The sequence below is a fragment of the Durio zibethinus genome, chromosome 15, assembly GCF_047325235.1.
Source record: "Durio zibethinus cultivar Kanyao isolate XHJ-2024 chromosome 15, ASM4732523v1, whole genome shotgun sequence".
In the NCBI taxonomy this organism is placed as follows: domain Eukaryota; kingdom Viridiplantae; phylum Streptophyta; class Magnoliopsida; order Malvales; family Malvaceae; genus Durio; species Durio zibethinus.
In genome coordinates this window covers 7,898,866-7,970,954 of record NC_143176.1, presented here as the reverse complement: position 1 = coordinate 7,970,954, position 72,089 = coordinate 7,898,866, and the positions used below count along the sequence as shown (strand labels likewise).

Sequence of the window (72,089 nt, the reverse complement as noted above, 5' to 3'; positions counted from 1 at the left end):
TTAGAGATTTTCAAAATAAAGTATGAGAAATAATCTCACATTGAAAAAGGAAATGATAAAACAGTCATTTAAATTAAAAAGAGCAAAAGTTCATTATAGTTGGACTTAAGTGACTAATGGACCATGGGTTTGGTTTTTCAAGCTTGGTTGGTTTTGCATTAATTAAATAATTAGTATATATTAATTTAATTAAAGGTACTTGACATTTGGCACTTGTAGTGCAGTAAATAACATATTATTTTATTTAAAATTTATAAAATTTTATTTTATTTAAAGCTTATAAGTGTCTGATTAAAGTCCATCCCAAAACAAATAGAACAAATAAAAACAAATAGTTAAGTCTATACAAAATAGATAAATAAGTCTATTTAAAATGAAACAGTTTCAACTATTCAAAAATAGATAGTTTTTTCTATTCAAAATAGACAGTTATATTTATAGGAGAAAAAGACACTTATCTATTTATATAAAGCTCATTTGGTTTTTTGAAAAGAAAACAAAAACAATTCTTGGAACTCTCATTTTTTTTTCAAATTCCAGATTTCTTTTATAAAAGTTTTACTGTAGAAAGCCTTTATAGAAGTTCAATAATCCTGTGATACATCGATAAATGCTCGATGGATTGATTTCATCAGTGCAAAATGCAATCAATCACTAGGCTTCATTGTATCCTTAAGGTTTATTACTTACAACCCTTTTGCACACCTACTAAGTAAATAATATGATGAGAGCAAATAAAACTTAAGGAAAGTGGTAGTATTACACACTTTGAAGCTTTTTCTCAAAATTTCAAATTTATCAAAAGCAATAATTCTAGATTTTTAGTGCTTCTACTAACAATCTTAAGATTTTATTCTGTTTAACAATGGTTATTGAAGCAACTCTTAGGGAATTAGCTTCTAGTTTTGTCAAATTGGATCATTTTAATGATGGTGATTTTTTAAGATGGTAGAAAAAGATGCATTTCTTGCTTTCAACCTTGATGGTTGTATATGTTCTGACTACACTTAGGTAAAAAAAAAATGTAATAGAAGAATTTATGGCTGCAACAAGAGCTAAACAAAAATGGATAATGCAAACTACATGTGTAAAGGCTATATTCTAAACAGTTTGTCTGATAGTTTGTTGATATATACCAAAATAAGGCTATTGCAAAGGAGTTATAGGAAAAATTGGAGACTAAGTATATGATTGAGTATGCAACAAGTAAGAAATTTCTCATTAGTCATTTTAATAATTATTATATAGTTGATGAATGTTCTGTGATTGAATAATTATGTGAAATTAAAAGAATGTTTAATCGGTTTAAATAATATAATATGAGTATGGATGAAATAATTATTGTGTCTAATGTAATAGATAAAATTCCTCTATTATGGAAGGACTTTAAAAAAAGTCTAAAACATAAAAAAAAAAAAGAAAATCACTATTAAGGCTTTAGCTAGTCATTTTTGAATTGAAGAGGAATACAAAAAGCTAGAATAGAATTTTAGTTTTGATGATGCCAAAGTTCAGGTGATGCCAAAGTTCATGTTGTGGAGGAAAAACAAACCATAAAGCCTATAAAAAAGAAGTTCAAGTTCAAGCAAATTGCTAATAGGCCTAGATTCAAGAAGAACTAAAAAAGACTAAAAAGCTTATGTTACCATTATGGTAAGTCAAGATATTTTAAAAAAAAATTTTGGTTGCTACAAAAGAAAAAAAATTCCTTAAAAGATAATGCTTTTGAAAAATTTGTTGCCATGATTTTCGATACCAACATGCTTGAAAATGATGAATCTTGGTGGGTTGATTCTAGGGCAACAAAACATGTATGCAAGGACAAAAATATGTTCACAACATTTAAACCAAGTGAATATGGTAGTATCCTTTATATAGAAAATTCTTCTATAGCAATAATTAAAGGCAAAAGGACTGTTGACCTCGAATTCGCATATGAAAAAACTCTAACTTTGAATGATGTTTATTATATACCAAAAGTTAAGAAGAACTTAGTGTTTGGAAGTCTGTTAAACAAGTTTTGTTTTAAACTTATACTTAAGGTAAATAAGTTTATTCTGTCTGAGAGAGGAATTTTTGTTGGAAAAAGGTATATGTATGAGGGAACGTTCAAACTCAATATTATTAATTAGAATAAGAATGTTATTTCTACTTACATGGTTGAATCTTTATATTTATTGCAATATAAATTAGGTCATTTAAATTATAGAAAATTACATGATATGAGTAAGCTTCAATTAATTCTTGAATTTAATCAAGATATTAATAGTTGCAATATATGTATGTTGACTAAGATTACTAAAAATTCTTTTCCTAAGGTTAAAGGAAATACAAAGACACTTGAATTAATTCAAAGTGATGTTTGTGATATGCATAACACTCTTACATTGTCTAGAAAGAAATATTTTGTCACATTCATGGAAGATTGTACTAGATATTGTTATGTTTATCTATTATATTTCAAAAATGAAGTACTTGATAAGTTTAAAATATATAAATATGAAATTGAATTTTAATGTGAATCTTTTATCAAATGCTTGAGGTTGGATAAGGGTAAAGAATATTATAGTCTAAGTTACTTTGAATCCACCGGAATAATTTACCAAATTATAACTATTTATACACCACAAACAAAATGGTGTAGCTAAAAGGAAGAATAGGGTCTTAACAGAAATGACAAATGCAATGTTATCATATTCTGATCTTGGATAAGGATTTTAGGTTGAAGCTTTATTAACAGCTTGTCATTTATTAAATAAACCTCCTAACAAAGAAACAATGATAACTTTATATGAGCAATGAAAGAAAAAAAAACTAAATCTTAATTATTTAAAGGTTTGGGGATATAAAGCTGTAGTTAAAATTTCAAAACCCAAAAGAAAAAAAGTTGGGTGAAAGAAGAATAGAATGCAAAATTATAGGATATGCACAAAATAATAAAGCATATAAGTATATAGGTTCATGGTTATTGAACTGAATGATTTAATTTTAGTTAACATTATTATTGAACAAAGATATGCAATTTTTGATGAAAATAGATTTAAATCTATTTCGAGACAACTACAACCATTACAAGCAAGTTATCCTACAAGTGAAAAGAAAATTCCAAATTCATTAAAATAAAATGAAATTAGTGATGAATCTTGTCAAGAAATAAGGACAAGTAAAAGGGTTAGAAAGGTAAAAGATTTTAGACAAGATTTCTTTATGTTTCTTATGAAAGGGATTGGTGAAAGCATAAACAATAAAATTACTTATTGTTTTAATACGGATTTTGATCTTGTTACACATGAAGAGGCAATGAAGTGTCAAGATTTTACTTTTTGAAGAGAAACAATAAATGATGAAATAAACTCAATATTGGGAAATAACACTTAGATTTTGGTTGACCTTCTACCAGGTTCTGATCTAATAGGCTATAAATGGATTTTCAAAAACAAAATGAAGGTGGATGAAACCATGAATAAATTTAAAGCAAGGTTGGTAGCCAAGGGTTTTACACAAAAGTCAGGGATAGATTACTTTGATATTTATGCTTCAGTAGCTAGGATTACTATAATTAGGCTTATAATCTCACTTGCCACTATTTATAATTTGATTATACATCAAATGGAAGTAAAGATAGCATTTTTAAATGATGAATTAGAAGAAGAAGTATATATGGAACAACCAGAAGGATTTATCATTCCAGGTTAACAGCATAAGGTTTGTAAGCTTGTAAAGTCCTTGTATGGACTTAAGCAAGCATCAAAAGTTTGATGAAGTTATTCTTACTAATGGTTTTAGAATTAATGAGTCAGATAAGTGTATAAATAGCAAATTTAAAAATGACAAAGGAGTCATAATTTGCTTATTTGTGGATGATATGCTAATATTTGGCATTGATTCAGAACAAGTTATGGAAACAAAGAAATTTTTATTAAATAACTTTTCAATGAAAGTATGGGTGTAGCAGATGTTATTCTTAGAATTAGAATAATCCGGATGATAATGGCATAACTTTGTCATAATCGCATTATATTGAAAAAGTACTTAAAAAGTTTAATCTTTTTAATTGTATTCCAGTATCTACACCTATAGATTCTCAATTGAAATTAGTATCTAATATTGATAGAACAATTGATCAGTTGTATTACGAAAAAGTAATTGGTTATCTAATGTATGCAATGACTTGTACAAGACCAAACATAGCATTTACTATTCAAAATTGAGTAAGTGCACAAGTAATCCAAGTTACTTACATTGGTAAGTAGTTAAAAGAGTACTTTGATATTTAAGAAAATAATCAACTATGGATTGTATTATAATGGATATCCTTCAGTTATGAAGGATACTTTGATGCTAGTTGAATTACTAATATGGAATATCATGTTTCTACAAGTGGGTGGGTCTTTGTATTTAGTAGGGGTGTCATTTCTTAGGGTTCTGAGAAACAAATGTGCATAACGGATTCTGCCATGGTAGTTGAGTTTATTACATTAGCCGCAGTAGCTAAAAAAGTTGAATGCTTAAGAAATTTATTACATGAAGTACCAAAAAAGCTGAATGACTAAGAAATTTATTACATAAAGTATCTTTATTGCCTAAACTAATTTCTCTAACTTCTATCCAATGTGATAGTGAAGCAACTCTAGTAAGGACATATAACGAAGTATATAATGAAAAGTCTAGACAAATTAGATTAAGACATAGTTATCTTTGACAATTAATTTAGATGAAGTGATTACTATAAATTATGTGAGGTCAAGTGAAAACTTAATGGATCTTTTAACCAAAAGTCTTGTTAGAGACTTGGTAAAAAAAATTTCAATAAGGATGAGGCTCAAGCTTATGAAATAAAATCACTCATGATGGAAACTCAACTCAACACTTAGTATAACGTTAAGTTTTGAGTTCAATGAAACAAAAGTACATCATCTGTATATGATTACTAGTACTATAGTAATATTTAATGCCATCCTAGGTATAGTGTTAGGTACTTATAATGGTCAAATAAGGATGAGTAATATACTCTTAAAATACCCATAACATAAATGTGTTAGAGTGTTATAGTTATGGAAACACTCTTAATGAGAGTTACCTATGTGAGTGTGAAGTGTGGCCATTTCTAGGAGCTTAAGAACTTGGCTTTAACAACACTTATGAAAAAGGATGCAAGCACATGGCTATAAATGTGTCATCAGATACTAAGCATTCATTGGGTGTAGAAATCGTTATGTGAGATAAGTTTAGTTAACCAAGTGGAATAACTGGTTTAAAGCATGGTCTACCATACGATTTTGGTTAACTTTAACTTGTTTTCACTAAGTGAAGGTTCAAATCAAAATATATCTTTATTTAAGCAATTGATTTTCAAGGTTATAATAAATCTAGATTATTTTGAAAATGGTGGGGGATTGTTAGAGATTTTTAAAATAAAATATGAAAAATAATCTCACATTAGAAAAAAATTGATAAAATAATCATTTAAATTAAGAGCAGTAAAAGTCCACTATAGTTGGACTTAAGTGGCTAATGGACCATGGGCTTGGTTTTCCAAGCTTGGTTGATCTTGCATTAATTAAATAATTAGTATTTATTAATATTTAATTAAAGACACTTAGCACTTGGACATGTGAAACTTGCAGTACAGTAAATAAAATATTATTTTATTTAAAGTTTATAAAATTTTATTTTATTTAAAGCTTATAAGTGTTTAATTAAAATTCATCCAAAAATAGATAAAAAAAATAAAAACAAATAGTTAAGTTTGTATATAATAGACAGTTGAATTTGTTCAAAATGAAACAATTTCAACTATTTAAAAATAAATAATTTTTTTAATTCAAAATAAACAGTTATGTTTGTAGGAGAAAGAGACACTTATCTATTTATATAAAGCTCCCTTGGTTTTTGGAAAAAAAAGATAGAAACAATTCTTGGAACTCTCCCTCTTTCTTCAAACTTCAGATTTCTTTTATAAAAGTTTTACTGTAGAAAACCTTTATAGAAGCTCACTAATCTTATGATATGTCAGTGAATGCTTGGTAGACTGATTTCGTCAATGCAAAACGTAGTTAGCGATTGGATTTCATTATATCTTCAAGGTTTATTACCTATAACCTTTTTGCATACCTACTAAGTAAATAATACAGTGAGGAAAAATAAAACCTTAAGGAAAGTGGCACCATTACACGTCTCAAAGCCTTTCTTCAAATTTTCAAATTTATCAGAAGCAATAATTCTAAATTTTTAGTGTTTCTACTAACACTACTTAGACAACTACAACTACTTTCATCACTAACAACTTCGTTAGTGCTCCCTCTATAGATGCTTGTCTTCCTACTCACTTTAACAATTTCACCATATTTTTTGACATTATTTGTATATTTACTAACTTCTTTACTGATGAAACTTTGTTTGGCTTCAACATAAAGTGTGCCAATGCACATATTATTTGAAAGACTAGGACAAGCACTTGGTTCAATTTTTTCAAATTCTAATGAACCACTTGAATTATAACTCATGATCATTATTGGGATATTTGATAGAAAATTTGTTTTCCACTGTTAAAATCTTTTTCTGGTTAGAAATAAGAATCTCATTTTTCCCATTGATTTAGATATCCCATTATTGGAATCAAAATAGTGATTTGCCATAGTAGGCAATTCTTCAGGTTGTATGTTGTCATAGACTGTTTTGTATGAATGCTTTTGATAGCCAATAGAACCATTAGGATGTCGAACAATCCTTATGCCATGATTAAGAGTAGGTACATAGGATGTAGAAAAAGGCCTTTCATTTCTTGATTTTTTGGGAGATGGAGGCCAAGAAGGCCTAGAAGTCCTAAATGTTAAAGTATGGTTATTGTTACTTATAACAGAACTAGGATTTTGTCTCTTTGATGAAGAAAGTTAAAAGATCAACTTTGATGGTGATGTAAACTTGTACTGATGGTGGTGGTGGTGTGGAGATTTTGGTGATTTGAAGGTTGCTATTATGGATTGATTTGGGTTTAGAAAGAGAATTGATTTGGTTTTAGGGAGAGAAAATGAATTTTTAAATATAGAGTATGAACTTTTAGACAAAAAGTATGAATTTAGATGAAAAATAAAGAAACAAAATAGAAAGAGTAATGATTTTAGGTAAAAAAATAAAATAAATTATAAGGTAGTTAAGTATCACATTTTAAACTTCAATGAGCACTTTCATATCAGCCTGAACCATATGGTATATTTATGACGTTTACCCTATTTTTGTTTATTAAGGTATTTATATTACTATTTTAACAATAAATATAAATTAAAAATATTTTTGTTATAATTTAGTAATAGATAGTTTTAATATAAAATATAAATATTTTAATAATAAACATTAATATTTTAATTTTAATAAAAATAATATTTTAAGAATAGTAATGCTATTTTAAATATTTTAAAATATTAATATAAAGAATAATACATAATTTTGTTTTAAGTATTTTTATATTGATATAATATTTTAATATTAAATATTATTATTAAAATATAATTATTTTTGAATACTAATAATTTTAATTAAATAATTTTAATATACTTTAATAATAAATAAATTTTAATATGTTAATAGTTATATTAATATTATTTAAAAAAATAGATTTTTCAAAAAACAACTAAATAACTTAAAATATTTTTTATTAATTCATCCAAATAATAAAAATATCTACTTTTTCAAGAAATATATATTTTTTAAAAAATAATTTCTAAAAATCAATTTAAATGAAACGAAGAAAAACTTATATTTAGAATTTCAAATTATGTATATATATTGTGTCAACATTATCACATATGCATGTTTGTTAATATAATCATATTATGTGGATATTGGCATCACATACAACATGCTTCATCAACATTCCCTTAGAAAGTAATAGTGATAGTGATCAAAGGAAAATTTTAACCAAACATTTATTACTAAGATGTTAAATTTCATAATTAATGATCAAAATAAAAAAATTACTCAAAATCGAGTCACTATACGTGCATTTTACCCTAAAATTAAATGGCTTTGAAAGAAGGAACCGTAAGAACACAAAGTTAGGACTGGTTCAGACGCCTACCTGACCCCTCCCGACATTTGTGCCTCTCTCATTTATATTTCATATATAATTCTTTCACCAAAATCACATCAAAACACAACACAAACGAGGCAAGTGAACCCCCTACCACTTGGTTATTAATACAGTACTGCTCACTCTTCAATCGTCAAACTTCAAACCCTGTATCTCTTCATCTGTCCTAATAACCCCACCAAAACCCCAACTCTTCCCAGTTTCCTCTTAGAATTCTTACTTTCTCTCCTTTTAACATAAAATCCCCCTCCCCCCACTCTGTAGACCAAACCCTTTTCAACTTCTTAGCTGTATCTCCTCCCAAAAATTAAGACAAGTACAACTCGTTCTTATATAATTCCCTTTTATTTATCAACTACAAAGCCAGACTTCTCCTTCAGATCCTCACCCAGACAAAGTCAAAGAAGAGAAAGATGAACAGTACTTTTGATTCTCAAAGACAAGACTCCTTGAAAAGGAGATGGCAAGACAGAAGATCCCCCAACATCAACACCTCCAGATTTGTTGGTACTGTTGCTGCTCCAATCCCACCTCACTCTTCTGCACCCTTAATCTTGTCTAACCCTAATAACAGCACCAAACTCATCCAGCGTTTCCCTGGTCTTGATGATGAGGATCTTCTTTCCAGCGTCGTGCCCCCAGTGACCGTGGTGCTTGAAGGCCGTTCGATCTGTCAGCGCATCAGTCTCCATAAGCATGCAAGCTACCATAGCCTTGCGAAGGCTCTCAGGCAAATGTTTGTGGAGGGAAACGATGATGGAGCCTCCTCGGAGAATGACGTTGATCTTTCCAATGCTGTTCCTGGTCACATCATTGCCTATGAAGACATGGAAAACGATCTTCTTCTCGCTGGTGACCTTAATTGGAAGTACGTTTTCAAGCATTACAGTATTCCTCTTTCTCTTAAACAATTACTACATATTATTTTAAAAATTTCCAAATTTTTTAATTGTTTTATTTTTCTATTTTTAGTATGATTAAGGGTTTTAATTTTTTTATGTATGAAAATGAACAGTGATTTTGCACGTGTGGCAAAGAGAATTAGGATACTGCCAGCGAAGGGGAAGGGAAGAGGAGGGGCGTAGTTGGTTGGGTTTTGGCATGTTTTGACAAGGAGCACATGCTGTATTTGCGAAGGAAGAAGTTATATAAGTGAAAATATAATGAAATTAAGCCCATCTGCAATAGGATTTTGAAATATCCGAGTCCTTAGTTGGGAATGGATTTTATAGTTAATTTCCTGTATCCTTACGAATAAAACAACTTTTTCCATATCATTTCAAATGTATGGATCGACTTGTTGTTTAGGGTATGAACAGAAATCCTAAATTTAAGTGCCCAATTTGTGTAAGTTTGAAAATGGTCGTGAATAGAGACAAAGTTCAATATTGTCCTCTTAAGCTTATTTAATTTCCTTGCACACATTGTCATTAATTATAAATGTGAACCAACCAATTTTTGGACTTCTAGACTAAGGTATAGTCTAGCAATAGACACCCCATTATACCTAATAAAAATAGCAGCCCTCCATGCTAAATGAACTGCAAAGGCCGCTTCCTAGATTGTATTAATTTTGTTATATATATAAGTAGAAAGAGAAAGAGAGGTTTTTAGATTTCGAGTTGGAGAAAAAAAAATCAATAAATGAGTTCAGCAATCATCATAGTACTCCAACTGTATGTAAATGCCTTAGGAAACAAAATAACTTAATTTGACATATTTAATTTGATGAGTTCAATTTAATGTATTTAGTTTTATCTACTTTTTTCTGTTATATTTATGTTGATTAATAAGAAAAGTATATCAATTGGTAAGTGAATCTCCATAATAACTTAATTTGAGTTTATCTAAATGATTCAGTCATTTTTTTTTTAAAGATGGATTACAACAAATTTGAAATTCGATTGTTAGTACTTGTAATTTTTTTTTCAATTACCATTTGGATCTTGATTTTTTTGTAAAAAAAACAATGAGGGATAACCAATTTACCAAAATGCATATTATAATAATGCATTACACAGCCCCAATTGGCCAATTGCCACTTGCGGCTGTTTCCTAGCTATTAGCCATACATATTATGTACCTTCTTAATTAAGTTACATCAAGTTACTTTTTTATATATATATATATATATATATATATATATATATATGTACACAAACTCAAAGAAAAGGTGTATGCAATTTGTGAAACCTAATTTGTGAAACCCAGTTAATTGTAGAGTTGCCCTAGTCGATCGATGAAGATAATGCTCTTCCATTCATTAACTTGGACTTAAAAGCACCCAAAAGATTTTTAGTTATAATAATTGAGATTTTCCTTTTAAAAAATTGAGACTTTACATTGATCAGCTCGACTTAGAAATTTTAAACTAGAAAATGTGGGGTAAGGATCTATGTTACACCTTATGTCATCTTGAAGAACATATGATAAGTTTCTTCTTTCCATTCTTTTACCCTTTTCGTTTGATATGAAAAAGGGCATAAACTAAATTAAAGATAAAGAAAAATTTTTACTTAATTATTTTATGTAATTATTTAAAAAAAATGACATCTAATAGATTTAAACAGTGATGAAACTAAAAATTTTATCTAACGAGATTTAATTCAAATATATTAAATTATAAAAAAATAATAATAAAAAATTAAAATTTTTATATTTTATCATAATTATTAAAAATTTTATAATTATCGTTGACGCTTTTCATATTATGAAAAAAATTATACAATAAGTTTGTTATCAATTTTTTTAAACGCATAATTTTCAAATGTACATAATTAAACTATCATTTAACCGTTGGTATTTCATTTGATTATGCACATGAATTTTTAAAATGTTTGTTGGTGAAAATACTCTCTCAACTTTGATACTTACAAAAGATAGAATTAATCCTAATATCAACAATAAATAAATTAAATAAATAAAATTTTTTTATCTACGACTAAAGCATACGAGTTTGTAGTTTTGTGGACTCAGTGGGAGCTTGTCCCCATTGGGCACTATAGGGCGCCGCACTTGAATCTGAAATTAAATTTTCAATACTTACAACATCTTCTTCTATCTCATGCCGCAAACTTCAAAAAGAAATTAAAGAAAAAAGAAGGTCATGCTGAATCTTGAGTTGTGAACCATGCACCCCGTTTCAAAGTAATGTTGGTTATAATAAGGTATGGACCCTCTTCAGATGCCGTTGGTTAAGGCACGCATTTCCTGTCTATTACTGATGACGAGAGAAGGATTTCACCACAATTTGCATCAAAATTATATATATATATATATATATATGAGGGATCAATTTATATAATGTAAAATTAAAAAAAAATTTACATATTTTTCTAATAATTGATTTTAATAAATCTAAGGGATAAGATGAAATCATTTTTACTTATTTTTGTTTGTTTATCTCATCTTTTAAATTTATTAAAATCCATGATTAAAAAATTATATAAATTTTTTTTTAGTTTTATATCATGTAAATTGATCGTTTCTCATATATATACTTACATAAGAAATTAATTATTTGAGATACTAACAGTAAAAACTTTTAACTTTATAAGTGGAGTTAGAATGATAACATATGTCTCATTTTTTTTCTTTTTAAATATACACAAAAGACATGTGTTATCATTTAATCTCGTTTATAAAGTTAAAAAATTTTATTGACAAAGTATTTGATTATATATGGTCTGATCTCTTCTCTCTTGTTAGTTGTGTGGTAGCCATTACCATTAGAAGTAATCATACATGGAATGCATGTTTAGGCTCAATTTGTATTTGCATGCTACATGCTATCAAAATTCTTATCACTAGTTTTCTTTTTCACCTTTTTCTTTTATTTGGATACATAAAATTTACCAAACTTTCAACCGTACAATAGAACTTCAAAAATTTTACGTTTCTCAGGTTCTAAATTTAAAACCTTTAAATTATAATTCTAAAGTCTAACTATTTTGATATGTCTCTTGTCTTAACCATCATTTATTCACTTCTAATAATACAGTCGATCATTTCGTCATCGAATTTATATCACATTAACAAACTTGTGTTATGTCGCGACATGAATATGTTTCTTGTATCAAAACACAAATTAAATTATGCGATCTTAATCAATTGATATTTTTATCAGTTGTTATAATATTAAAATTAAAATTTAAAAATTATGGATTAAAAGAAATTTGTAAGTGTAAGTCATCGTCAATCAAATAAATATAAAAATAAAATTTTCAAGAATAAATTAAAAATTTTAAGAAAAATTATACGATCTCACATGAGAACCATCTTTTAAGTTGACCGTTAATTATTAACAAGACAATAAGTTGATATTACAATATTATTCAATTCTTTATTACATGGCAAAAACCGAATTCACAATTCCTGCCTCAAACCTCTCGTTAAAAATTTTCCAATTTAGAAGTCTAGTGGTTTTACGAAAGAAGAAATAAAAGAAAATTTTAATTTAATGATTGAACTATAAGTTAGTACAAATACATATTTTCATCTTTTACATGGAAATATCAAAATTTATAAGACAGCATATTGCCATTTTTCAATTTTCTCAAATTCTTTTTGACATCTAATTTATTTCTCGTGTTTTGTCCCATAAAGATTTCAAGTAGAAAAAAAATTGGAGACTTGGTTATATGTTGGATTAGGAGAGTGAAATTGTCATTTCAGTCATTGCATATTAGCCCAAAATCAAGTATAATTATATTTATTTATTGCCAGTTGGCTGAAAAAAATTAATATTATAAATAATTTTTGAATCATAATAAAATGTTCGATGTGATATCTAAATTTTATAAATTTTAATATAATATCATAAATCTATTAATTAATATGATATTTTAAAAATCATTTATCAAATGCGTGTCATCATTTGTAAATCATGCTAGAAATGATTACCTTATTAATTAAAAGATTTATCATTTTGATATCAAATTAAAAATTATCAAAATTTAAGAATCACAATGAATATTTCATTATGAATACTTTACTATAGTTTAAGGGCTATTAGCAACATTAACCTAAAGAAAAATTACTTCTTCCATTTGTGTTATTGATATAATTAACTATAAACTAGAATAAAATATAAAAATTAACGTACATGTATAAACTATAAGGTTCAGGAGGCGTGGTTAGGTTTCAAATGAAGGCAAACCCCACTCACTTGGGTTGAAATCTGATAAGGAGCTCAGAACTTGGTCTGCTATTGCATGGTGGGAGCTGTCAAGCCTCGGATCCGGAACCATAACCACAGACCTACAGAGAGCCAAATAAAAGCCGGAAGGAACTTAGAGTGGTCAGAAGAAGCACGACCGAAGTATTCAGTTGTACACAGCCTATAAAGCCTAAAAGCTAAACGATATATTAGATTAAGGGAAATATATCTTAACACAAAAGAAATGAGAAAAAAGCTTTGTTAACAGATAAATACATCAACATAAAAGAGCATAAAAGAACAGAAAACTCAACAATCAAAATGAAAATCCCAGAAGTAAAAATTAGAGCATGGAACACATGATAATCAATTGCACTAATAAATCAGTAAAACAAAATTCACTTACATCCCAGCATTTTTGGCTGCAAGTGCTCCTGCAGGTGCATCTTCAAACACAAGAATTTTCTGGGAATCTATTGGCCCACCCTGTTAATCAACAATCTCTCTATCACTTGTTACATACCTTGACCTTGGACAGTTCAAAGGCTAGATAGAAAGGTAGCCTTTGAAACAAGAAGAAATTCAGGACGTTTGCATTGAGAAAACTGGGGAGAACTCGAGGTTGAGAGAAATTGGCAAACTCCTCTTATAAGGAGAATAAAGTGAGAAGAGAAAAAAAAACTGCCAAAAAGCTTTTGTTAACCACTATTTTAGTTCCTTCGAAAGTTGAGAAACGCGGGTAAGAAAGGACAATAAGATTTTTTATTTTTTAAGCATTTTCTGAAATGAGGTGAGCCTTGGCACAACAATAAGGTTCCTCCTTTGCAATTATTTCATAGGTTAAAGCCACAAACAGCCTCTTTGAAAAGCTTGGTAATGCTATGCATATTTGACAGTCCCCAGACTTTCTGCAATGCATAGGCCTCATGCACTAGGCAACCCTTTGTTATTTTTTGAATATGGCACTTATGATCATGAATAGCATATTGATATAAAATTCCTATTGTTGTCCAATTGCCATTTCTCTCTCCTTATTAGTTCTATCAAATCCAAACAAGCAAAGGGTGTGAACTTCAGTTAAAATCACTTCTATGTACTTCTTTCTTACCGTTTCTCTTTACTCCTCATATAACTAAAATAATAAAAAAAATTACTCTTTATGTATGTCCAATCACATGTTACCATCATCAGGTACAATATAACACTATGATAGACTGATATTATACCTCAAACCTTCTAGCTGCAGCAAGGAATACATCTGGTGATGGCTTCCCTTGTTTAACTTCCGGATCATCACCAAGAACAATATGATGCATCGGCATAAAAAGCTAACAATGTCTTTGTGTTTTTAGCTCAAAATGCCGCCTGTGGCTTCTGCAAAGTACATCTGCATAAGTGACGCTTGCATAGCCTTCAATAGCTTAAGTAATTTCATTTAAAAAGAAAAAGAAGGCAAACCTCATTCACGTTTTTGAATGTACTCCATGTTTATTTGTGAATGATGCTATAAAAAGGAATAAGAACTGGAAATGACAAAGTTTACCCTGTTGCCAAACAAATTGGTACTCCTTTGGCATGCAAGCGTTCAATCAAACGGCTAGCCCCTAGAATAGGAATATACAACAATTTATTACATAACTCATTTGCAACAAATGAGAAAATGAAATAAAAATACGTATATCTTCCCCTTTTGCTGTCCAGTTTCATACATTCACCATCTTCAAATTGCTTTTCCTTTTTTTTTTAACAAGATTTGAAAAATTCATGGGATTTCTTTGCAAAAAGTATTAGGGGAAGCAGCTTCAAACATGACTATATCTCAGATGTAGAATCCTTAAAAATAACTTCTCTGTGTTGTTGCACAAGAATCATAGAATTTTGTCCCTCCATTTTCCTCTTTGTACTTTCTAATTCAGGAATTCTAATCATATGCTACTTTTTTTTGTTGTTCAAACTTATCATGTGCTGTTTGCTATGATTAAAGTTGCTCTACAGCTTGAACTTACTTTTAAGAATAAAAATTTATATAAAAAATATTTATGTAAAAATCAGATGGTCAACAATAACAAATCTTTTCATAGAAATCGAATCGAAAAGAAGTCAATTGCAATGATGTTTAACTAAGGTGTTAAAGATAGATCAAAATTAACACAAAATTTGTATGCAAAGATACCTCTATATGCATATTCAGCTTCCACATAAGTTTCTCTCAAACTTTCATTTCACTTGTGAGAAAGTCCCACAAAATACAATATTTAAGCAATCTTCTTTTAACTTCCTTTTGTTGATGGTGATTTCTACCTGATAAAACAAAAAAAACCCTTCTTAAATTATTTTAATAAGAAATACCATCCTTACCCCAAGGCAAGGTAAAACAAATCACCTATGGAAATTTAATTTATGAAAACAATTGAAATTGTCATACATAAGAGTGGAAATTTGCTAAATAATTAGTATGGAAAATACAATTATTATTATTTTTATTTGGGGAAGGGAGATTTGAATTCTGCTCTTTGAGCAGGGTATCATGCACCAACCATTTGAGCCAAATGCTCGGGTGCATCTACAACTATTATTAGCATTGCATTAAAGATAAGAAAATATTGTATTCCTCAAAATACAATTTTAAAATAGTTTGGGTCCTTGTCTTTGGATTAATTATTATCTCCTTAAAATTATTCTCATTAAGTTAAATAGAAAAATTGAACTAATGTTTTGATAAATAATTAGCTGACAGATGAATGTTCTAAGAAATATTTATTACCTGGCAAGAGCTCACTAGTTGGAAACAAACTTTGCAGCATCACCTCTCTTTTTACAAGGAAATCCTGAGCTGAAAGAGAATCATTGATCCCAGTCTCTTCAACAAAGACTCGAGCTGCTTCTATTGCTTTCTTCCCCATCATTTTTGCCTTAAGAGACCAATCAAAAGTTTTATTAAATCTATCAAGAATAATTTCCTGGACCTCAGTGTAGAACTTCTCTGTGTCTGCAGAAAACAGTAGTAGACACTTGATCAGATAGTTTGTTTCATAGAATAGTTTGTATAACCCTCACCATTTAAATGTTCTATAGGTGATGCGATTTCTAAATACCACAAGAACTCAGCACAAATTTGTTAGCCATCTATCATCAAAGCAAATAAAAAAACTGGAGAGGGAAGACACTTAGCTGGCAACTTTCAACATAGAAAAATCTGTATATTCTGACAATATTACCAGTGCACAAAACAGCTAACTACATTTTGGGTAAATACGTAAAATAAAACTTCTTTTTACCAAATGTCTATCATAAAAACAGCACCCACCAACAGAATAACTCTACATGCTCATATGAGGTAATATGTTATTGTATTTAAACATAATACTAAATTTAATATAATATCTTGTATTTTCAAGCTGAAGGAAAATACCACCATATTTGAAAATTTTATTATGTCAAAATGAAACGTTAAAATAAATGAAAATGCATGCATCCGCTATCAACTTCCTCTTTATACCTTGGACTAACAAGGTTGATTTGGTGCCATGAGAGAAACTTCCATAATAGCATTCGTTTATAAATCCCATCGATAGTCATACAAAAAGACAATGTCAACTTAAGAAAGTAAAGGTGGGTCTCGTGGCAACCCCAGGGTTATATGTTGCACGAGATCATTCAAATTGCACTGGTATCTCATAAACAACTTGTTATGCCAATAAATCAATACGTAAAACAAAAAGATAACCAACAAAGAAAACTTTGGGAAACTAGACCCTCTAGAATGCTTCAGCAAAACCAATAACCGGTGAGAACAAAAGAAATATGAAGAAAAGCACAAGTATCTTTTCCTTAACTAGACTGTGATCAATTTCAGCATTTTCTTTGGGATCAAATATCAACATCTAGACTGCCAGAATTAAGGAAGATAATTAGGAATGAAGATATCCAAGCTCAAAATAATTATTGGATTTCAAGAAATCAAACAACACAATGAGATAAAATGAACAACACTTGGTTGTCATCTAGAAATTTGAATTTAAATCAGTATCCAGCAAACAATTAGAGGAACATACTGTCAGAGACATATCAATCGAGTGAAATGAAAGGGATTGCGTATGAATAACAAGCAATACGCCAAAATCATTATAAAACCATAAAACCTTAATTGCGAGTAATGATTGCATACAACCGAGAAATGTTAGCTACAGAGAAGTACTGTTGAGACAACAACAGAAGTAGCCGACAGGTTTAGCATCTGATGCATTCGACTAGATCATCAGTTTTTGGGTCTTGTTTGAGAAAAAAAAATACATGGATAAATCACTGTACATCCCAAGATAAAGATAAAAAAATGGTTTTTGTTGCAAATCATTTGGAAATATAAGGCACCCAGACAGTTATTATAATCAGTGAATCGCTAATCATTTAATGGGTCTAAATGGCCGAGTGTGGGGTGGTAAGGAATTACCGAGTAAGAGACCGTCCATGTCGAAGATGACGTGAGTAATGGTGGGTCCTTCGCCTGAAATGGCTGCCATTGAAAAATCAGTAGTTGTTTCGGCCGGACTTCGTTTAGAAAAAAATGGAGTGGCTGATGTATGATTTGTTTGGTCTAACTTGTCCAGTTTAGAGAGGCTACCATTGCCTTTTGAGTAAGATACTATCTGCTATCCGCCCACACAGTTTTCCAAAAAAACCAAAGTTACTGGGTTGGGTCTGCCCTGGGTATGAACTAATGATCATATATATATATATACTCAAACAATTTCAATTTCCAATTGGGCCTCTTTTGTTAAAAAAAAAAACCAAAGAAAAAAAAAGGGCGTCTTATTTTGGATGTCCGACCTTGATTAAAGTTATTTATGCGATGGATTTCTTTTACAAAAGCGGCAGTAGCTTGTATATTCGAAAAATGATTATAAATATTGAGTTTTCAATGAATTTTAAATTTATATGATATTTTGTAAAAATAATAAATGGATCAAATATCAGATTCATTTGATGAACTATTTTGAATTAAACAATACTACTCAACAGTAGTTTTTCCGGTTGTTTTAGATCATATATATTTCTCTATCATTAATTAGTTACCTATAGTCATTGATGTCAAATCTAGTTTTAATTGCTTTGCAATTTAATCACCTTTATAGTTGGTTGAAATGATCCTAGCTAGGCCAATTATGATCAGATTAAATTTTGAAAGAAGATAGAGTACGATACAACTTATTAATAAACTAAATATTTATTTTGAGATTAAATGTTTGAATGATTATTTAATTTAAAATTAAATATTTTAGTTTATACAAATAATGATTAAATATTATTGACATAAAGCAACATAGGGATTTTTTTGGATAGAAATGTGAATTTGAAAGACACGCAACGTAATAATGCATAAAAGAATTAAGTTCGAGCTGACATTATTATGTTGATTTGATTATTATTTTTTAGCATATAGTAAAACAAATAAATGAGTATAAAATTTTAAATCTGGTTTGATTAAAAACAAAATAATCGAATTGATTTGTTTGGAAGTGATACTAGAAATTGATGGATGAGATGTTGAAAATTAATTATAAACAGAAAACTCATAAAGAAAACAACTCACAAGATTATGCATAATGACTGAATATTGTTATTGAATTAAACGCATAAAAGTTCACTATCAAGGTTAGACACTAAGGGATACAGAAACACCATCTTAAGAATTCTAATTAAAGATATAGAATTATAGAAGTTTACCACTCTAAAAAGTCTACTTAAGAGATACAAAACTTGAGAACAATTTAAAAGATTGCTTAAGAATAAACAAACTCTACTTTGCCTTTTACAAACAAAATAGAAAATAAATGGGTTTAGAACATCCTTCCAAACATAAGAGCTTCAAAGACCTTTTTTTTTTTTTTTATTTGGGTTGCTAAATTGATGAAATTGATGTATTTGCCTTCAATCTTATCTTTTTGAGATGGTGCCTAAAATCATGAGATTGACATGTGAACACAATAATTTGTTGTGTGAACATAATTAGCTATTACTTAAAGTCATGGGATTGTGAACACAATAATTAGCTGTTGCCTAATGTCATAGAATTTACATGTGAACAAAATAATTGGCTGCCGCCTAAAATCATAGGGTTTGCATGTGAACACAATAATCATAATTAATTGCCCTTTACTTATGCAAATTATAGTATTGCACATTAACAATGTGCCTAGTGTTTAGTGTCATGAATCTGATCATAATCCTAGCTATTTTCATAGTCTCTTTTTCAAGCTAATATAAATACAATCTCTCTATTTTGGCCAACTTTATTTCTATATTTATTTAGTGGATTTGAACCAAGGATAGACGTATCTTAGCTTACCAAATTTTAAATAGGCCATATGTCTTAAACTGTAGCTTACTAAACTTCCTTTATGAAAACTTTTTTTTGTACAAGTAATTCCATACCAAATCACCTTATTTGAACTTCAAGTCTTCGATGTATGATTGTTGCCTTTTTATATTTCTCATTTTTTTGTAAAATCTTACTTCGAACTTGCTTATGAAATCTTTTGATACTTTTGGCTCTTTTTTCTACATCTCTATTAAACTGTTGGTTAGTAGGAACTAGAATTAAATCCAAAAGATTAATTGGATTATTACTATGAAGAACCTCAAAGGGACAATAACCAACAGCTTGGTTAAGTGAATGATTATAGGCAATTTTCACTTGTGATAAAATAAGATCTCATTGTTTGACATTCTTTTCCACATACCTCTTTAAAAAATTTCCCAAGCTGCGATTGGTAACTTCAATTTGCCCATCAATTTAGGGGTGAGGACAAAGGTTGTAAATAAAACTAGTGACAATCTTAGTCTAAAAGGTGCTTCAAAAATGACTTAAAAACTTAGAATCTCAATTGAACACCAAAGATTTTGGAACACCATGTAACTTCATGCTCTCTCTTAAATACTAATTAGAAACATGATAAGTATCTATAGTTTTGTTACAAGAAATAAAATTTACTATTTTAGAAAATCGATCCACAACCACCATGATGGAATCCTTATTTTGTTGAGTCCTTGGCAATCCTACTACAAAGTCCAAGCTGATATCTTCCTAAGAAGCATAAGGTACAAATAATAAGTAGTACAAATAGTACCTATCACTGAAAATAACACCAATTCTAGAATTAAAAGCATTACACTCTATCTCAATCTTCTTTCTACATTTGAATTGAGTGAATAAATTACTTCCTTTTTCTTTAAAAGGTTTGGGAGCATTCACTGGTTTAGTTGGACCCAATACAACCTTACAACCATCCATGAGAAAAGTATATGCATTTTTGAATATATCATGCAGAATTCTTTTATCATAGTGCCATGGTCTCCTATTATAGCACCATGGTCTCTTAAGTAATAAATGGCAAGCATCCATGGGGATTACTTCACACCATAATTCATCATTATAGTGTTTTCTTATAAAGAATGACACCAAATAGCTTTTGTTGACCTTTGATCTCATTTCCTCATTACAACCATGACTACTTGTAAGGATAATGGTGTTCTATGGTTTTGAGATCTAGTCACTGTACCAAGAAAGTAGATACCACATTTTCAAAATTTTCATTATCAATAATCACATCACATACATTTTCATGAATAGTGCACTTGTGTGGAACACATTTTTGTGTAACTAGTCTTTTTCCTCTACATCAATATCACTTAAGTTGTATTGTATAACAAATGAGGATCTAAGGTCATCATAGGTCTCCTTAACATTTTCTTTAAGATCTTGAGATATTTTAACAAGTTCTTCTTCAGATTTTCCAAGATCTTTATCTTCACCTAATGTAACTATCTTGAGTTTTGGACACTCAAAATCTGTATGCCTAAGTACTTGGTACTTGAAACATCTTTGGGTTTGAGTGTTGGCAGCACTGGATTGTAGTTTGCTAGAAATAATATTTTTCTTCTTTAAAGGTAGCTTTGAAGGGGGTTTGATAGAAACACTGGTCTTGGACGTGCTTCCCTTATTAATGTAGCTCTCCTATAACCCAAACCTCGAACCATTACTACGGTTTTCCTTTTAATGTCGTTCCACCTTAAAGGCCAATTTGCACACATCATTAAAAGTCTAATAAGGTTGTTACTATACCATTTTAAAAGCCTCATACTTTATGCCATCAAGGTAGCATGCAATGATCTATTTTTTTTACTCCCCCAATTTGCACTTCAACATGAGATAGTTAAATTTTGTTTTGTATTCTTTCATCGAAAGATCCTTTTGCTTCATATAATAGAATTTGAGAAAGACATCTTGACAAAAATTGTTTGAAAGGTATTTCTTTTTTAACTCTCATTTCATCTTATCTCAAGTTATAATTTTGCTCATGCCCTTTATTTCTCATTATTTTTTTAAGTTTTTCCACCAAAGTGAGGTATGCTTTCGAAGCTTAATGGCCACCAACTTGACTTTATAATGTTATAGAGCATTGTGATATTCAAAGATGTATTCCATTGTATGTAACTAATTAAGAAATTCTCTAGGTTACATTTTTCTTTCAAACTCAAGAATTTTCATCTTTGAGTTGAACACGTTATGTTAAGGTTGGTTTTTGTTTAGGTATTCTCATACATTTATGAGAGGTGGTGGAGTGTAATTTTTTGAATCATGATTGTTTGCATGGTGGAAAAGGTTAAATTCATCATTTTCATCACCATTTCTCTTTTCATGTTACTTTGCTTTCTTATGTTTTTCATAGTTACAAAGCTATTGTTGTAGTTGTAAAATTTGTTGCCACATCTCTTTAAGGACAACATCTTTCGAGTTTGTTGTAGTAATTGCTTCAACATCAACCATCAGGGCTTAACAACGTCGAACTGCTATAGTTTTGATATCGAAAATTGATGGATGAGATGTTGAAAATTAATTGCAAACAAAAAATGCATAAGATTAAGAATAATGACTGAATATTATTATTGAATTAAAGAGATAGAAGTTCATTGACAAGACTAGGCACTAAGGGATACAAAAATAGCACCTTAAGATTTTAACTAAGGATACAGAATTATAGAAGTTCACAATTTTAGAAAATTTACCTAAAATATACAGAACTTGAGAATAATCTAAAAAATTGCTTAAGGATAAATAAACTTTACTCTACCTTCTACGAATAATAATAAAAAAAGGCTTGGAACATTTTTTTAAACATAGGAGCTTCAAAGACTACCTATTTTTTGGGTTATTGAATTGATGGAATTGCCTTCAATTTTATCTTATTGAGATGGTATCTTAAATCATGAGATTGACATGTGAAGACAATATTCTACAATATGAACATCATTAGTTGTTGTCTAAAGTCATGAGATTTACATATGAACATAATAATTAGTTACTGTCTAAAATCATAAGGTTTGCATGTGAAAATAATAATCATAATTAGCTACCTATTTACTCATGTAAATTACAACCTTGCACATTGATAATGTGCCTAGTGTTTGGTATCGTGAATTTTACCATAATCCCTACCATCTTCATATTCTTTTTTTTTTAACTAGTATGAACACAATCTCTTTATTTCAGCTTACCTTTTTTATGCATTTGTTTAGTGAATTTAGACCAAAGATAGGTCCATCTTAGCTTTGGATAAGTCCTTCTTTGTTTTAGCTCAAGTTGTGAAATATGTTAACACTCCGGTGTTAGGGAGAAATACCTAGATTAGCATAAACCCTAAAATCAGAGTAGATCTCCTCAATCTTAAATTATCCAAACCACATTTGGGTTATCTCTTTTCTATTTCAATCGTTAATTTTGGAGTTTTGTAAAAGGCTCTTTATTATTCAATCGTGACCTTTATGATTTTGGAGAGTTATTCGCTACTATACTACACTTAAGATAAGAGAAATTTAGATTTGGAAGGTTAGTTTTCATTACTTTGTCATTAAATATGTGTAGGGTAAATAATATTTGGGCATATATTGGTTTTGTTTTTTTTTCATATTTAGGCATTTTGTGATTTTGTTGTTCTTTATTAATTGTATTTGTGTTAATTCTTCATTTTAATATATGTTTAGGATGGATGAGTATTATATTATATAGTAAATAAATTATATAATGACATAAATATATTTTCCTGTTTTTAGAGTATAAGTTTTGATTATTATATCTTATGATTTCACTATGTAAAGTTGTTTGTTAGTGAGGGTCCTAATCTTATTTATATAAATGAAATAGTAGATAAATTGATAGTTGATTTTGATAAGATATTTTACTTTTGAGTTATTTTTGTAATGATGCTGGCTATAAGAATATTAGTCATATATTTTTCGAAACTTAGAAAAACACTAGCTGATGGGCTGATAGTAGTTAATGATGATAGAAGCACTATTGATATGATAAAATATATGGTAGATCATAGTGTAGTTGATATGTATATAGATCATGGCATAGATAAAATTATTTTGGCTCTTGGGGTCTTAACAGGACCTAAAATGAAAGTTATAGCTGAAGCAGTAAAGAATGAAAAGGTGAAAAATCAAGATGTAGTTGTAGCAGTAAAAAATGAAGGGGGTAAGAAATGAAGATGTAGGTACTAAAAATATGGTGAATGAAAGCATAATGAATCAAGAGCTTGTGAATAAAGGGTTGAAAATGAAGGGATGGGAAATAAAGATTATGGAAATAAAGAGCTAAAAGTTAAGATCAAGTGATAGAAATAGTAGTGAATGGGAAGAATGGTAATGATGATGAAAAAATAGTTGCTGCTAGATCTAAACTTAAAGTTATATTAGAAAGGGGTAAAGGTAAGAAAGATATGGTGGATGAATGAGTTCAAATTGGTATGAATATAATTAGGGTTAGAGTTAATAATAACAAAAGAATGAAACCAAAGTTAACCTCACTAATTTAGGATAATATTGGTGATATTGATGAGAGATATTAGAGTGAATACTATGACTCTGATAAGTAGGATGACCTTGTTAGTGATGATGAGAAAATGGTTGATGATGTTACTTAGATAAAAAGTAAGTTTCCAATGTATTGTCCTAATGTAAAAACCCTCTTTATTGAGTTAGACATGTTGTCTGAGAATTCAAAATAATTTAAACATACTATATCATTACTATTTATTAGGATAAACATGGATATCATTTGGGCTAATAAGTATAAGAGTTTTGTTAGAAGTAAGTGTGTTGCAAAATAATGTCTTTAGGTAATCTATGCAAGATATGATAAAAAGTTATAATTATTTCAAGTAAAGACTTACAATAATACTCATGAATGCAATAATATTTTAAAAAACTCAAAGATGAGTCAAGCTATTTTGGTTGAGTTGTACACAGATAAATTCATGATGGATCTTTTTATTAAAAATGTAGAAATGTAAGAGTTAGAAAAGAAGATACAAGGGTGAATATTAGCATGATAAAAAAAGCTAAAAAGAGATGGTTGATAAGGTGATTAGCAATTATAAAGAAAAGTTTAGGTTGTTATGAATTATGCTGATGTAATTAGAGAAATTAATGAAGGTAGCATAGTAAAGATGCAAGTTCACAAGCCATTGCCAACCTCTCCACCTATGCTTTAAAGGTACTATATATGTTTCTAGGCATTTAAAAAAAAGGTTTAGAGAATGATTGTAGGCTTTTTTTTAGGGCTAGATGGCTATTGGCTGAAAAAGCTTGATAAAAGGTGAGTTGCTATGTGTTATTGGTAGAGATAGAAACAATCAAATGTTTTCAATAGCTTGTGCATTAGCACAAGTGGAATGCATAGTTTTATGGAAATGGTTTCTTAATTGTTGAAATTAATGATCTATTTTTTGAACAATGGAATAGATTGGATAATCATGACAGATCAACAGAAGGTAAATTACTAAATATTGAATTAAATTAAATTATATACTTAATAATTAAACTAATTAATAATTACTTTCCTATCACTTGTAAGGCCTTAATAATGCAATTATAAAGTTGCTTCTAGATGATGAGCATAGATATTGTGCTAAGCATATCTATGTAAATTGGAATAAAAGGAGACATAGAGGTGAAGAGATGAAACATGCTTTTTGGACAATTGCTAAGTTTTCAACCATCAGAGAATTTAAAGACAATATAAGAAAATTATAAGAAAAGGATGATATCGTAGTTACTGACATAATAAAAGCTTTATATCAACAATGGTACAGAACATTTTTCATCACATACTCTAGATGTGAGTTGGTTGACGACAACTTATATAAAGTATTCAATGAGACATTGCCAGATGCAAGGAAGAAATCAAATTTCTTTATTTGAAGACATAAATGGGAATCTGATGGTAAGAATTGGGAAGAAGAAAAAAGAATGTTCTAGGTGGAAAGATGTCATTGGTCCTAACATTGTAAAAGTAATAGAAAAAATACATCTATAGCATCACAATGTCTAGTTGCATTTAACGAAGATGATGGGTATGAAATAGATTTTGGTCAAAATAGGTTCATTGTCCATATGTTTGAAAAAACATGTATTTGTAGAATGTACCAACTTTCTATTATTCCATGTGAACATGCCATATGTACAATTAGAGATCTTGATGAAAATATTGAAGATTTTTTATTTAGTTGATATCATAAGGAAGTGTATCTATAGACTTATAATAATGCTTTAAAACCCATGTCTGGAAAAAAAGATTAGGTCAAACTAAAGACAGAAGAAAATGTTTTGCTCTTAAAGTTTAGAAAAATGCCAAAGAGGCCCAAAACCAATAAAAGAAAGGATCCTAATAATCTTAAGAAAAATAAGTCTAATAATATGAATTTATCCAAGAAAAGCATGATAATGACATGTAAACTATGTCATCAACCAAGCCACTATAAAAAAGGCTATACTATGAGAGGTAATTACATACTATTGTGCTTTATTCATTTTCATTGTTAGATTTGACTATTAAATGCACAAATTCTAAACAATCAATTCAACTTTTTTTCTCTATTATAGCAAGAATCTCATGTGTAGAGATACAGAGACTTAAACATGGACCAAGGTGGCTTAAGTATAAAATTGTAGATCCAATTGAAGCTGCAAAATGTCAAAGCAACCTTATTCCCAAAAATTGTGATGCTATTCCTCTGCTACCATTTATGGTGCTTATGCTTTTATATCCGACTCTAGTTTGGCAATTGCATCTACTTCAACTAATTTGCTTGATTTTACATCTACAGTTGCACATGTTTCAAATGCAATAAATGCTATTGCTATTGTTGCCAATGAAAATGTAGTACTTAAGTTAAAGAAGCCAACAACATCTAATGAGAGATGTTTTATGGATCGAGATGGAAGACGTAATGGGATAATTTGTGGAAAATAGTGTCATAACACATAAATCCTTTAATTTGTTACTAAACATACTAAGAAGAGTTACCATAAATCTTTTCATTTAGATATGATTGGTCACCTAACTAAATCTGTCTTCTTTTAAAAAAAAGTTCCAAGCTTGATTTTGGTATCTTTAAAAGGTAGATTCTAGTTAATGAAATTAGATCTAGGTCTGAGAGTACAGTTACGCATGAAAAATATTATAGTACTTTCACAACGCCCATCTGAAGAATAGTACCAGTTAATTTCATGTTATACAAAGCCTTAAAACATATTTATGATTTTACCAAATAAATTTGATATTGAAAATTAATCTTAAAATTACTCCAATAGTTTGGTAGCAAATTAAAAAAAATTTTTTCACCTCAAGAGTATTAATAGAAGCTATTGTCCTTCACAGAAGAGACTCTATCATCAGATTCATTAAATATTCAAGGAAATTAACAATCAATAAAATCCTCCAATAATTTGATAAGATTTTATTTAAATGCATATCCCCCAATAGCTTGGTGAGATTAATATTCAAAAATTTATTTATGAATTTGTCTTAAGAAAAATCATTAAATCTTCCAATATTTGGTAAAATTCAACGCTGAGATTTAAATCTTCTAATAGTTTGATAGTATTAAAAATTTTATAAATTTAACTTTTTTATAAAAAAATTATAATTAAACCTTCTAATAGTTTGATAAAATTTAATTTGATATTTAAAATTTTCAATATTTTGGTATGATTGATATTCAAAACTTATTTACAAATTTGTTTAAAACTTCATTAAATCTTTTAAAAGTTTGATAAGATTTAATTTGAGATTTAAATTCTTCAATAGTTTGATAAGATTGATTTTATTTAAAAATTTATTTTTTTCTACAAAAAACAATTAAACCTTCAAATAGTTTGGTAAGATTCAATTTGAAATTTAAATCACCCAATAGTTTGGTAGAATTAAAAATATATTTAATATAAAATTTACATCTAAAATAATAATTTAAATACATAAAATAAAAAAAGCCAAAGGAATTAGTTTGGCTCAACATAGGCATCATTTGGCTCGACTGTAGAGACAAAAAAAATGACTTGGCTACTCGGCTCGGCTCAATAGATAGCTTAATTTACAACAATGGAAGCAAGTTAACAGATAACACTACCAAAACAAATTTCCCAAAAAAAATATTTTTGCCTAATACTCTCACAAAAATTTTTTCTCTCTTGCTTTTCTTCTTTTATTGATCTATTTGTGTTAATTTTGGGTCTTTAAGTAAGGATTTGATCCTATGTTCAATAGGAGTGCACATTTGAAAATAATTACCTTAACTTTTTTTTACTCGGTTTCAACCTTAAAAATCTAAATAAAACACATTTAAGTATTTCAATCATTTTCATCCCAACTTTTTTCTTTTATAATTTTGAACTCTTTGTTTTTTTTTAAACAACCAAAATTAAAAAAAAAAATAATTCAATAAATAAATAAATAAAATTTTAACTCTAACTAAAATCTTGGACTAAATGGGGTGTTTATAAAACAAGTCCACAATCAACGTCAAAATCTTTTACAACAACCATTGAAAAGAGAGCAATTTCAGCAAATAGTATTAGAAGTAGTAAAGACAAAAGCCTTATAAGATATTCAACCAAAAACAAGAAAAGAGGCATACAAGGTTATGGATTATATACAAAGTTTAAAACAAGAAGAGAAATATTAAATGTGAGTTATGTTAGTTTGAACATATCAATTTATTATTTTTGTATAAAATTTTACCCATTTTAACTTGATAAATGGAATTTTATAGCTTGGATTTCCAAATCAAAAAAGTGATAGCAATTGAGATAAGTAAAGGCAAGAGAAAGGATGGTGAGGATATAACTACTAGTCAAGAGAGTCAAGTGGAAGGTTTTAAAGGAAATAAGGGGAAACCAAAAGTTTGATCAAAACTTCTATTGACTGTTTCTACTGGAATTGTCATTTTTTTTCATTAACTGTTTTTATGTTAGTCTTGATCAAGAACAATTTTTGTCAAAAACCATTTGTGGATGTTATGTGTACAAACATATTCACTAAGTTTGAAGATGATGTAGGCATGTTGAACATGCATTTCTATTGCTTATATAAATGAAGTCATTTTCATTTTCAGATTCAGTTTTGTGAATTATGATTTTGTTTAGGGTTTTGTTTAAATTGAAGCCTATTTTCAGTAATTATGAAGTTAAAGCTAAAATTTAAATAATTTTCAATAATCTAGTTAATTTACTTATAACATATAGCAAATTCAAGGAAAATAAACTCATTCCATTCATTGTAACCCAGCCTTTACATTAGGCCTTGCGTTTCACATTCCTAACCCACTACCAAGCATAAAAACAAAGTTATTTTCCTTTTTTCTATCATTAAAAATAATTACACAAAATACAAGTACAAAATATAATAATAAGCAAACTTAATTTCTAATTGCTATCTCTACCATGTCCAATGGCAAATTTTCTACTTTCATTCAATTTCAACATTAAAATACAAAGTTTTCTCTTCAATTGCATATTCTCATCAATACTTTTGCTTAAAAAAAAATTCACAATACTTTTCTTCAACATTGAAACTTCATTCTTCGACCTTTAAACATGACCATATAAAAAATTTTCTCTATTTTTCAGCTTTAGAATAATCTCTTCCTCTCTACCCAAAAATGGGGACCGTGTCATAAATGAAATTCACAAACAATATCGTAATCAAACGAAACTAAAATCAAAGAATTTAGTAAAGAAATAGATATTTATTCTTTGACATATTAATTCATTAATCAGTTTATAATATAATGCAGGCTTCCATAAAATCTTCTAACAGGATCACAATTCATCTATGAAGTCCATTAGCTAACTTCATATTGTAGTAATAGAAAATGGGTTTTCTTTCAAAATCCCATTCTATAAGGTAACTAGCTAAAATTAGCTTATACATGTTTATAACATAAAACCCATTTCTAGAAACCTTGCAAATTTAAGATTTTGAAAAACAAAATCAGAGAAATCTAGAAAATAGTCTTAGTATGAAAAATTTTCATAAATGAGAAATTTTCATTTATCCCTAAACTCATATTTGAAGTAGATATTGCATTAGGGATTTTACTTTCGAAATATATTTTTTGAAATTTGTAAAGAGAAAAAACAGAAGAAATAAGAGTGGTTGTCATGAAAAGACCATAATATTTGAAAAAAAAGAGAAAGAAAAAGAATTGGAAATAATTTAGCAAAACAAAAAAGGCAAAAACAATATTTACATGTCATTTTTAAAATTACAACAATTCCACATCATTTCTATCTATCATGTTTTTTTAAACTTAATGGTCTCATTTCTTTCAAATCCAAAATTTCGTCCAAAAAATCTTATATTACCTTAGGTCCAATGTTTAATATTTATTCATATAAAATAAAATGTTTAATCATAAATTAAACAATCATTCAAACATCAATCCCAAAATGAGCATTTAGCCTATTAATAAGGTATAGATATATCATTCTCAATACTTTCCTAACATATCAATTTGGTTCATGTCGATCTATTTTATGTAAAAATATGTAAAATACTATAATTATTATATTATAATTCGTGTTGATATATTAAATATAAAACATAATTTTTTTTACCAAACCTTTATTAAAATTTTAAAACCATATTGCTTTTATGTCTTTTTTTTTATTATTTGGTATCATATAATCGTATTGTATTTAAAATTACCAAATCTATTTGCCTGTGTTTTCATTTGAAATTCTATAAACTAGCTAGTTTTCTTTATTTTGTAACTTCTGCTTTTGTCTTTTTTCTTGTTTTTTAATTTAAAAATTTATTTAATAAATAGCTTTTTAGATTTTATTTTTTCTAAGACCCACATAATATCAATTGTATGTCATCTGTTTATTTTCTTCTTTTTTTCTTTTTTTAATTTTTTAAAATTATAAGTAATATATTTTTTAAATAATTGTATTTTTTATGTGTAGAATTCACTTATACCAAACTTCTTTTTATATTTTTTTTACCCTTTTTACTTTTTTCTTTTTAAAAAAAATTAAATAAAGATTTTTTTAAGATTCTTTATGGCCCATTTGAGTAATGTATAGTCAACAATATTATTCCTTTGGGTTATTCCATGTCATTTTTAGGTTTTTTTTTTTAAATTACTTTTATCTTCTTTTGAGGTTTTAAACATTTACTTTTAAATTGTTTAATGAATATTTTAAAAAAATTTTAAAAATACTTTTTAAAAATTTTATTTTTTATATTTGAGACCTAATTATACCAAAGTTTTTTTATTTTTCTTTTTTTGCCCTTTTTTACCTTTTACATTTTTAAATTTAAAAAGTATTTGACAAAGTCTTTTTAAGATTTTAATTTTTATGTCGACCCATTTGAAATAAATAATTTTATTTTTTTATAAAAATATATTTTTTGTATATAGATTTTAATTTTATATTTTTATATACTAATAATTATACCTATTACTTTTTTAATAATTTAATAAATAATTTTTTTTTATATTTTTAAAGGCCCACTTGATATCAATAGTATGTTAGTTTGCCGCATGTTAAGTTAGTTTATTCCTTTTTTTGCTTTTCCTTTTCCGTTTTTCTTTTTTCTTTTCTTTTTTGCTTTTTACTTTTTTTAAAAAATGATTTCTAATTTAAAAAAATATATTTAAAATTTTCTTTAATACGAGGTCATTTGATATGATTATTTATATATGTATTTTTTTATTTTTTCCTTTTTTTAGTTTGATAGTTTTTAAAGAAAAAAATAGCAAATGTGTTAATATCACACTTGGATTTGATTTTACTTTCTTTTTTAATATTTTTTAAATAGATCAATTTTATAACAAAATGAGTCAATTAATATGGGTGACAAAACAATTAGTGTCAAATAGATTTTTATCTGTCTTAATTCGATATGAATATTTTTGTAAAAATCAATATAAGATAATAGGCCAACTTAAATATCTGCATGTCACCTTCACTTTTTTTGGTACATTTTGTCATGTTTTGTTTTAAAAAAATTAAGTACATTTTTCAACAATAAAACCAATAAATATGGATGGTAAAATAAAAAAATTTTGACTCACGATGACGCGTAAATACTCACCTAATCTTAATAAAAGTTTTTCAAGGACAGGTATAAACGTGTTTAAAGTTGCCATATAGTTAATTATTATATAGAGTTAATTACATTTTTTGTCTGAACTTTGAAAAAATATAAATTGGTACCTAAAGAAATAAAATGTATAATTTTGCATCATAAACTTTCAAAAAATATATCATTTTAATCTAAATTCTAATATTATTAACTTAACTCGTTTATACGATATTTAAGCATTATAATTTTTTTATATACCTGTTATTTATTAAATAAAAGTGTTAAATATTTTGTAAAATCCTTCGTGTGAATGTAACATGGCAAAAAAAAATGATTGATCAATCATAGACAATTTTTACGATTTAGGTAAAAATATATATAATTTAAATTCAATTGAAAAAAATGTTAATAATATGTATGGTGAATATATAACTTGATCATATTAATTAAACATTGCATATATAAACTAATATTGTTAGTGGGATTAGAGTTCAGGGTACGTAAAAAAATTAAATTTATATTGAAAAAATTATATTGAAAAAAATTTATAAATTGGTATCTAAAAATAAAATATATAATTTATACTCTAAACTTTCAAATAATGTATAATTTGCATCCTAAACTTTTTTTGTATCGAAAAAGAATAAGGGATAAGGAAGGATATTTAATTTCTAGTTGTCTTTCCCGCCCTACATTCATTAAATCTCCGATCTTATTATAGGAAAAAAATTTAGACGAAGTTATATAGGTAAAGCTTGTAAAATTTCATATTAAAAATAATTAAATAAAAATTAAAATCGATAAATTGAAAGCCATTGATGTCATATTTGGTTTTAATTGGTTTGAAATTTAATCACTTGTGTTAGTTGAAATTAGCCTACCCAGGCCATCTATGACCAAAAAAATATTTGGGGAGAAGATAGAAAGCGAAGTTACAACTTATTAATAAGGTATGAATATGTGTCATTTTCAATACTTGCCTAACATTTAATTCTATACATGTTGTATCTATTTTGAGTTTAACACGTATAAAATATTATTATATTATAATTCGTATACGTATATCAAATATAAAATATCTTTTTCTATTTTTGCTGAACCAATATATGTTTTTGGTTAAAATTTTAAATTATATCTCTTTGTTATCTTTTTTTTTTTTTTAATCATTTTTAATCTATTATCATATTGTATTTAAAATTACCAAGTATACTTGCCTATATTTTCATTTGAAATTCTATAAACTAACCAGTTTTCTTTATTCTTTAACTTCTGCTTCTTATTATATGTCTGAAGTGTACCTTTTCATGAAATTAGAGTAGAAAACAATTTTTTTGATTGTTGGTGGCTCGGAATTCTTTAAGTTGTAGTACAAACAATAATAAATAGTTTTTATGAAACAAAAAGATCATCTGGTGAAAATTTTAATAATAGTTGTTCAAGAACAAGTATAAACTTGTTTAAAGCTGCTTTTAGTTAATCCATTAATCTCACAAAATGGACTAACTAATTTGTTTTTTGTTCCAAATTGAGAAAAAAACAACAACGCTCCTATATAGTTAATTAGTATATAGAGTTAATTACGTGTTTGGTAACAAAATTTTGAAAAAAATTATAAATTCATACCTAAATAAATAAAATATATAATTTGAATCCTGAATTTTAAAATAATATATCGTTTTAATTCAAATTTTAATACTATTAACTTAACTCACCTCTATGATATCTAAGCAGTATAATTTTGTTGTAAGTATGTTGTTTATTAAATAAAAGTGTTAAATATTTTATAAAAACCTTCATGTAAATATCATCTGACAAAAAATGATTGATTAATTTTAAACAATTTTTACGATTTAGGTAAAAATATATAATTTTAATTTATATTGAAAAATATATTAATAATATGTGTGGTGAATATATAATTTAATAATATTAATCAAACATCACATATATAAATTGATATGGTTAGCGAGATTAAAATTTTGATTAATATAATACATGCATAATTTAAATGTTTATAGTGCAAATTGTACATTTTATTTTTTAAATACCTATTTTTATATTTTTTTCAAAATTAAAATTCCAAAAGTGTAATTAACTATTATATAAGAAAAAAAATTGTAAACCCTTAATTTCAAGTGAAAATTCATTCATTAATTATCATTTCAAAAAGTCTAATTAATTAATTAATTAATAATACTTAATAATTTTGAGGGAAAAGAAAAATATAATGCACCTCGTGGATAAGAAGATGGATTGTAATTATTTTTTAAAATCGATTTTAATGATCCAACTTAATTAAGCTCATATTCTTTTTGCAAATCTAACCTACCGTAATGCAACTACTAATTAAGTATAGTATTAAGAAAAGGCCCTTTAAAAAAAATTGATACAAATCGAAAGGGTACAAGGGCCAGGGAAGGATATTTAATTTTTAGTTGTATTTCCCACCCTACATTCATTAAATCCCCAATCTTATTGTAGAACTCCTAATCACTGTAGTTTTTCCTTAATTATTTACATAAAAAAAAACTTAAGATGTAAATTAAAATCAAACTTAATAGTTAGACAACTATTATTTATATTTACTAATGCTTGTTGATTTTAGAAATAAGAAAAATCTTGATTTTAAATCTTATGAATGAAAAAAATAAATTTTAAAAATTTATCTCTTTTATGAATTTTGATCTGATTTAATTTTAAATTAATCAAAATATAAAATAATTATTGGATACCAACAAATTTCAAACAAAAAATCTATTATCTGTCTTTAATCAATAGGATGGACGTACGTTAGCTAGCCAACTTACAGTCACAGACACCGCCACTGACGACATATTAAGTTACCAACTCTTTTTATGGAACCCTAAAAACTCAAAAAGTTAAAAGAATCCTTAAGAAAAGCTATCAATTAAACTAAAACAACAAGAACATATACATAGACATATATATATATATATGTATTCATACAAAAACTTCTTAAATTACAATGTTCCCTAATTTCTTTTACATGTTTTAAATGAACCTGCCTATACTTTGTTTCTAGGTGCTTGTTGCTGTTTTTTTTTTTTTTTTTTCTAATAAAAAGATTGATTTTTAAAATAAAAAAATATATATATTAAAATTTAAATTTCAAATCAATATCATATTTTATTTTATAATTTTCACCATTTGTCTAAAACTTAGTTTTGGGATTTGAAGATAAAATTAAAAACTACTTACAACGCTTTATGTCTAATTTATGTCCAATCATTTAGCATAATGCTAGAATCCGGATGTTATATTTTAAAATTTTTTTTCATAAATTAATTAAATTTTATTTTATTTTATTTTGTTGTTGTACTCATATGTGATGTAAAAGCTATACATGGACAACAATTAAAACAAGAAAACCCCATAAACATCACTTCAAGTAGACGCCAACCAAAAAAAAAAACTGCATCAGAAATAACAACATTCCTCCTCCCTCAATTCTCTTTAGACAATTTTTTTGGGTGTATATACTATATATTCTCCTTATTAGGCCACTTCTTTTTGTAGAAAGCTTTGCGTAAAATTTCTCCTCTTTTTTATTAAATCTTCCAACTTCCTCTCTCTTACACACAAAACCATGGGAGAAGACATTACTACTAATATTCATCTTCATGATGATCAATTTGCAGAAGAGGCAGAAGAAGAAGCACTTTCTCTTTGCGACCTTCCCTTAGATTTAGATACGAATAACAGCCCTGGAAATGATCACTTGCAAAAAATATTGTATAACCAATCTCAAAGATCATCATCTGAGGATGCCTCTGATGAATTGTTTGAGTTTCGCAGCGACCTTAGCTCCGATATGTGCCCAGCTGACGGTATAATCTTTTGTGGCAAACTCATTCCTTTGAAACAACAGCCCCTTTCCTTTCGAACACGGGAAGATTACCCTTTGGGAGAAAAGAGTAAAAACCTTGTTTTACGCAAACGATCCGAGTCACTTTCCGAGTTACGCAGCAGCTTCAAAAACAGTACTACACTTCTCAGGAACAGTCGTTCCTTGGATTATCAAAAGCTTTACAGTTCTGACATGGAGATGAACCCTTCCACAAGAAGCGTCGAAAAACCTGAGATTTCACCTAAAAAAGAAGTTAAGCCAAGGTGGTATGTTTTCATGTTTGGAATGGCTAAGTTTCCACTGGAAATGGAGCTTAAAGATATCAAAAGTCGACAGTTCCGTCGGAGTCCGTCGTTTATGTTTCCCACGGTGGAAGATGGCGGCAAGAAATTTGTTGATAACCGGAACTCCGATAAGGGTTTTTCGTGGAGCTTGTTAAAAGTGTTGAGTTGCAGGGGTCATACTAGCGTTGTTGTAACATCATCGTTCTTGGAATAACACCAAGATGCACCAATTCCCAGTAGTTTGTTTGTTTGGGTTTTTTTTTTAATTATTATTACTACAAATTTTTTAGTATGTTTGGTGGGCATAGGAATTAATGATAATCACGAGACCCCCGACAAGAACATTATGGATCATATCGAGGATATTGAGTAAATTAATTTTGCAATACTTAGAACAGAAAATATCATCACTCTGGGATTTTTTTTTTTTGATTTGGAAGATATAGTTGGTAATTGATAATTTATATGTTACCCTTAAAAAATATAATAACTTTGCTTTTTCAACCTCTTTCAATTTTTTTTTTTTTTTGTAATTAGGTTAAAAAGATTTTATATTTTATTATTAAAATTAAAATTTTAACATTTTATTCATGCGGTCTTTAGTCTCAAACTCTTTCATTTTAATATATATTGTTAAAATTAATATGATTCGAGTAACTCTTACATTCGCATTTTGACAAGAAGACGACATTTACCCATAAGATAATGCATACCTCTAACGTTAGCTGTTGGAAAAGGAATGAAAGGGCCAAGAGAAATCAAGGATTTTCTTCGTGAGCATGGAATGGCTAATCATGAAAACTTGGGTTTGGGTTCATCTAAAAGGTTCGATGGTTGATTTTCATGCGAAATAAGTATAATTTTTTAGTTGATTAAAGAAGCAAAGTGGGTTTTAGTGGTAGTAGTGCTCCAATATACTTATGTTGTTCAACAATGATAATACCCGCAATTATAAACCTTCTTAATAATGGAAGGTGAAATGGGAGATTGAACTCCTTTCTATTGCATAGATTATATAGGTTAAAGGAAAAAAAAACTCTCCAACGAAAATTTAATAATTATTTAAATTTTTATCGTTCTATTACAATCAATTAAAATTTAAATATTTATTTTCATTAATTAAGTATTTATTAACGAAAATTGATTAACCATCAACATTAATTTTTATATAACCAAAGATTCAATTATGATAAAAATAAATATTTAAAAATTTAAATGAATAAAAATAAATATTTAAAAATTCAGCTAATTTAAAATAAAAAAATTTAAAGTTTTATAGGTTACTATAAAATATCCAAAACTTAAAATGATTATTAAATTTCTATTCCTCAATTAGGCAAATATTTGGGCTCCAACCAAAGCTTAAATGCCTCACAAACCACTACGCCATGGGGTGGTAACCCAATATGCTTAAATTTTTTTCCTATTCAATTATACTTGTTATGATCGATGATTCCATAAACCCCAATTTCTCTCATTGCAATTTAGAAAGCCTAATACTGTTTATACAACAGGACTGATCAATGCTCTAATATCATTCCTCATAATAATTAAATTGTTAGCATCAACAACAAATTCATCACTATAGTATGAGTTAATGTTACATTTTGTCACACAAATAAAATAATTGACGAAAGTTTACTACTTACATCAAACAAATATTCTAATAAAATATTCCAATTTAATTATTTTTTTTCAAAAATTAATAAAATTAAAAATATAATGATAAAATTCAATAGTAGTTTCTGATACTGAACCGTATTATAATGACACCTTGGCAGTTGGATAAATTTAAAATCCTATACTAATTATTATACGGCCTCGAAGCCTTTTACACACTCTCTCTCTCTCTCTCTCTATATATATATATATATATATATATATCAAACCAATAACTCTAATCAAGCAATTTACTACAAAAATAAAAAGAAGATAAAAAGTTATCTAAGAAATTTCTGGCATCAACCAAGATCGAGACGAGGAAGAAGAAAGGGTGATTGTTACTCCTTTTTTATGTGCAAAAGGTTGTGGCTGTTAAATGGTTGGATGGAGACCAAGGATTTATGCTCTCAAGTCTTACAAGTATAAGCTGTTCAAAAGAAGGGCTTTCCATGGCAGCAAAGATACACATAAGGGCAGCCATTCACATTCAAAGATGCACAGAGTCTCTGCAACAAGCACAGCAGCATGCACAAACATGCACATACACATATATACATATTTGCATATATATTACATACAGGAAAGATAAATGAAGTTGCTGCCCTCGCTGTCTTCTGTATGCACATGTGCATGTATGTATTTATTTACTGTGAAGCTAAATGACTCAGAATGATGCCTGTTTGATCTTGATTTTCTAATCAATCTTTACACCCAAAACCTCTAGCCACCAGCACAGGTGGCACAAGTAGCCAGATAGAATAGATGATCACATGCAAAAGACTGAGAGTACTTCGCAACGTAAGATATGCACTTGCAATCAAAGTAAGAAAGCATAAAGAAATGGTTCCAGCACTTGAGATATTAGCCTAACAACCATGGCTGGCGATCTGAACTCAGTATGCCAAGGTAATTTGTCTATAAGAATGCAGCATGCCAGTAGAACTAAAAGTGTGCTATTTGGCAACCTGCTAAAAACACCTCAACCTTCTCTTGTCTCCCCATACTAATAACCGATGAACAAAGGAAATGAACTTCATATAAAACACCACACACATCTTTCTCAAGGTTAACAGGGGAACATTGTAATTTCAATCAATTAAATTCATTCCAGTAAGTAAAATAATCACCTTATAGTTGCCAATTGCCAGCTCTGAACTCCTCATGACAAACTTCACAAACTATAAGAGGTTGGCAGAAACAGGAGAGGAAGAACAAGGGAGGAGGTAACAACATCAGATTAATTCCCAAATGCTACTGGCTTGGCACTAAACATTGATTGCTTCGCTTCTAATGCTCACAGATAGCCACCACTTCATAGAATAGTTTGTCAGCCAATCACCAAGTTCAGATATCATAAGCAGGATTCAAACAACAGGGTTGAAAATAACAGAGAATATACACGTGTTAGGTTTACTAGTAATCATAAAAATAGCAAGTCTTTTGCTGCATATGGCTAGACAGAAATAAATAAAAAAAAAAGACATTCTGAATAGAACTACCTTTGGATGTTCATCCAAGGATCCTCATTCATCTTCCTCTTGCTATTCATTCAAAGGTCAAACTTTAGGTTATTTAAAGGATTTGAGTTTGTTTCTTCAAGATTCAGAATCCAGACCAAAGAACCATAAAAAATGCAGAAAGTGCAAGATCATGCAAAAGAATGCATTTTCTACAACTCAGAGTCTAAAGTACACGAGTCATAACAAATACTTCCGTACATAAATCAGGACTAACAGTTGCCCTTGCAAGAACAAACTACTCATCATAATTTCAAATTCCCAGAAAGCTTCACAATAGCATTTTCAGAGGAAATATATTTTATAGAATTCAAACCATAGAACAGCAATCAAACTTTTTAATAAGATAAAAAGTTCAGGCCTAAGAGAAAAATTAAGTGCTGCACTATTTTAGAGATACAAATTGAAAAAGGCCATTAAACTGGAGCTGAAAGTTAATATCTGTTACATTTGAGCAACGATCCAACCCCACTAACAAACAAAAAAAAAAAAAAGAACCCAATCCACTTGCCAAGACTAATCTTAACAAGTACCTCACAAATATCACTAGACAATCGGAGGACGAAGAGAAACCTATTTTTGTCCCATTGTAGTTCCCCAGAAACTTCCTTCACCAGATAATAGAACAACAATTGGATACCAACAATCAGAATACCATCCATCTCTCTAAAATTTAATAAAAGCAGAGCTTACACAAGTCATGTCATGCAGCAGATCAAATAGATTTTAAGACAGGAAACTCAGACTATAAATTTCTGATCCAAAGGTGAATGAACACCACAAAACTGATAAGAATCATTAATTATTCACTTCTTTTACTTATTCCCTTTCAGCTTCCTCCCTAAGCAAACCTTTGGTTGTTAAACAGTTAGTAAGCTAACAAAAGAATGAAGAAGAAAATAAAGCTATTGTGATATCATGTCTCATAACACAAAATGGAAATACTAAAACATGTAGAAGCTGAGAATTTAGGTCTCCATAGGAATAATAGTTTTTCAGCTCAACTCCCCTTGATCTAGCTGGTCTCAATTGCATTAGTCAGGTTTATAACATATGAATTATTTAAAAGAAAAAAAATGCTCAGGCACATATTCTCATTATCTCACTAAAGAGTGAAGTTTACACTTAGCCTAAACTAGACTGCATCATTATTCTAGCTTCAACCAATCCAGACCTACTTACGCCTAGCAAAATTTAACCTCTAACATATAAAGAAATGGAACCATAAATAACGATAAAACATGCATTCCAGAAACAAAGTCACTGATTTATGAGTCCTATTCGTTGTAATAATAGAGAAATGAGCAATCATGCTTACATGGTTATGGTTCTACTCCAAGGAGGATCCAAAGTGCAAACAGTACAACAATTAAGGAAAAAAATTCACAAGCCAACATTGAAAATCAATGGTTAACAACGGGAAAACACAAACTTTCACAGAAGTCGATCTAGATTACAAGCTCAATATTCAAGAATTCAACAAAAGTAATGAAATCATATCTATCCTCAAAAATAATAAGGAAGATTAGAAGAAACACAACAATTTTGTACGGAAACAATTATCTTATCAGAGTTCAATTGCACATATAAACCCTGCTCTCATACCGATGATTCACCTCATAAAAATCTGTCTTGCCCTCAGAAGCAGGCCGTAAACAGACCCCGGACAATGAAGTAGCTCCTTGCACTGAAAATTTCACATAACCAACAACTTCTAGTTCTTCATCATCCTCACCAGAATCAACAGGCATCCTTGCTCTCAACTTGCCAGGAGTACCCTTTAGTGGAATCTCTGGAACATGCCACTTCAATTCTCTCTCTGATCTGTTTAACACAGCTTTAGGTGAAACCTTTAACAATGTTGGATCAACTGGCAATTTCAGAACAATCGTTACATCACTTAACGGTGCTAGTAACTCTGGATTTGAAACATACTGTATCATCACAGAAAGTAAAGTCCCACTAAGACGCTTAATCAACCTAACTCTTAAGGGCAATGGTGTCAACCTAGGTAACAAACTATACTTCAAAATTGGTATAGGCTCCTCAGATGGGGCAGTTCTCACATGAAACATTCCATTACCTAGGCTACTAACCTGAGAACTCTGTATAACAAACCTCTTAACCGAACTTGTACCTTCAACACGAAAGGAAAACTCAGTATCCTTATCACCAGAACTTTTAGGAGGCATCGTTCTCAAGTAAACCACACCCATTAATCCAACTCGCGCGAGCAACGATTCCGTAAACTCTGCACTGATCTCCTCTGAAATATACATTTCGGGACCTTTCATCTCAGTCTTCTTCACCAAAAGATTCTCAAGAGACTTCCCTCCATCAGCACCAGCAGCGGCTGCAGTTGGAGGAGCAACATCATTCCTAGTTTGCAAAAGTTCAAGCCCACTAAGTCCTTCCTGTTTCTTAACCTTTTTATTTTCCAAAAACTCGGAAGCATCCAATCCTCCACCCCAAGCATCACTAAACCCTTCAAAAGCTTCTCCAAGAGTAGCCTGTTCATTGCCAAACTCAATCCCTCCATACTTCCCCTCAAACCCTTCAACAGTAATATCAGTAGATTGGGTTGCTTCAGCTGGAGGCAATGTAGTCAATTCTAACCCCGCCAATGCCACCGTTAAATCAGTAGGTAACGGATCCTTTGTCTTCTTAAACCCTCCAACTAACTCTTCTTGCTTATTTATGGCTTCACTCGCTGCGAACGGATCCTTTTCTGCTTCTGGTTCCTCTGCTTTTATCACTTTCTCGTCTTGCTCAATTGTACTCTTAGGTGCAAGTGTTGAAGCTATCTTATCGCCCGCCGCTAGAGTTTCAGGTGGCAATTCGAAACTCGCATTCGAAAAGGCTTCAACATTGGCTTGGTGTTCGACGGAATGAGCTTCGACGATAGGCCATGTATCAGCACCACGGACCTTGGCTTCAGTGTCGAGTGCGGAATGAACAATCTTGGCAATCCCGTCGCCGTGCATAAAGGAGAGCATGGCGGCGAGACGAATGTTGCTGACACCACGTAGGACGATGTCGAGTGCCATGTAAACCTCGGCGTATTTTCGGGCGAGTTTTTCAGAGGTGACGTCGACGCCACGGCAGGCAGTTACGATGACAATGACGGCTTGGTTCACGATGTGGATGCACTCGAAGACGTTGATCGAATTGTCCTGATCCGCCGTAGTGATTCCAAGAACGTAAATGGAGTTGACAAGACGGTAAACGACGCGATACTTACTTTCAACGCCGACGATTAATTGGCCGCTGGAGGCAGCAAGGGGGTCGTCGCCGACAGATTCAGTGGCGGCATTAGATTCGGAGGATGCAGCGGCGGCGGAGGCAGGGATTTTGTTGGAGAAGGAAAGACGGGTTTGGCGGAAGGCGTGGAGGGCAATTAGGGCACGGGCTGGAGGGAACCATTCTCGGGTTTGAAGAAGGACGTCGGATCCGTTGGCTGGTTGGAGAGAGAGAGCCAAGCACGACATCGTTTTTAGTTTTGGTTAAAGTATTTTGTTGTTGCGAGATCTATCGGGTAGGGCTGATCCAGGGTTATGTAATTAGGAAGGAGTGGATCTACGGGGAGGAAATGATGACAACCGCGGGAGTTTACTTTGGAGTGGATTTCTTTGAATTTTGTTTGCTGAAAAGAGCTGAGACAGATAGAGCAGATGGCTAGGGACTTCCAGGTAGGATTGAAGTGGTTCATGTCTTTGTTGGTGTAACGGGCACAACCCAATGAAATTTGGTCTCCTCTGACATTGGGCTTCAATGCTTGCAATTTACTTTTGCAAAACGTTCATTTTTTTCCTTTTTTTTTTTTGGTCAATATTTTTTCTAAAAATTTTTAAACCACACGCACAATACACAATAATATATAAAAAATAAATAAATATAATACCATTAAATTTTAAATAAAAATTTATATAAATTTGATAAAAATAAAAAATATATATTTTATTTTAATAATAATATAAATTATAATATAATAATTTTATATTTTATACATATTTAAGATAAAATAAAACATAAATATACAAATTATAAAATGTAATTTTTCCTTTAACGAAAAACATAAAAGAAATACAAAATTTATTTGAAAAAAGCCCTTCGGCGCCATTTTCCGCAATGAAAAATGTAAAGCTATTCCAAATCGAAGTAACAAAAAAGGTCAGCAAACATATAAAAAAAAAAAAAAAACTTGAGCAAACAATGATACCGCAAAACCTCCTTCAATTAACCACCCAAAAATGCACGACAGGCTGCCCAATCCTTGATCACTTGCTCCGCGGTGGCGTCCGTTGCGACTCGATAACCGAGATCGTCGCCGAGAGCGGTTCTGGCAAGACCCAAATCTGCCTCCAACTATCACTCCATGCCCAACTCCCTGTTTCCCATGGTGGTCTCGCCGCTTCCTCTCTCTATCTCCACACCGAATTCTCATTCCCCTTTCGCCGCCTTCACCAACTCTCTCTTTCGTTTCGCACCTCAAATGCCAACCGTTTGCCCACTAATGACAACCCCTGTGATCATATATTTGTGCAAAGTGTGCACTCTGCTGATCAACTGCTCGAAATTATGTCTAAAACAGAGTCCTTCATTGAAAACACGAAAGCCAAATTGCCCGTTCGGCTTATTGTGATTGACTCAATCGCTGCTTTGTTTAGGTCTGAGTTTGACAACACCCCAGTTGAGCTTAAGAGAAGATCATCTTTGTTCTTTAAGATATCTTCCAAGTTAAAGGCATTAGCGAAGAGGTTTAGTTTAGCGGTTTTGGTGACGAATCAGGTAGTTGATTTGGTGGCACCTAATGAGGGAATAAATGGCTTGAGGATTGGGAATTTAGGATGTTTATACACGTCAGGTAGGAGGGTTTCTCCTGCATTGGGTTTAGCTTGGGCTAATTGTGTTAATTCAAGGCTATTCTTATCGAGGAACGAAGAGGTTATTCGTGAAGAGGATCGAAAGTTAAATGGCGAAAGTAGTGATATTTTGTGTAAGCAAACAAGGAGAAAGCTTTATGTTGTTTTTGCACCCCATTTGGCTGAATCATCGTGCGAGTTTGTGATAACCAGAGAAGGGCTTTTTGGAGTTGAAAGATAGTTGCCTGATTAATTTTTGTACAAGAAGAGATCATCCGAAGGTAGCTATGTGGAATATTTGAGTATTTATTTATTTATGTTTAGACTTTGGAAGAAAGGTTGAAGTCAGAGGTGGCTTTTAGCTCTGAGAGTTTTAGTGTTGCATCATTTAGGGCTGTCTATTACATTTTGACATAATCGTTTTTTGCAATAGTGGCTTTGTACTTTTCATTTGTGAATAGGGATGTAAATTTGACTTGGTTATATGGTTTCTTTAAAATAAGATAGACATTTTAGTTATATTTCTTTATAATCTATAATTAGACATTTCAATACATTTTGATCTGGGTTAAGATATTCGCTCCTTTGTTTTTGTGATCTTTTACCTATTATATTATTTCGCTTATCTTCAAAGCTTTCAGTTGGCATGCTGTCTTGGTTGTATCTGCCTGTTTATTTCTTTTCTCATTTGCTTGTTTATATCATTTCTTTTCTTGATTTCCAAGTTGCCGCTTGTTGATTGTAGGCCTTCTCTATTGGTGTTCAAAGTGGGTTGCCACTCAATGGACTGTTTATTGCATCTTTAGTTCTATCTTCTTTCACTGTGTGGTTGTCTCTGGGGTATGTAATAATCTTGATTTTTTAACAGCCATCCATATTCTCAAAGAATTGTTGCAAAGATGATTAAATCCAGTTTGTCTGATGTGTTTCCCAAACTGGTTGTATTCATGACAATATATGCTTGAGTTGGGTGTTGCATATTGATGTGAAGAGTAGTTAGATCTATTTTGCAATGAAGTAGGAAGCAACGAGGACGAATTTTGGCAAGTATGAATGTGCTTTGCTGCTCAGGGATACAATCACATCATGGGGCCTGTCTTGCCTGTGTAATCCTACTGGTTTTGTTTGTCATGTAGATTAAGCTCTGGTTTCTCTTTTACTTTCCAAGTATCATTCCACATTTCCTGTAGTTAGTATTTTTATCTGTTACAATGTGTGTTGCCCGACAAAGTTCTCATACAATCCAAAAGAGGAAAAAAGTATACTTTTTCATTGTTGTTGCAGAGATCGGTGGAAGCAGCAGCATTCATTTCTGAGGGAGTTGTCTGACTGGATTTTGCAGACATGAATTTTGTACCATCGACCTCAAAGTGTAGGGTCAATTGTTTCAAAAGTTCAATTTCTCCCCACGGTTTTTGCCTGGTTTTGTTTCTGCGTTAACGTTCTGCATTCTGATGCCTGTTGGTTGACTGAATTGTAAATACCGGGTTTTGATTTTAGGTCTCAACAGAAGAGGCAAACATGGACATCAGTAGATCAAGTTATTTATACTATAAACTTAAAATCTCATGCTGATGAGGCGTTTACTGAAAAATAATTGATTTTCTGCGATGGGTTTGTCAGGCAATCAGTTTTAGCTGAGATATCGTTGCTTTCTTTCCTGAAGTTTAAATGCACAAAAGCAGTCGAAGCACAGAAGTTGCCATAATAAATGTGAATCAAACAGAATTTCCCGTAGGAATTGTATGCTGCTGTCCGACTGCCATGTTGAGGACTTTCAGCTTACAAAGGTCGAGATCGAATTGCCTGTTATTTTGAGTTTAGAAAGGAAGGAATTGGAGTAATACTAACCAAATATTATATCCCCCAGTAGAGCAGACAAATGCATTAACAAAGAAACAAGAAAAATGAAAAGGAGTTGGGGGTGGCCAAGAGGCGAGGACCTGATAGCTGTTAGCACGTGAGCTAACGCACCCAGCCCGGCCTGCTACTCCTCTTGAGGGACAGTGAGGAAAGGAAAGCCACTGGGAGTAGTAACTCGTAGGGCATTGGTGCTTCTTTTTTTGACCACACGGGGGAAGCACCAGAGAAAGACCCCCCCCTGTTGTTATACCCCTAACCGAGGCGTGGTTTAGGGTTTGAAGTTACCGAGATTACTCCCTGCCCCACACCCCCCCGGTTAGCCGTCGTCGTTCCATCTTCAACTTAAAAGAAGCGAAAATTAGCATCTCCTCCTCGATGTGGGTTAGACAAGTCTGGGTTGTTTATCCCACCTTTTCATGAGATTGGTGGGTTAAGGCTCACAACATAAAGCAGTAGGCAAAGAAAAGCTCGAAAAATAAGAAAATTGTGGATTTGATTTGATTTGATCTGATCTTCAATTGGGATGCAACGCGTTCAAGGTTCCCAAGTCAGTCTTTGGTTAGTATCAGTTTTTGAACATTATACATGCTTCTTTGGTGGAGTTATCATTGGCTAGCGTTTTTACTCCTTTAAACTTCAAAATATAACATTGTGCCAAGAAATTGATTGCCAAGCCTCTTGGTGAGTTCAAACTTCAAAGTAAAGGTAAAGGTCTGACAACTTGGCTGGCTCACCAAACTAATAGACGATGAAAAATTCAACAAAAAGTTGGTGAATTGATACTCATAAAATGACATATATTTCACTAAATTTGAAGCAATGACAACCAAAACAAGCCTTCCAATATTAATTCCAAGTAAATGTAAGGCCAAACCATCCTTTATAAAGGGTTGGGTAAGTCCCCAATGCTACAATTGACAACCCTTCTTAATGTATTATTTTTCTAGTATATGCATCAAAGTTCACTTGGGAATACTGTCCATGCAAGCAAATACTCTTGCAAGCTTACATATTTTTAAGATTCTATCAATGCATTTACAGCATGTGGGAAGGAAAACTAGTACGACATCCAACTTTTGTCCAAGCTAGCGCCATGACATCTTGAGAGGAAGTTTCACCCGGCTCCCGGATCTCGAAAACAACTGGGAAGAAATTTAGAATCACTTTCTTCACCCCTGAAGGGATTCCCAAGCCAGAGGAAATAGATCCAACACCTGGAGGGACAAAAAAGTTAAAAACTAGCCAGGGCTTTAATTCTAGGACATGTCATAGGAAACTAGAAACCACACCCCTCCAAGTCTCCAACCCCTACTTCTCCCGCTGCCTCGTCATACAAAATAAAGCTCCCCAACCTCAAACAGAATGCCTAAAGGGGAAGTTAGAAATTTTGTGTGTGTTTGATTGATGCATTTCTTCCAGCAACAACTGGTATCCTGCAGTGCTAGTTATTCATCGATCAAAGCTGTTTTAAATTGTGGCACATCAGTGCCAAATGGAAAAAAACTGGCTTAAGTTCGGTATCTTTGACTGCACAGCACATAATGAAATATGAGTTGTTGCTACACTGAGTATAATAGAAAATAAATTGCCGTATTCTGAGGAAAAAGGTTTACCTTTTGTCTTGATCAACAGCACATAGCAGCCACTTGCTTTCAACTTGAATAAAGTACAAAAGGAACTGCAATGCATTTTTTGAAAATCATGAATAAGTGCTATCTCATTAGAATTATTCACAAATTTACAATGCCCTATGAAATTTACAGTGAGTATTCGTGAAACTATAAACACACATCAAGTATTCCTAATCCTAAACTTGGTCCAAAACCAAAAGGTATCAGTGATTATTGGAAGTAAAACAGGATCTGGATTAAAATGCCAGATTACAAATTGAAACCAAACATGAGATATAGGATCAATCATACTAAGTAATTTCCGATCCCTGCAGCTTGATCATACTGATGCTAAAATTACATTCACAAAATTCACCTTGGCTTTATGCAAAACATATATAAACAATTATAGGTTGTTTGTTGTTTAAAATGCAACTTTGTCTGCAAAAGATACAAAACTAGTGTTAAAAGCATGAAAAATCAATTATTGGCATCTTAAGAAAGTGCTCAGAGGTATTAGCTCATGATTGACATGCATCCAATTGATCAACTGAAAGTTTCTTATTTGTAGCAGAGCAAAAATGAAAGGAAAGAAGCTTAGAATGCCCAATAAAATAAAATAAAAAGCATGGCTGTCATACATTCTCTTCATCAAATTTTAATGGATGTTTTGCATTGTTTTAAACCAAAGACAGCATCTATCAGGAAAACCCCAGACTAATTAGTGATAAACAGTCAGTTTATAAACACGTAAAATCAGTCTTTCAAGTATGCAAAGTCCTTGACTACATGTAATTAAAAGCCCCAAATTCAAATAGAGAAAGAACTCACCAATTAGAAAAACAGCTATCATTAAAGCAAGTGTAAGTTGCATTGAGCAACTAAACTGCAACTGCACTGGACTCTGCAGATGTTTGTGTAACCCACCAACCCAGCCAAAACGCTACAACACATCAAGGTTATTAGATTCCCTGAGAACTTAGCAAACTGTGCTCAAGATATTGATTACACAAGAAATATAGCAAAGCATAAAATCAGTATAAAGAAGAAATAAAGTATGTAAACAATGCCCCTCCCCTGATTTTTACCTGATTGAATAAATTAAATGCACCCTTGGCCTGACGAAGTTCTCCACACCTTTGCTTACGGAAGAAAGGCTTTGATCCTTTTTCTCTAGGAGTGGACTCAATATCTGACCTGATTTGGCTTCTATCTTCATATTCATCAGGAATTACAATTTTCAACGCACCAAAATTTGGTGAACTCCATGTTCTCCTTGTACCAGTTGTTCTTCCAGAACTGTCCTCATCTTCTACATCAATGACACACTCAACATCTTTACCAGAATCTTTAAAAATTTTCACTTCAGACATTTTTCCATTACAAGTAGCATTGAAATTAGGGTCTGTGTCCTTTCCCCTATGACAATTCTCCAAAAGAGTGTTTGCCACAGATGGTTGCAAGCTTGGAGAGGTTCCAGAAAGGAACATTGCTAAATCATCACATTCCTCTTCATCCAAATTTACCCACCGAAGTGGCTGCTTTCCCTCCTCGATAAATGCTTGTTTTAACGCAGCTTCTACACGGTAAATCTGACTCTCAATGGCAGTAATAAATTGTCTATGCCTATTTGCTGTAATATCATCACTACGATGTCCACGGCTCAACCTTATAGCTCTGTCAAACTCTTCCAACTGAATTTAGATCCACAGTTTAACACACAACAACTATTAGCATGAGCAATTGACTGGCTAAACAAACAGAAAAGAAAATTTAAATCCAATTAACTTGCACTACGATTAACAAGAACATGCATGTAAAGGGTGGGGAAAAATATGATAATGCTTAATGTCAGTTTCCATATTTGTGGAGACATAGGAAAGCAAAAAATCTACTCTGAGTCTGTATAAGCACTGGGTTCGAAATTGAACAGTCTGGGGTAAGTTTTGTCTATTACAAGAAACTAAACACAACTGAAAAAGAATTAGTTCTCGTTGAGCTTCTTATAAATGGATAAAAAGCAATGATATCTAGCAAATGCCAATGTCCTAAAATGTGATAAGTTTAAGTTAAAAACCGAAGAAGAAAATAAAAAGGATTCAAAATTTTAGTTTAACAAAAAATAAAAGAAAGAAAAGCCATACCTGCCATTTAGCAGTACCTAAAGCCGTTTGCAGTTCTCTACAGAGTTCAGCAGAATCTGCAGTTTTTAGCTCTTCTCTCCTCTCTTTGATCCACATCCTGTATGCTGATTCCATTCTGGAAAACAGAAACCATGAGCATACTTTAAAATCTTCAGGAAATGTAGAGAACCCCTACATTTTACTTGTACAAAATCTTCATGGAATATTTATTTTCGAGAATTTTTGAAGCTGAAACTTCTTATATACACAAAACCTTTATTATATGGTTGATTAATAATATTAAGCATTACAAAAGCTCAGAAAATTGGCTTCTTTCCTTGTTTTAGAAGATAACTTTCATAGGCCAGCATCTTCATTAAGGTTTTCGGATCACATGCATATAATCATAGTTTTTCTGTTTCAACAATCAAACAAACAGCGTCTTCTTTTCTATTTCATCAGGCATAAAAAAAGGTTAAGAAAGTTACCAATATAAAAAAACAACAAATTCAAGATAAACTGGTCGAAAACAATGTCCCCAAAAGTAAGAGAAAGAACATAAATCCAGCATGAACATCAAAACATGCCAACTAGGCTACATCCAAAAACTGTAAAATTTAGGAGCTACAGCACATTTACTAGAAATCCATCCAAAAACAAAAAAAAAAAAACCCCAAAAACCAAAGAATTAAACACTCAATTATATGAAGATTCTAGTCTTAAAGCAAACATTTTAAAATGCACAACCACTTCAAACAATCCAAAAAAGAAAACCCATATGACCAATCAAACCCCTCATTAAATGAACACAAACATTTTTTTAAAAGATAAAGAAGCCAAAACCCAAACAAAAACAAGCCATGAAAGGAAAAAAAATATAAAACATACATATCAGCAGATTCTTGGACCTCTTCTGCTGCAGAAAAGAAGGCATCTTTTTGCCATAAATCGAAACTGTTCGCAACCATCATCTTCTTCACCCTTCAACACTTAGAACCTAAAATAAAATTATAAATTATAAGTAGTACTATGAAGAGATTTGCAAAATGGGTGGATTTTCTTTTCCTTGTTCTCTTCTCTCTTCGTTGCTAAGGAGCAGCAAAGAAGGAAGAAAAAGAAAGGAAACAGAGAAGCATAAGAGAGAAGAGAGAGAAGAGACGTAGAATGGATTTCTCTCTTCTCTTCCCTTCCCTTCCCTTCGCCTTTCCTTTCCTCTCCTCTCTCTTTTCACGCTTTTTGCAGTTTTCACCTTCCTTACTTGTTTTTCCATTTTTTATTTTCTCTGATTCGGTGTTTGGTTCCAAGAACAGGAGGTTCTATCTGCTGTTTCTCATTACGAGTTATAAACCAATCAAAGTTCTCCACGCCAACATCACCAAAACTTGTGAATGACGTGTTTTAATCTTAACGATTGACTTAATGTAATTATAAAAGTTTTAGAAGCGGGTGATAGGAACTCATTAAAAGGGCAAAAAAAAATGGTGGCGTCGGCTGTTGGGTACGAGAGAAAAAGATAAGGAACAAAGCTGGTGAGGTGGGCTGTCAATTTGGAACAAAAGCCAATCCAGTGAATTTTGTGTCATAGATCAGATTTAAGCGGGTCCTTTCAAGCACTTCATTTATTTATTATTTTATTCTAAAATATATTAATTAGGGTCCACATTAGAGTGTTATTAAAAATGTTTTTATTTAACATAAAAATGTACCGCTATATATATATATATATTGTCTTTGATACTTAAAAAATAAAATTATATATTTTAATTTTTATATTATCATTTATTTTAATATTTCTAACTAACTTGTATTTATTGATATAATTTGAACATCTAATAAAATATTAACATATGTTAAAAATTTTTGTTAACGTTACATTATCAATTGTCGTATTAATTTTTAAAAATTTTTTTAAAAACTTCTTAATTCAAAAAATTTTTAAAATTTTTTGAAATATTTTTAAAATTATAAAAAAATTTTAAAAATATGAAATATTTCAAATTCAAAAAATTTTAAAAATTTAATAAAAATCTAAAAAATAATAAAATTATGAGAAATTTAAAAAATGAAAATTTTAATTAAAATACATTTTCTTAAAAATAAAAAAATTGGAAAAAAAAACCTAAAAATTTGAAAATAAAGAAAAACTAAAATTTTTTTGAAAAAAAATCTAAAAATTTTTTTAAAAATTCTAAAAAATTTTAAAAAATTCTAAAAATTTTTGAAAAATTAAAAAATTTCAAAAATCTAAAACAAAATAATTGAAATTTTTTAATTAAAAATCCAAATAATTCAAAAAAAATTTTAATTTCTAAAAGCTTTTGAAAAATTAAAAAATTTCGAAAATCTTAAACTAAAAAAACTTGAAATTTTTAATAAAAAATCCAAATAATTCAAAATTTTTAAAAAAAATTAAAATATATATAAATTAAAATTGTAAGATTAAAAAAAGTAAAATTTTTACAATTTAAAAAAAATATTAGATTTTTTCAAAAAATTTTAGATATTTTTTATTTTTATTTTTTAATGTTTACGTTAATCTTTTTTTTTTTAATTTTGAGAAATAATTTTTTTGAATTTTTTATTATTTTTTGTTAAAATTTTGATTTTTTTTGAAATTTTAAAGTTTTCGTAATTTTCTAAAATTTTTAAAATATTTACAATATTTCAATTTTTTATTTTGTTATTTTTAAAAAATATTTCATATATTTACTAATTTTTTATAATTTTTTATAATTTTTTTTTAATATTGACGTAACAATTGATGATACGATATTGATTAAATTTTTTTATAAGTGTTAAATTTTATTAAATATTCATGTCACGTTAATAAATTGACAGATAACATTAGTTTTAGATATTAAAATGGATGATCAAAAGAAAGTTGAAATATTAAAGTAACATTTTTTTTTAAAATACCAAATTGATAAAAAAATATAATACAAATGCTATTTTTACATGTAACTTTTTTTTTTCTAAAGGTTTGATTCGTTTAATAAGAGGAGACTAGAATAAATCATTTGTAAGAATAAATAAGAGGAAAATAAAATAAAATAATTATTATGTTTGTCAATTTATTGAAATAAAATATAGTAAGAATCAGTATAAATATGTTTGATTAGTTTAAAAAATATTATTAAAATAAATTTAAAATATTTTTTTATTAAATTAATTATAATTTATTATAAAAATACTATTAATTACAATTAATTAATAAAATATAATTATTAATTGCACATTTCTCTTTCATTATTAATTATTAATTATTAATTAATAGTATTTAATTAATAATAATAATTAAAATACAATTAATCATAATTAATTAATAAAAAATAGAAAAAAAAAATTTTTTCTCTCTTCTCTCTTCTCTCTCCCTCTCCGTTCCTTCCCATTTCCCTTTCTCTCTAAACACCAAAAAACCAGAGCGTCTCACTACCTTCGCCGGCCGCTATTGATCGACATTGGCAACCATCGCCTGCTGCTATTGACCACCATTGACCGACGTCGATTTTTACCAAATTTCACCCACATGCTCATCTCGATCTCTTCATCACCAATATCCACTTTGTTTTTTCAAAAACAAATTAGAAAAGCTTAGATCTAGTGTCCAAGCCTACAGTTTGCACTCTAAAAAGCACCATCTCTTGTCACTCCAAACCGCCTGAAAGTAAGATATGTCTCTCCTCTCACCTAACTCCTCACCTATTAGGTTTAACCCTCCAACCACTGCTGATCTCTTCTATTCTCCCTCTCTCTCCTTCACTTCACTTCATTTTTTTTATTAAACTTTTGTTAGTTCCCTTTTGAAGTGAAATTATTCTTAAGCAATTAAAGTTAGTTATTGTAATTATTTGCAAATAATGATATTTAGTAGATATAGGGTTTAAATTTTAATATTTTTAATTATTTTATAAAAAAATATTGAATGATTATTGACAGTAATTTATTAATAAAAAAATAAAATTTAAATTTTAATGATTAAAATTTAATCATTGATAATTTTAAATATATAAAGGTTTGACGAGTCAACTATCATATCCTGTCAATAGAACAATAGGCTTTTGTTTTGAAAATGATGTAAATGCAAGTGGACACACCTAAGCTAAAAATTATAAAAGTTAATTATCTTAGGTGAGCAATAATAGGAAAGGATGGAGGAAAGCGATTGATACATTAAAAAATGAATGCGGCAGGAAAGAAGTCAACATCATCAGAGTCACACCTCACTTAACCACCGCTTTAACTGCCATTTCCCTTATCGTATTGTGTGGCTTCAATTGTATTTGTAGCCATTGCTATCCTCTTCTTTGTCTTTTGTCCTCTCTCTTAACATTAATTAAATTATTAGTAGTTATTTTTATTCTTTTGTTGCATTTGATTAAATAATTTAAATTTATTAAATATTATTTACAGAATCATGATTTATATTTTATTTAATTCAAGTAAACTCATTTCTATAAAATAATTCAAATCAAATCTTTTTCTTTTATTGCAATTTTTTCTTCTTTATACCAAACAATCAAAACAACTTACCCCTATTTTCTTTCCCTTTTCCCAGATTCGGCTCTCTTAATTTCTGCATTTATATTAATTTGCATGAAATATAGCATAATCTTCATTTTATATTCTAGACATCCATGATTTGATGCTTTGAATTTTGATAACCATTGCTTAAGTATAGTGCGTAAGAAAATAAAGAGATGAAAAAAAAATTAAAACGTGTAATGATTCTTTGTAGGAAAATAGAAGTTTGTTTAAAGCAAAACTACATGGTCCATTACTCACCGTTTCTTAGTAGATCCACATATTATCTCAATATGAAAGCTATTCTTCAACTACTTTTTAACAATATTCTTGTAATAAGAAAAATGTCATACCGATGATTATGCGCCACAAACGCAGCAATCAGTGTATAATAGCCTTTTTGATGAATACATTGTAGAGATCAGCTCTGGGAATCGAGGTACTGACCAGTGAGCTAATTTGGTTATAGCTTGTCCTTTCTCCTCAGCCTTGCATTTAGACTGTTCTTATTCCACCAGCTTGATACCGGTTGAACATGAAGTTAAAATCGAGGAGACAATCCCCTCATGCATCTCTTTAAATTTCAACGCTAGCTTCACATCCCAACTGGCATCTTCCCTGCATTAATGAGACAGAAAATCTCCAATAATTTTTTTCCATGTAAGACAATCAGATTCAGCTTCAATGAATTCATAAATGCTTGCTTGAGGTTTCTTTCCTTATCAACCAACTATGTGTCACCTAAATTTTCCATCATGTCATTGAACGTGGATTGTAGATCTTCAAGGGATTCTTATCTATCAAATTCCAAGTTTGCTTGTTTCTTGAGAAAGGGACCCCAAAAAAGACTACTATGAACTCAAATATGCTAATATTGATAAGTATTCAATTTAAAATTAATTAGTATTAAGTAAAAAAATTTAATTTAAATATAAAATTATAAGATATTTAATATTAATTAGATATAAAAAAATCCATTTTAATAGGTTTTCATAACGTATAGACCAAAGATGAAAGAAATTTTTTACGTGACAAATTAAGAAATGACAACGAAAAATTTTTTTTTACTCTAATACCAAGTTAAGTATCTAATTTAAAATCAATTGATAGTAAATGAATGGACTCAACTTGAATATAAGGCTATTGAAAATTGAGAATTTAAGCATTTAATTTAAGATCAATTGACAGTAAGTGCAAGAATCCAACTTGAATGTAAGGTTACAAGAAATTAAAAATTTATTAAATGTGAGATAACTCATTTTAACAAGCCCCTATTAAAAATTTTTTAGATGTGAGATAACCCAAAAAGATAAAAGAAGTCTTCCATGTTACAAATTAAAATCCATGTTACAAATTAGGAAATGCCACTTCAACAAGCAATGGAAGTATCCAATTTAAAATCAATTAACAATAAGTGGAGTGACTCAACTTGAATATAAGACTACTAAAAATTAAAAATTTAAACATTCAACTTAAAACTAATTAGCAGTAAGTGGAGAGATCTAACATAAATATAAGGTACAAATTAGGATCTACGTTACAAATTAAGAAAGGCCACTTTAACAGGTAACGGAAGTATCTAACTTAAAATCAATTGACAATAAGTGAAGAAATTCAACTTGAATATAAGGTTATTGAAAATTGAGAATTTAAGCATCTAACTTAAGACCAATTGACAGTAAGTAGAAGGATCCAACTTGAATATAAGATTATAAAAAATTAAAAATTTATTATATGTGATATATCATTTTAATAGGCCTCCATTAAAAATTTATTAGATGTAAACTAACCAACTTTAATAAGTCTTCATTATGTGTAAGGAAAGATGAAAGAAACTTTTCATGTTACAAATTAGGAAAAGCCAAAATCTTAATTTTGAAATTATGTTAAATATCTAATTTAAAATCAATTGATAGTAAGTAGAGTGATTTAACATAAATATAAGATTATAGGATATTTGATATTTATTAGATATAAGATAACAATTTTAACAAATATTTTGTGATTAATTGATAAATCAAAAGCATTATACGGTTACCAAAGCCGGAGATAATCACGAGGAAAAAAAAAGCTTTAGTATAACAAAAACATAAAGGCATACACAAGATACAGAAATATGGTGGAAGGAAATTACACTGTTCTTGGTGAATGCCACAGGGCTCTGGGCTCTTCGTAGATAGTCTAATTAAGGAGATAGTAAGCCATAATAGAAGATATTTTGATTCTTCGAAAGCCAAGTTCCCCTGACCATGTGGGTGGTCCAGTTGGACAGGGAACAATCCTCAATGGAGTCAACTTGGTCAACATCAAAATCGGCACCAAAATAAGGCTTAATGAATTTTACAAGGAATACACTAGATGCCTGCAAAATATCAGAGACAGGGTACAAGTGTGCATGGGTGTGAAAGAGTTAAAAAAAAAAAAAAAGACAAGGAATCTATTAAAGAATATATATAACTTAAGTGAAAGTACGGCTTCAAATATTCCGGATACATAGGGGCTGTAGAAAGCTAGATGCAATAAAATTACCCAATGGAATCACATCATAAAGGTTTGTCTCCTTATGGTAGGAAACCATAAAAGGTAATTAGATGTGAACCGGAGAAATTTTCATAACTAAGACAGCATTGTTCTCCAATACTGTAAGGTCTTGATAGAGGAAATTTCAAGGAATGCAGAATCTACTTTGCCATAGTGAACTATGTGTGGATGTAACTGAAAAGAACAATACCAAAATATCAACTAGAATAAAAACTAAGAAAAGGCTGCAAATTAGATGAGAATAACCTTGCGATTGGCCTCAAAATAGGCCTAAACATCTGTCTTAAAAATTGTTGTACCCATTTGAAATGTTCATAAAGACAATTTTAAGAAAGCATAAAAAAAAAAGGCAAACTAAATGATGAAGGAAAAACCAAGATCATCGATACTAGTAAATTTAGGCTGGTACGACTGGTATAGGTGTGGTAGTAGCAACACTAGGAAAAACAAATTGATAAACAACCGAACACCACAAACCTAAACATAGTCTAAGATTCATCTAAGATTCATATTAACAATTGTATATGAATGATCTAACATGGACATCTAACATCAAATGAGCAAAACAGATTGCAGGATGGTGGATAACAAGAGAAAGAGTGACTTGTAGAATGATTGAGAAAGCCTGCAACAGGAATCAAACAAGTCCTCAGCTTTCCATCAGCAAACATAATTTTCATGCTGTTACTATACCAGAGTTCGCAGGCCCATAAAAACTGCTCCCACGTATAGAGCCCTGGTGGAAATGTATCAGGATGATCATTCGATAGTGCAGGAAATAACTCATCATATTGAACACGCAAATGCTGCAAAATTGAAAAAAACCAAAAAAGAAGAAAGGTTATACATTATCATTAGAAAATTTTCTCGTCTTTCCACTTAAAGCATTAATCATATAGATAAAAAATGATAGTTGCAATTTTCTTGAATTACACTAACTAAAATCTCAAGAAGATTGAACTTTGGTAAACATAATATAGTTCCCAAATCAACCTCGTTTGTAGCTACTAGAAGTCACTTGGAAGCAGCTTTAAGTCATAATTGTTAAGTATTCAACTTTTAAAACCAATTGGCTATAGATGCATAAACCCAACCAAGGTAAAAATACCAAGTGATGGAAATAACACCACTTAAAAACTCTCCCTCGTGTGTAGGCCTAATAGAACAACTAAGTAAAACAAGCTTATCATGTGGAAACACAATAAGGCAAGAAGAAACCAAAGCCCTGACACTGTATTAGTCATCCAACCTAAAACTAGTTGGCTACAAGTGGAGTGATCCAACTTTAATATTCAGCCACAAACCCCAATCCTAGCTGATGTGATACATAATACTACTTAACAATCATCAGAAACCTAGAGATGCACAACTCTTGGAACATCTGGATCCTTGTCCACAAGTTCATCATCCTATCAAAAAAGAATGAGATAACTATGAAGTAGACTGTATATATGTAAGTAGCAGGTTGGACAGCTTGATAATGGATAACCTCTTTTGCTTGCATTATCTCTTCGAATAGCAAAGTTCCATCCAAAACCATTATTGCTTCAACTTCAAAGCTCAATCCTATAAGACAAAAAAGTGGTGGAAATTTAATCTCAAGAAACTAGAAACACATATATTTTACTTTATAAACATGCAAAAAGATGGTAACATTATATAAGACTGGCATTGGACCTAAAAGATCGTATTACCCCTTGCTGTTGCTTACTTTATCCTTGAGTTAGTTTATGGCATTCATTAATTTATGCAAATCAAGTCACAGGAAGAGGAAAAAGTGGTGTCTTTTCCATTTGAATTTGTACCTCCGATTTCAAAATTATCGTCATTGTCAACAAATAGGACCTACAGATTTTACAAAATATGGGTTTGCTAATGTGCATTAATAAAAATGAGAAGTACCAACAATTCTTTGTGTTGCATTTTCTATTCTATAAAATCTTCAAAATAACTACCATTAAACCAGGCAATTCCACCACCCTAGCTGTCTGATCTAAGAACAAATGCTTCTTCCCCATCCTTCAAGTTATCATTAATTAAATATCCTCTCGATGAAATGATATTATGCAAAGGTATTTTACAAGAGAGCATGGAAGGCCTAATATCACAGAAAAATAAAAAGGCTAAATACCACTGATTTCACGTGCAAGTATTTTAGATTCTTTCTTGCATTCATTGCTGCAAACATGATTGACAATAATTTAAATTCCAGATTATTCTGTTAGTTCTGCCTCAAAAAAAAAGAAAAAAGAAAAGACAGAACAAAATAAAGAAGGAAAAGCAAAGAAAAATATCTCGGCAATCTGTGGTTCAGTGATCGGATTTCATATATCCCACAAGTATCCTTAGAGTTGGAGCAGAATATGTTAAAATCTACAATCTTTGACACTATCCTCTTGGCTAATGATGCTAGTGATGCAGGCCATGGCAACAAAATGGAACAAATTCTCGTTGAAAGGTTTAACTCTAGGTTCTGTAGCATGGTGGTTTTTTGTTTTAACTCCAGGTTTTGCAGCATGGCGAGTAAAAGTTTAACAAAGAAGGTTTTTTTATCTTCACATTTGAATTAAAACAAGAAAATAGGACACATAACTTACAGCGACAGTGACTCTACCACATTAAATTTAGTCCCATGTAAAGAAAGAATCACTAATCAGCATCAACAAACTTACATAGAGTATCAATAATAAAATTCAAGAACAGCATAATCCTCAAAGACACATTTCAAATTTTGAAATAGCATTTCAAACCATTCACTTTATCCTTATGATAGCAAAGCTGGTTAGTATTTCAAAGCAATAAAACCGATTTACTACAAAATAGATGTTATCAATAATATGCATTACAGCTAAAAGTCAAATCTGTATTAAAATTTTCTTGTAGGGTATTAACGTAAATCTTGAATTTTGAATTACAATTATGCTTCTCCTTCATGCTCCACAACAATGACTTAGATGACTTTCCATCAATCTTCTCTAATATTTGATACTGCAATAAGATAACATAAACAATAATGTCCTCCTCCAGTATTAAAATATGTATGCTATACTATATGACGTATTCTATGAATTAATTGCCACCTTCCAGTAGCATAAGTTCTGTATAGGCATAGCAGGTAAAAGTAATCATGAACCAGATTTATGCCAGGAAATCTGATCCAAACATATGAACACTTACATAGAGATGAGTAATGGATAAAGAATTGACGCAAATTGTCTGTGGCTTTTAATGCATAGCAAACATACCAAGTAAGAGGTGCTATGCCCTATAGCAACTGAATTTATAAACAAAACATTCAGACACCCATAAAATCTTTTGCGAATGAGATGAAGATGTTTCTTGTCTCCTAAATCAAAAGGGAGACTACTGATCAATAAAATTTTTTTGGATGATTGTTATACTTTTTATATTCTTTTCTCCAATTCAACTCCACATAAATGTACTGGGGATAACACTGCTGGCAGATAAAAAACCGGAATCATAAAATGGTATCAAATTTGGAATAACCAAATAACATCCAGAAATCTATAAAGTCTAATATACTTCTTTTTTCAAGTTTAGGTGCTTTGGAAAGATGTTAAATCAAACTCAGGTAAAACTATTAATAAGCTAGATATACATATTTGGTGAAAGATGAAATGTACCATGTCAGATTTATGTACAAGATCCTCAACATCTGTATGATGGCCAAGGCAAGAAAAGGCTAAATAGTAAACAGCTAGACTTCCTTTCAAAGACATCTTTTGAATTTTTTTTTTTTGCTGGTATAAAATCATCTTTTGAATGTTGAAGAGCTGTTATAAGGTCCAACTAGTAGTAAAGTGGATAAAAAAGAAAGAGATAAAACAAAACAAAAGCATGAGAACACAAGAAAACATTCTCCGGATGCTAATCAGCAAGGAAACACTGATTCTAATCTTAAACTTACAAGCTATCCGTAGTCTTGTTTTTACACCATTGTTTTCAGCCAACCGCACTAAGCACTTCTCTTTATCATACTTGTAGTTTATATCAATTTTATTCTCCACTTTATCCTTGGCTCCAAGCTCATGGATCCTATTAACAATTGCATTTTGTAGATCTTGCAGGGCAAGTGTTTGCATGTGTACTAGATTGGAGAATGAGGTTTTGATAAGTGAAAGGATCGCATTTAGAGCCTCCATCTCATTCTTATGGCTGCCAAATCCCACTCCATCAACTTGACCAAAATAAAATGCTACCTGCAGCCAGAAGCCCATTGCATTATCATTAATTATTCAAAGTTAAAACAGATTATTGAAGGGACTTGTGAATCGATGTCTTGGCACCTTATATGCCCATTGTTGCAACATTAGCTATTCATCAGCATATTGAAGTGACTCTGTTTTATTCTTTGGCCAAAAGAATATTGAAGGGGACCTGGGACAATCTCTTTAGTGATTTTTTCTTTATTAGACTATTAAGCAAGATAACCGTAGTACCAGCTACAAGAAGCAACAGAAAAGTACTTGAGGAAGATAGAGTTCATCAAATTATTTGACCCTCATTCTACCATAAGAGAAATAAGTTGAAGTAACAAATCTTAATCCTCATTGATATTTTTACCTGCTTCCTACCATGATTCAAAGTAAATACAATGATTATATAGAGGCAAATTGCTACGTACCTCATCTAAATGTATAATTCTAGCTTGTTGGGATTTGTCTTGAATCTCAGAATCCCACATCGAAAGTTAAGTAAGTTTGAATTTGTCTTGTATCCCACATCGGGAGTTTAGTAAAGGTATAAAGGGTTTCACCCCTATAAATAAGATGTTTTGGTTTTAGTTTTCTAACCTCAGAAAGTTAGACACCAAGAGAATAGCTAAGTGAGTAGGCTATTAAAGGGTGTAATTAGGTTTTGGGTTAAGTTTTGAGTAAGGAGTTTTATGAGACTTTTCTCATTCTAAAAGTCTCACAATTGTAAAGATTTATTTGATAGTGGATTAGATTTGGAGTAGGCCATTTTGAGTTGAGCCGAACCAAATATATTTGTGTGTTTTTATTCTTGATTTGAGCTTGTTATTTTTGTGTGTGGTTGCTGCGCGTGAGTGTTGTTTTTCCCAACAAGTGGTATCAGAGCCAGCCCTAAACCGTTCGATCCACGTCGAGCACCTCCAGGGAGGTAGGCAGAGTGGCCGGCCTCCGTGATGAGGGCGTCACGAGGTTAGGTGCGGGAGAATGTCACGGACCTAAGGGGGAGTCCTGAATCCCACATCGAATATAATAGGAAGGTTCCTGGGGTATAAAAGGGTTCACACCATCTCCGTCTTGTGAGGCGGATAAAACCGTGAGGCCAGGGGGGCCAGAACGGACAATACCTCACAAAGGTGTGAACCGTGGCGAAAGGCTGATCAAGGACGCCGGAAGGGTGAATGCCCGGGTCCCGGAGCCGCGCGAGTTCGGAGCTTGAGTCTCGACCCGTGACAAGTGGTATCAGAGCGACGTTCGAGGTTCGAAGTTTAAGGTTCGTGGGTCCAAGAGATCGTGAAGCAGTGTTTGAAGATGTCTGAAGAAGGTATGTCTGGTATGTCTATGCCTAAGTTTGAGATTCCGTTATTTGATGGAAAGAGTAATTTTATGTTATGGCAAATTACGATTCAAGATCTGTTAGTACAACAAGGGTTGGATCAGGCATTAGAGAGTAGTAAGCCTGAGGGAATGTCTGATGCTAATTGGAATAGGATTCAGAAGAAGGCTGTTAGTACTATTAGATTGGCGTTAGCTCCAGAAGTAAAGTACACTGTGTTGACTGAGAGTACTCCGAGGAGTTTGTGGGATAAGCTTGAAGGTATTTATGCTCCGAAGTCGTTGACTAATAGATTATGTTTGAAGATGGATCTGTATTCTCTGAAGATGGAAGAAGGCATGAGTCTTCATAATCACTTGAATGAGTTTAATAGATTGGTTTCTCAATTGTTAGCGATTTCTGTTGATGAGTTAAAAGATGAAGAGAAGGCTTTAATTTTACTGTCATCTTTACCCAAGTCTTATAGGCCTTTAGTTCAGACTGTGTTGGTAGGTAGGTCTACTTTGAAGTTGGATGATGTGACTGCCCTGTTGCGTGAGAATAAAGGTTTATGGGAGCTCAGAACTCATCACCTGGGGGGAGTACACTAGCTGTAGAGGGTTTTGATCGAGGAAGGACTCAAAAGAGGATTGATGGATCAAGATGGAGATCCAAGTCAAGAGACAGAGATTACAGTGATGTAGAATGTTATTATTGTGGTGAGAAGGGACATATCCAAGTGCGCTGCAAGAAGCCGAGAAAAGATATGGCTGCTTTCAAAAGGGCGAATGATGAGAAGAAATCAGATGAAGAAAAGAGTGATACTGCTGCTGTCTTGTCTAATGATGATGATGTTGTTTTGACAACTTGTGTGGATGAGACCCAGATTTTGAAAAGTGATAAAGGTTGGGTTTTAGATTCAGCTGCTACAGTTCATGTTTGCAATGATAGGAGTTGTTTTGTGGAATTGGATGAGAATGAAAAGTATGGAGATATTGTGATTGCTAACAAAGAAAAGGTGCAGATTCAAGGCATTGGGAGTGTTCGCCTTAGATCTCACAATGGTGTTATTAGGACACTTTGTCATGTAAGGTATGTACCAAATTTTCACTACAATTTGATTGCTTTGGGTGAGTTAGCTTCTCGGGGGTACACATTTTATGGTAGTAATGATTGGTTGAAAGTGTATAAGAATGGTAGTGTGATTTTACAAGGGAATAGGGTCAATCACTTGTACATGTTTGATGGAGGCTCAGTTGCTGGAATGCCTGTGATGAAAGAAAAGAAGAAAGGTAAGCATGTTAGCTTTGCAGATACTGTTGAAGTGTTTGGAGATTCAAGTCAAAGGAGAATTTGTTGGGATTTGCCTTGAATCTCAGAATCCCACATCGAAAGTTAAGTAAGTTTGAATTTGTCTTGTATCCCACATCGGGAGTTTAGTAAAGGTATAAAGGGTTTCACCCCTATAAATAAGATGTTTTTATTTTAGTTTAGTAACCCCAGAGAGTTAGACACCAAGAGAATAGCTAAGTGAGTAGGCTATTAAAGGGTGTAATTGGGTTTTGGGTTAAGTTTTGAGTAAGGAGTTTTAGGAGACTTTTCTCATTCTAAAAGTCTCACAATTGTAAAGATTTATTTGATAGTGGATTAGATTTGGAGTAGGCCATTTTGAGTTGAGCCGAACCAAATATATTTGTGTGTTTTTTATTCTTGATTTGAACTTATTATTTTTGTGTGTAGTTGCTGCGTGTGGGTGTTGTTTTTCCCAACATAGCTATCTATAGCATCTGATTCAAAATAGTGCTTAGTGAATCAGGACCCAAAGAGCTCTTAGTACGTAGAATTTTGAGTAATCTCTGCCAGCCAGGGGAAAGAACAGCTAGTTAACATAGAGCATCTGTGGCATCAATCAACGTAGAAATCTTATTAACGTGTCTAGTTTCAACTTCTCTACTTCAAACTGTTACACTAGCTTAAAATGGGATGCCTGTTACATATTTCCAAAGATTACATCTTATTCATTTTCACAACTCTATAAAGTAGTGATGACTACCATTAACACTTTGAAAGGAAAACTCACAAATCAACGTATCTTGATAAAGAAGATGAAAGAGAATAAAACGTTTTTACTGTTTTCTCTAACCTTCTTTTTCTTAACGAAAGGGTCATCGTCAGAACGCTCAAGAAGTATTGAACAGCCATTAGCCGTTTCCGCTTGCTGCAGAAAACCAATAAAAAAAAAGAAAAAGAAAGATTAACAATCTTTTAAGAAAGAAATCTTGAACAAAATAAAATGGTCATAAAATTGTTAACCCTAACAATAATTTATGGCAATTAACATGTTTTCATAAATTTGAACAGAACATGCACAACTGTGTAACCACCAATCAATGTGAACATGGACTTGTCCAAGAGCAGACGATATGTCCCGCAACGCCTATACTTTTATGAAGTTGGGGAACAATGCATTTTGAATCTTAATTACTAAACTAAGTTTAGATGTTAGGTTTTTAATTTTTATTGACCGCACTCTAACTGTCCAACAGTGCCTATGCTTTATTTTTATGAAGTTGGAAACAATAAATCCATGAAAAAGATTAATTGCTAGAAAAATTGAAAATGATAAATTGGTCTAACTTATATTTTTCTATTTGTAAAATTAGCATAATTATTCTTTAATTAATATGCGAGCCCACTGAACCAATTTTTGGATATGCCCCTGCTTTTTGAGATCAATTTGTATACGAGTAACCATACCTCCTTTGCTGTCATTTTTGTTGATGAAATCCATCAAATATTGTTATTACTATTTAAGTGGGATTATGTATTTAGTTTTGTAAATATTTTAAGGTTAGCCTCTCTTCCCCTCCCCTTCCCATTCCCTTATGTCTCTCTTTCTTTCCCCTCTTTTTCTCTCTTTCCTCTTCTCTTCCAATTTCTTCTCTTTCCTCTTTTTTTTTTTTTTAAACTTTTATTAGAATAAATTATTTCATTGTCCTAAAATAATGGATTGATAATATTATAAGTTAAAAGTTAAAAGATAAAATAATTATAAGGAAAATAAAAGTTTAATAAAATTTATTTTCTTAATTTATTTATATATATTAATTCTTATATTTTTTATTGTTATTTTTTATGTTAAATTTTAAATTAATTATTTTTTTATTTTTTCTAGAAAGGATTTATTAAGTTGCAATTAGATTTACCCATAACTTAAGTTATCAACCAAATCCACAAGTTAGATTCGATTCAAATTGAGTTTTGAACATGATTTTTAAGGTTTAGCCTTGATCCAATTAAATTATTATTTAATAAAAATATTTTTATTTAATTTGTATTTTAAAATATATTTAAAAATATTACAATATTAATATAAAATATTTTTTAATATTTTAATTTTTAATAATAAAATGGACCTATTTGAGTTTTTAATAAATAAGTCAATTGGATCTTGAACGAGATTTTAAAAGTGTCATCAAATATTTTATGATGATATATGGTCTAATTGTGTGTTTTTAACAAATAATAAATAAATTTTTAAAAAATATATGTAATTTTCATTTTTAAGATCACAACTTTCTTTTTCTATCTTAAAACAAAACTGAACCCAAAAGAAATTTATTAACAAAGTTAAGGGTAAAAAGTAATTTTATTTTTTATATAATTATCTAAATTAATAGCATTAAAAAAAAAAGTTTTATTATCACCCGTTTTGCAATATTATCTTTGATTTAATGATTTGTTGACCGCTGGCATTTAGCAACTGCATTAATGGTTTTGTTAACAGAATGACCGTTTTGTTATGATCATAAAAATATAAATATTAATATGTTATTTTTAAAATTATAGAGACTAAAACGGTATTTACTTTAAAATTTAAGGACCATGTAAGTAATTTACCCATTTTGTTAAATTTTTAATTTTTTGAGTTTTTTAAAAATATTTATTATTAACTTAAAAAATAGAAAAAAATTTAAAGAAAGACAATGTTATGACTTTTTTTAAAGCTTTTTTAGGGATAAAACACATTATTATTGAACACATTATCTTGATTAATGATGCAAACTGAGGGGCAAAAGAAATTATAAGTTTTTTTTTAAAGTGTCAAATTGGTTATTATTATTATATTTTATAATTTAGATACCAAATATTTATTTAATCTAAGATTTAATCTTTGTTTATGATACCAAAATTGGTTATTTCGCAAATAAAATTAATATCAATATCTGTTAATTTGAGTGATAAAGAGTTCGATTTTTCTTAAGTAAAGTCTTGATTTCAAGTTTTGTGAATGGAGAAAACAAGTTTGAAAAAGCTTTTTCCTCTTATAGAGTTCGACCTAACTCGACATTAGATTAATCGAAATTCAAAATAATTATCGAACATTGGAGTTCCAAACAAAAAAATCATTTATATTGCTTTTCGTATTCACAGAATTAACTATTTTATTTTCTTTCAGACTTAAGAAAAAGTAACAGTAATAACACATGTAGAACAAATTCTTTGCCACTCAAACTCAAAATATGCACATTGCAATGCATTTCAGAATATGCAGATTTGCTTTAAAAGCTAAGAATAACATTCATTTAAACAGTGCTATATTTTTTAATCAAGATAGTGTCTAAAGAATCATCTATCCATGCATGACAATTGAGATTCCACCTCTAAAATGCCATTGCAAATTGCATTTCAAAAATTTTCCTGCTAATATTGTCGTAACGGTTTTGTGTCCGTCCGACGAATTTGAAAACGAAATAAAAAAAATGGAGTCGCCACCAATCTTTTTTGGTTAGGTGCGATTGGCCACCTACCAAAACATATCCATTTAATAAAGTTTTAAAATTAATTAAAATTTATTAAAAAGATAATTTTACGGTCTGTAAAACAGTCTAGGTTTGCGAGTCGAATACGCGTGGAGAAGGATTAGCACCCCCACAACACCCGTTAAAAACGATACCAATTAACAACATGTTATCCTTTGATTTTGATAAAAATAGTCCAATTTTCGATGTTCAAAAAATAATTTCCTTGATTTTTTATTTATTAAAAAAATTATTCTCGAGAAAAATAAATCAAAACCTTTTTATTGAAATAATTCTTAAAATGTTCCAGTACGTTGGTAACATTAAAAGAACTCTTTCTCACCTAGAGATTTCTTAAAGCATCTCTACTCGAAATACTTTTAGAATCTCATCTTTGGAGGCTCGAATTTATTTTTCGTAAGAAAATGTCATGTTAAAAAAAATTTTATTCTCGAGAAAAATAAATTAAAACCTTTTTATCGAAATAATTCTTAAAATGTTTCAGTACGTTGGTAACATTAAAAGAACTCTTTCTCACCTAGAGATTTCTTAAAGCATCTCTACTCGAAATACTTTTAGAATCTCATCTTTGGGAGGTCTAAATTTACTTTTCGTAAAAATTATGTCATGTATGCAATGCAAATAATAACATGTTGATGCACACATTTTATTCTTTTTCAAAAATTTTATTAATTTTTTTATTAATATTCTTATTGAAATTTTGAAGAAAAAGGAATTTAATTATATTGAAGATTTTCTATAAATATTCCAATACGCTAGTAATATTTTATAAAAAATCTTCTCACCTAGAGATTTCTTAAAGCATCTCTACTCGGAATACTTTTAGAATCCCATCATTGGATTAAATTTCTTTCCTTCCTATTTTTATTACATATATTTTTAATTTATTAACCAATTTTTATTTATTATTTAAAAAAAAAAGAAAATTTTTACTGTATTGAAAATTTTTTATAAATACTCCAATACACTGGTAGTATTTTAAAAAAATCTTCTCACCTAGAGATTTCGTAGGCATCACTACTCGGAATACCTTTGAATCTCATCGTCGGATAAAAATTTTTTTTCTTACATTTTTTATTACTTTAGTATTATTATTAAGTTTATTTTTATATTATTATTTTTTAAGTTTATTTTAAAAATTAACATAATTATATAAAAAAAATTTAACCACAATTTCATCATTTAATTTAACAAATATAAATATTTTAATATGCATAAGTATTAATAAAATAATATATAAAAAATAAGAAAAATCTAAAAAAAAAAATTTTTTTTACCTGAACCGGGCCGATCAACAGTCCGGTCAACGTACAGTTCGGTTCGGTGGTTCGATCTGGCAGTTCAGCTCGACCTGGGCGGTTCAGTACCGGTTCGGTTCGATCTTGAAAATTCGATTCCGGTCTAGTCAGACCAGTCAGAGGCTGATTGAGAAGCGAGTCGTCAGTCAGGTGTGCGGACCTCGAGTCGGGTCGCGGGTTGATGCGCGGATCTTGGGCTTAAAACGACGTCGTTTTGGGCGTTTAATTGAAATGATGTCGTTTTGGCTATTAACAACTTATATAAAAAGTCAAAAAAAATTTTTTCACCCATTTCTTCCGTTTTCCAAACAAAAACCCCTTTCTTTTCTCTTTTTTTTTTTTTTGACCAAATACAGAAGGTCGTCCGACCGATCTTTCGTCGTCGCCGCTGCCTGTCGTTCGTCACCGACCGCCATTGTCGGTGGTCGAAAAAATCTTTAAATCATCAAAATGTTCCTTTCGGCCTCCTGAGTTCAGATCTGAGGTCTTTTTTACCAAAAAAAATCTCAAAATCCCCAGATCTGCTAGTGAAGTTTCGGTGAGACTATTTTTTTTATATATCTTGACCCCCTTTATTTTTTTTTAAACTAACCCCTTTTTTTTTCTCTTCTTTGTGCAGGAAGCTCTAGGCGCTGGGTTCCTCCTTACGGGAAGGACTGTGTATATTTTTTTATACAGAGCCCTATGCCTCTTTTATTAGTTTTTGGCCATATTTGATGTTTGTCAATGGAAAGATTAATTAGAGGGGTAGAGGGTAGGGTCTGGTGATCACTGGTGGTGGCAGTGTAGGGTCTGGTAGGTCTGATGGCACGGGCGGTGGCAGTGGTGCCAGGGATGGCACCACTGCCATCCTTGATTTTTTTTTGTTCTGTTCTATTTTTTTTTATATTTCATATTTTTTTGTGGTTCGTATTTTTTATTGTATTTCATATTTTATACTTATATTACGTATTTATTACTTCTGGACAAATTGATGTCTACAGCTGCCCCTCTTTGTACATTGCTGGTAATCAGTAATAGGACAAAGACAAAGACAATAATTTTGTCCGAAATCTAAATGAAATTTTTTTTTAATCGAAAATGCTCCTCTCAGCAGAGGCTCAACAACTTTAAAATTTCATTTGAAAAAGCTCCTCTCAGCAGAGGCTCAACAACTTTAAAATCTCATTTGAAAAAGCTCCTATCAGCAGAGGCTCAACAACTTTAAAATCTTATCTTGAAAAAGGGCTCCTCTAAGCAGAGGCTCAACAACTTTAAAATTTCATTTGAAAAAGCTCCTCTCAACAGAGGCTCAACAACTTTAAAAATCTCATTTGAAAAAGCTCCTCTCAGCAGAGGTTCAACAACTTTAAAAATCTCATCTTGAAAAAGCTCCTCTCAGTAGAGGCTCAACAACTTTAAAAATCTCATCTTGAAAAGCTCCTCTCAGCAGAGGCTTAACGACTTTAAAATTCTCTTGAAAAGGCTCCTCTCAGCAGAAGCTCAACAACTTTAAAAATTCTCTTGAAAAAGCTCCTCTCAGCAGAGGCTCAACAACTTTAAAATCTCATCTTGGAAAAGCTCCTCTCAGTAGAGGCTCAACGACTTTAAAATTTTCTTGAAAAAGGCTCATCTCAGCAGAGGCTCAACAACTTTAAAAATTCTCTTGAAAAAGGCTCCTCTCAGCAGAGGCTCAATAACTTTAAAATTCTCTTGAAAAAGCTCCTCCCAACAGAGGCTCAACAACTTTAAAATTTTATCTTGTTTTCAAATTTGAGTTCTCATCTTTGAACAATTAAATTTCCTCTTTTGAATTCTTTTATTTGATCATTGTCTTTACCAAAATCTTGTTTTTCATTAAGAAATGGAAAATTTCTATCTTTGTTACAAATTATCATGGATGCATCTACTGAGTGCTCATAATGCAATGTATGTAATGCAATCAAAATCATTCATTGTAGTAAAAAGGTTCTCGAAATCTCTCACTTTTGGCTTCTTTTATTAGAATTCTCATATGATCGATCTGTTCTCAACATCTGACCACAATATTTTTTTTCTTCAAAAGTCTGCAACATTAATGTCTTGTCCTGCTTTTCTCATCCTTTTTCATTTGCCTTTGTCAACTTTAAAAGTAATGCTGAGATCTTTCATGTTTGTTTTTCTTTTCATCATTTTAAGTTCAAGACAAATAAAATGCAATCACACATTTCTCTTATTCACTTGCACGATGGACAAAATATATATATATATATCAGATAAGGATAAAAGAAAGGATAGGCTTTATTTTCAAAGGAAAGATAACGTATTTCATATGGCTGATAACAAGTGCATGTCAAAGTGTTTGAGTTGAAACAAAAGTGTCAAAAGAATGATCACAAGATAATCATGAACAAAATATTCTCAAATTCTTTCTCTAAAACTAAATCAGATGACTTCTTTGGTCATTCAGAGTTCGTCAAACTACACTTGCCCCTGCATTGTGGGATCTTTTCTTGATGATTCTTCTTCCTCACATCCAAGCCATATTTTCAGGTTTTCAGCTTAGATAAGTCATCATCATTTTTTTTTTACTTTTTTTTAAGCAAAATATTTCTTTACAACATCTAAATTTATTGGGGTATGCAAATCACCTCCGTCCATTTCTGTCAAAATCAATGTCCCACCAGAAAAAGCCTTTTTCACCACATACGGGCCTTCCCAATTTGGTGTCCATTTCCCCTGATTATTAGGTTGATTTGGAAGAATTCTTTTTAGCACTAAGTCTCCTTCTCTAAAGCAACGGGGATGAGTTTTCTTGTCATGTGCTCTCATCATCCTCTTTTGATATAATTGACCATGACAAAGTGCTGACAATCTTTTCTCTTCTATGAGATTTAACTGTTCGTAGCAATTTCGAACCCATTCTACTTCCTTTAACTCTACCTCCATCAGGACTCTCAGTAAAGGAATTTTCACTTCGATCGATAGCACAGCTTCCATTCCATATACCAAAGAGAACGGTGTGGTCTTAGTAGATGTTCGGACTGATGTTCTATAAGCATGCAAAGCAAAAGGTAACTTCTAATGCAAATTTTTGTAAGTTTTAGTCATTTTTTCCAGGATTCTTTTGATATTCTTATTCGCAGCCTCCACTGCCCCATTCATTTTTGACAATATAGTGTCAAATTACGATGGTGGATCTTAAACTGAGTGCATACTTCATTCATCATTTTGTTGTTCAAGTTTTTGGCATTATCAGAAATAATTATCTTTGGAAGCCCATATCTGCATATTATCTCTCTTTTTATGAACTTACATACCACAGATCGGGTCACGCTAGTATATAATCTTTTTTGCTTCAGCTGCATTTACACATCTTAAGAGCACTTGATCTCGACCTCTTTTGTAAACGATGTCTTCATCAAGGAAGAAACTCATAGTCAATCTTCTGATAGTTTTCTTATCATTTTTAGTTACATGTTTTGGGTATTGCTGGCTTTTAATGTATTGCATGATATCATGATACCATGGCCTCCTATCAACTTCTTTTTTAACACTTGAGCAATGTGTTGGTACATCTTTTACATCCAGCTTGATGGGTTGGATTTCAGTATTTGCATCTATTTTAATCATTGCAGCTAGAGTAGCCAGTGCATCAACAATTTGGTTTTCCTCTCTGGGTAGATGCTCAAACTGAACTTCTTCAAATTGCTTGACCAACTTAGAGATGTATTTATGATATCGAATCAACTTAGAGTCTCTTGTCTCCCCGTTCACCTTGTAACTGATAGATGACTAAAGCTGAATCTCTAAACACATCTAACACTTTGATCTTCTTTTCCATTGCTGCTTGTAGACCCATAACGTAGGCATCATATTCAGCCACATTATTTATGCCATTAAAATTTAACCTGGCTGTGATGGGATAATAATGTCCATCATGAGATATC

At 30.5% G+C, this 72,089-nt stretch overlaps 5 protein-coding genes and 2 pseudogenes across 8 annotated transcripts; 3 read left to right on the top strand and 4 right to left on the bottom strand.

Annotated features, from left to right (window-relative positions):
* The first annotated feature begins 8,005 nt into the window (after window positions 1–8,005).
* Window positions 8,006–9,566, top strand: LOC111302356 (auxin-responsive protein IAA33-like). The gene is made up of 2 exons (XM_022898277.2): window positions 8,006–8,957; window positions 9,105–9,566. The coding sequence occupies exons 1-2, from the start codon at window positions 8,503–8,505 to the stop codon at window positions 9,172–9,174; spliced, it is 525 nt and encodes a 174-aa protein (XP_022754012.1). The 5' UTR covers window positions 8,006–8,502; the 3' UTR covers window positions 9,175–9,566.
* Window positions 9,567–13,046: 3,480 nt separating this feature from the next.
* Window positions 13,047–17,947, bottom strand: LOC111302355 ((DL)-glycerol-3-phosphatase 2-like; annotated as a pseudogene). The gene is made up of 6 exons (XR_016328186.1): window positions 17,698–17,947; window positions 16,012–16,236; window positions 14,791–14,851; window positions 14,474–14,621; window positions 13,654–13,733; window positions 13,047–13,348 (listed from the first exon to the last, which is right to left on the bottom strand). The product of XR_016328186.1 is annotated as a (DL)-glycerol-3-phosphatase 2-like (transcript).
* Window positions 17,948–35,111: 17,164 nt separating this feature from the next.
* LOC111302354 (uncharacterized) lies at window positions 35,112–36,074 on the top strand. The gene has a single exon (XM_022898276.2). It carries the CDS (start codon window positions 35,291–35,293, stop codon window positions 36,047–36,049), a length of 759 nt encoding a protein of 252 aa, XP_022754011.2. The 5' UTR covers window positions 35,112–35,290; the 3' UTR covers window positions 36,050–36,074.
* A 4,336-nt stretch (window positions 36,075–40,410) lies between these two features.
* On the bottom strand, window positions 40,411–42,814 carry LOC111301738 (uncharacterized). The gene has a single exon (XM_089744559.1). It carries the CDS (start codon window positions 42,500–42,502, stop codon window positions 40,589–40,591), a length of 1,914 nt encoding a protein of 637 aa, XP_089600685.1. The 5' UTR covers window positions 42,503–42,814; the 3' UTR covers window positions 40,411–40,588.
* Window positions 42,815–43,025: 211 nt separating this feature from the next.
* On the top strand, window positions 43,026–45,896 carry LOC111301736 (DNA repair protein XRCC3 homolog). Its single transcript, XM_022897650.2, has 2 exons — window positions 43,026–44,157; window positions 44,622–45,896. The coding sequence occupies exon 1, from the start codon at window positions 43,143–43,145 to the stop codon at window positions 44,115–44,117; it is 975 nt and encodes a 324-aa protein (XP_022753385.2). The 5' UTR covers window positions 43,026–43,142; the 3' UTR covers window positions 44,118–44,157; window positions 44,622–45,896.
* Window positions 45,897–46,515: 619 nt separating this feature from the next.
* Window positions 46,516–50,719, bottom strand: LOC111301735 (uncharacterized). Of its 3 annotated transcripts, none has more exons than XM_022897648.2 (6): window positions 50,361–50,719; window positions 49,494–49,608; window positions 48,438–49,043; window positions 48,181–48,292; window positions 47,353–47,417; window positions 46,516–47,266 (listed from the first exon to the last, which is right to left on the bottom strand). In XM_022897648.2, the coding sequence occupies exons 1-5, from the start codon at window positions 50,441–50,443 to the stop codon at window positions 47,392–47,394; spliced, it is 942 nt and encodes a 313-aa protein (XP_022753383.2). In that variant the 5' UTR covers window positions 50,444–50,719; the 3' UTR covers window positions 46,516–47,266; window positions 47,353–47,391. The 3 variants fall into 3 exon arrangements, with proteins under 3 accessions (XP_022753383.2, XP_022753382.2, XP_022753384.2); XM_022897647.2 differs by having other exon boundaries at window positions 46,516–46,953; XM_022897649.2 differs by having other exon boundaries at window positions 46,960–47,201.
* Window positions 50,720–54,125: 3,406 nt separating this feature from the next.
* On the bottom strand, window positions 54,126–61,239 carry LOC149514646 (uncharacterized; annotated as a pseudogene).
* Between the last annotated feature and the right edge of the window lie 10,850 nt (window positions 61,240–72,089).

What these genes read in the sequence shown, in the direction of transcription:
- LOC111302356 (XM_022898277.2), top strand. Translation starts at nt 8,503, where the DNA reads ATGAACAGTACTTTTGATTCTCAAAGACAAGACTCCTTGAAAAGGAGA. An exon ending in GCTGGTGACCTTAATTGGAA is followed by an intron (nt 8,958 to 9,104) that starts GTACGTTTTCAA and finishes GAAAATGAACAG; the next exon opens with TGATTTTGCACGTGTGGCAA.
- LOC111302354 (XM_022898276.2), top strand. Translation starts at nt 35,291, where the DNA reads ATGGGAGAAGACATTACTACTAATATTCATCTTCATGATGATCAATTT.
- LOC111301738 (XM_089744559.1), bottom strand. Translation starts at nt 42,502, where the DNA reads ATGTCGTGCTTGGCTCTCTCTCTCCAACCAGCCAACGGATCCGACGTC.
- LOC111301736 (XM_022897650.2), top strand. Translation starts at nt 43,143, where the DNA reads ATGAAAAATGTAAAGCTATTCCAAATCGAAGTAACAAAAAAGGTCAGC.
- LOC111301735 (XM_022897648.2), bottom strand. Translation starts at nt 50,443, where the DNA reads ATGATGGTTGCGAACAGTTTCGATTTATGGCAAAAAGATGCCTTCTTT. An exon ending in CATTTAATTTATTCAATCAG is followed by an intron (nt 48,293 to 48,437) that starts GTAAAAATCAGG and finishes GATGTGTTGTAG; the next exon opens with CGTTTTGGCTGGGTTGGTGG. An exon ending in GATAGCTGTTTTTCTAATTG is followed by an intron (nt 47,418 to 48,180) that starts GTGAGTTCTTTC and finishes AATGCATTGCAG; the next exon opens with TTCCTTTTGTACTTTATTCA.